Source organism: Hordeum vulgare, chromosome 6H, assembly GCF_904849725.1.
Source record: "Hordeum vulgare subsp. vulgare chromosome 6H, MorexV3_pseudomolecules_assembly, whole genome shotgun sequence".
Taxonomy (NCBI): domain Eukaryota; kingdom Viridiplantae; phylum Streptophyta; class Magnoliopsida; order Poales; family Poaceae; genus Hordeum; species Hordeum vulgare.
In genome coordinates, this window is record NC_058523.1 from 548488049 (window position 1) to 548560137 (window position 72089).

The window sequence follows — 72089 nt, forward strand, 5'->3', positions numbered from 1 at the left end:
GACAGGGGGATGGTTTTGATGGTCGAACTCGGCATGTGGCTCTTTGCGCTGAAGAACTGGCAGCCTTCGCATTTGTCGACCAGATCCACGGCCTCCTCGAGGGCCGTGGGCCAGTAGAATCCGTGGCGGAATGCCTTGGCCACCAGGGTTCTAGAGGCGACATGATGCCCGTGTTGGAAATATGCCCTAGAGGCAATAATAAATTAGTTATTATTATATTTCTTAGTTCATGTAATCGTTTATTATCCATGCTATAATTGTATTGATTGGAAACACAATACTTGTGTGGATACATAGACAAAACACTGTCCCTAGTAAGCCTCTAGTTGACTAGCTCGTTGATCAAAGATGGTCAAGGTTTCCTGGCCATAGGCAAGTGTTGTCACTTGATAACGGGATCACATCATTAGGAGAATCATGTGATGGACTAGACCCAAACTAATAGATGTAGCATGTTGATCGTGTCATTTTGTTGCTACTGTTTTCTGCGTGTCAAGTATTTATTCCTATGACCATGAGATCATATAACTAACTGACACCGGAGGAATGCTTTGTGTGTATCAAACGTTGCAACGTAACTGGGTGACTATAAAGATACTCTACAGGTATCTCCGAAGGTGTTAGTTGAGTTAGTATGGATCAAGACTGGGATTTGTCACTCCGTGTGACGGAGAGGTATCTCGGGGCCCACTCGGTAATGCAACATCACACACAAGCCTTGCAAGCAATGTAACTTAGTGTAAGTTGCGGGATCTTGTATTACGGAACGAGTAAAGAGACTTGCCGGTAAACGAGATTGAAATAGGTATGCGGATACTGACGATCGAATCTCGGGCAAGTAACATACCGAAGGACAAAGGGAATGACATACGGGATTATACGAATCCTTGGCACTGAGGTTCAAACGATAAGATCTTCGTAGAATATGTAGGATCCAATATGGGCATCCAGGTCCCGCTATTGGATATTGACCGAGGAGTCTCTCGGGTCATGTCTACATAGTTCTCGAACCCGCAGGGTCTGCACACTTAAGGTTCGACGTTGTTTTATGCGTATTTGAGTTATATGGTTGGTTACCGAATGATGTTCGGAGTCCCGGATGAGATCATGGACGTCACGAGGGTTTCCGGAATGGTCCGGAAACGAAGATTGATATATAGGATGACCTCATTTGATTACCGGAAGGTTTTCGGAGTTACCGGGAATGTACCGGGAATGACGAATGGGTTCCGGGAGTTCACCGGGGGGGGGGGGGCAACCCACCCCGGGGAAGCCCATAGGCTTTGGGGAGACACACCAGCCCTTAGTGGGCTGGTGGGACAGCCCCAAGGGGGCCTATGCGCCAAGAATAAGAAATCCAAGGAAAAGAAAAAAAAGAGGGAGGAAGTGGGAAGGGAGGGGGACTCCTCCCACCAAACCAAGTCCAACTCGGTTTGGGGGGGGAGTCCTCCCCCCTTGGCTCGGCCGACCCCTTGAGGGTCCCTTGGACCCCAAGGCAAGGTCCCCCTCCCTCCTCCTATATATATGGAGCAATTAGGGCTGATTTGAGACGATTTTCTCACGGCTGCCCGACCACATACCTCCACGGTTTTTCCTCTAGATCGCGTTTCTGCGGAGCTCGGGCGGAGCCCTGCTGAGACAAGATCATCACCAACCTCCGGAGCGCCGTCACGCTGCCGGAGAACTCTTCTACCTCTCCGTCTCTCTTGCTGGATCAAGAAGGCCGAGATCATCGTCGAGCTGTACGTGTGCTGAACGCGGAGGTGCCGTCCGTTCGGTACTAGATCGTGGGACTGATCGCGGGATTGTTCGCGGGGCGGATCGAGGGACGTGAGGACGTTCCACTACATCAACCGCGTTCTCTAACGCTTCTGCTGTACGGTCTACAAGGGTACGTAGATCACTCATCCCCTCTCGTAGATGGACATCACCATGATAGGTCTTCGTGCGCGTAGGAAAATTTTTGTTTCCCATGCAACGTTCCCCAACAGTGGCATCATGAGCTAGGTTCATGCGTAGATGTCTTCTCGAGTAGAACACAAAAGGTTTTGTGGGTGGTGATGTGCGCTTTGCTGCCCTCCTTAGTCTTTTCTTGATTCCGCGGTATTGTTGGATTGAAGCGGCTTGGACCGACATTACTCGTACGCTTACGAGAGACTGGTTTCATCGTTACGAGTAACCCCCTTTGCTCAAAGATGACTGGCAAGTGACGGTTTCTCCAACTTTAGTTGAATCGGATTTGACCGAGGAGGTCCTTGGATGAGGTTAAATAGCAACTCATATATCTCCGTTGTGGTGTTTGCGTAAGTAAGATGCGATCCTACTAGATACCCTTGGTCACCACGTAAAACATGCAACAACAAAATTAGAGGACGTCTAACTTGTTTTTGCAGGGTATGATTGTGATGTGATATGGCCAACGATGTGATGTGATATATTGGATGTATGAGATGATCATGTTGTAATAGAAATATCGACTTGCACGTCGATGGTACGGCAACCGGCAGGAGCCATAGGGTTGTCATTATACTAACGTTTGTGCTTGCAGATGCGTTTACTATTTTGCTAGGATGTAGCTTTAGTAGTAATAGCATAAGTAGCACGACAACCCCGATGGCAACATGTTGATGGATGATCATGGTGTGGCGTCGGTGACAAGAAGATCGTGCCGGTGCTTTGGTGATGGAGATCAAGAAGCACGTGATGATGGCCATATCATGTCACTTATGAATTGCATGTGATGTTAATCCTTTTAATGCACCTTATTTTGCTTAGAACGACGGTAGCCTTATGAGGTGATCTCTCACTAAAATTTCAAGACGAAATTGTGTTCTCCCCGACTGTGCACCGTTGCTACAGTTCGTCGTTTCGAGACACCACGTGATGATCGGGTGTGATAGACTCAACGTTCACATACAACGGGTGCAAAACAGTTGCGCACGCGGAACACTCAGGTTAAGCTTGACGAGCCTAGCATGTGCAGACATGGCCTCGGAACACATGAGACCAAAAGGTCGAGCATGAATCGTATAGTTGATATGATTAGCATAGAGATGCTTACCACTGAAACTATTCTCGACTCACGTGATGATCGGACTTGAGATAGTGGACTTGGATCATGTACCACTCAAATGACTAGAGAGATGTACTTTTTGAGTGGGAGTTCTTAAGTAATATGATTAATTGAACTAATTGTCATGAACATAGTCTAATGGTCTTTGCGAATTACGATGTAGCTTGCGCTATAGCTCTACTGTTTTTATATGTTCCTAGAGAAAATTTAGTTGAAAGTTAATAGTAGCAAACTTTGCAGACTAAGTCTGTAAAACCGAGGATTGTCCTCGTTGCTGCGCAGAAGGCTTATGTCCTTAATGCACCACTCGGTGTGCTGCACCTCGAGCATCGTCTGTGGATGCTGTGAACGTCCGACATACACGTTTCTGATGACTACACGATAGTTCAGTGCAAAATACTTAAATGGCTTAGAAGCAAGGCGCCGAAAACGTTTTAAAACGTCATGGAACATAAGTGATGTTCTAAAGAGATGAAATTGTGATTTCATGCTTGTGCCCTTGTTAAGAGGTACGAGACCTCCGACGAGATTCTTTGTCCACAAAGTAAAGGAGAAAGGCTCAATCGTTGAGCGTGTGCTCAGATTGTCTGAGTACGACAATCGCTTGAATCAAGTGGGAGTTAATCTTCCAGATGAGATAGTGATAGTTCTCCAAAGTCACTGCCACCAAGCTGTGAGAGCTTAGTGATGAACTATAACATATCAAGGATAGATACAATGATCCTTGAGCGATTCACGATGTTTGACACTGCAAAGTAGAAATCAAGAAGGAGCGTCAATAGTTGATGGTTTGTAAAACCACTAAGTTTCAAAAGGGGCAAGGGCTAGAAGGGATACTTCGTGAAACGGCAAAACAGTTGCTGCACTAATGAAGAGACCCAAGACTAAACTCAAACCCGAGACTAAGTGCTTCTCTAATGAGGGGAACAGTCACTGAGGCGGAGCAACTCTAGATACTTGGTAGATAAGAAGGCTGGCAAAAGTCGAGAGAAATATATTTGATATACATAATGTTGATGTGTACTTTACTAGTACTCCTAGTAGCATGAGGGTATTGGATACTGGTTCGGTGGCTAAGTGATTAGTAACACGAAATGAAAGCTACGGCATAAACGGAGACTAGCTAAAGGCGAGGTGACGACACGTGTTGGAAGTGTTTCCAAGGTTGATATGATCAAACGTCGCACGCTCCCTCTACCATCGGGATTGGTATTAAACCTAAATAATTGTTATTTGGTGCTTGCGTTAAGCATGAACATGATTGGATCGTGTTTATTGCAATACGATTATTCATTTAAAGAGAATAATGGTTACTCTATTTTCTTGAATAATCACCTTCAATGGTTTATTGAATCTCGATCATAGTGTTACACATGTTCATGATATTGGTGCCAAAAGATACGAGTTGATGATGATAGTACCACTTACTTGTGGCATTGCCGCTTGAGTCATGTTAGTATAAATTGCATGAAGAGGCTCCATGCTGATGGATCTTTGTACTCACCTGATTTCGAATCACTAGTGACATGCAAATCATACCACATGAGCAAGGCCTTGTTTTCATTGAGATGAAATAAGATAGTAACTTGTTGGAAGTGATACATTTTGATGTATGCAGTCCAATGGGTGCTGAGGCACGCAGTGGATATCATTATGTTCTTACTTCACTGACGATTTGAGTGGATACTAGAGTATTTACTTAATGAATCACAAGTCTGAAATATTGAAAAGTTCATTCTGTTTCGGAGTGAAGTTCGTCATAACAAGAGGATAAACTGTCTACGATATGATCATAGAAATGAATATCTGAGTTACGAGTTTTGGTACGCAGTTAAGACAATGTGGAAATTGTTTCGCAGTTCATGCCACCTGGAACATCATAGTGTGATGATGTGTCTGAACGTCATAGCCACGCACTATTTGGTATGGTGCATACTATGATGTCTCTTATCGAATTACCACTATCGTTTATGGGTTATGCATTAGAGACAACCGCACTCACTTTAAATAGGGCATCGCGTATTTCCGTTGAGATGACACAGTATAGACTGAGGTTTAGAGAAATCTAAACTGTCGTTTCTTGAAAGTTTGGGGCTTCGACACTTATGTGAAAAAGTTTCAGTCTGATAAGCTCGAACCCAAAGCGGATAAATGCATCTTCATAGGATATCCAAAACAGTTGGGTACATCTCCTATCTCAGATCCGAAAGCAAAGTGTTTGTTTCTAGAAACGGATCCTTTCTCGAGGAAAGGTTTCTCTCGAAAAAATTGAGTGGGAGGGTGGTAAAACTTGATGAGGTTATTGAACCATCACTTCGACCAGTGTGTAGCAGGACGCAGGAAGTTGTTCCTGTGGCGCCTACACCAATTGAAGTGGAAGCTGATGATGGTGATCATCAAGCTTCGAATCAAGTTACTACAAACCTCGTAGGTCGACAAGGTCGCGTACTGCTGCAGAGTAGTACAGTAACCCTGTCTTGGAGGTCATGTTGTTTGAGCAACAGTGAACCTACGAGTTATGGAGAAAGCGATGGTGGGCCCAGATTCCGACAAATGGCTGGAAGCCATGAAATCCGAGAGAGGATCCATGTATGAAAACAAAGTGTAGACTTTCAAAGAACTACTTGATGGTCATAAGACTATTGAGTAAAGATGGATCTTTAAAAGAAGACAGACGATGATGGTGATAGGTCACTATTAAGAAAAGCTCGACTTGTCGCAAAGATGTTTTCGACAAGATCAAACAGTTGACTATCATGAGACTTTCTCACTCGTAGCAATGCTAAAGGTCTGTTAGAATTATGTTAGTTGTTGATGCATTATTTATGAAATATTGCACATAGGATGTCAAAACATTGTTTTCTTGACGGTTTCCTTGAGCAAACATTGTATGTGATACAACCAGAAGGTTTTTTCAATCCTAAAGATACTAGCAAGTATGCAAGCTCCAGTGATCCTTCAATGGACTGGTGCAAGCATCTCGGAGTTGGAATATACACTTTGATGAGATGATCAAAGATTTTGGGTTTGTACAAGGTTTATGAGAAACTTATATTTCCAAAGAAGTGAGTGGGACCACTATAGAATTTCTGATAGGTATATGTGATTGACATATTGTGGATCAGAAGTAATGTAGAATTTGTGTAAAGCATACAAGGTTGTTTGAAAGAAGTTTTCAAAGAAGTACCTGGATTACGCTACTTGAACGTTGAGCATCAAAGATCTATGGAGATAGATCGAAAAGCGCTTAATGGAAGTTTCAACAAGATGCATGCCTTGACAAGTTTTTGAAGGATTCAAAATAGATCAGCAAAGAAGGAGTTCTTGGTTGCGTTGTGAGGTGTGAATTTGAGTAAGACTCAAAACCCGACCCCGGCAGAATAAAGAGAATAGACGAAGGTCGTCTTCTATACCTTAGCCGTAGAATCTAAAGTATGCCATGCTGTGTACCGCACCTGATGTGTGCCTTGACTCAAAGTATGTTGAGAGGTACAGAGAGTGATCCATGATTGAATCACTAGCAGCAGTCAAAAATTTATCCTTAGTAACTAATGGACTAAGGAATTTTTCTCGATTATGGAGGTGGTTAAAGAGTTCATCGTAAAGGGTTACGTCGATGCAAGCTTTGACACTAATCCGAATAACTATGAGTAGTGAAACGGATTCGTATAGTAGAGTAGATATTCTGAGTATTTCCGAATAGCACATAGTAGCAGCATCTATAAGATGACATAAAGATTTGTAAAGAACACACGGATCTGAAAGTTTCAGAACCGTTGACTAAAACCTCTCTCACGAGCAAGACGTGATCAGACCCCAGATCTATATGGGTGTTGGATTCGTTGAAATCACATGGTGATGTGAACTAGATTATTGACTCTAGTGCAAGTGGGAGACTGTTGGAAATATGCCCTAGAGGCAATAATAAATTAGTTATTATTATATTTCTTAGTTCATGATAATCGTTTATTATCCATGCTATAATTGTATTGATTGGAAACACAATACTTGTGTGGATACATAGACAAAACACTGTCCCTAGTAAGCCTCTAGTTGACTAGCTCGTTGATCAAAGATGATCAAGGTTTCCTGGCCATAGGCAAGTGTTGTCACTTGATAACGGGATCACATCATTAGGAGAATCATGTGATGGACTAGACCCAAACTAATAGACGTAGCATGTTGATCGTGTCATTTTGTTGCTACTGTTTTCTGCGTGTCAAGTATTTATTCCTATGACCATGAGATCATATAACTTACTGACACCGGAGGAATGCTTTGTGTGTATCAAATGTCGCAACGTAACTGGGTGACTATAAAGATACTCTACAGGTATCTCCGAAGGTGTTAGTTGAGTTAGTATGGATCAAGACTGGGATTTGTCACTCCGTGTGACGGAGAGGTATCTCGGGGCCCACTCGGTAATGCAACATCACACACAAGCCTTGCAAGCAATGTAACTTAGTGTAAGTTGCGGGATCTTGTATCACGGAACGAGTAAAGAGACTTGCCGGTAAACGAGATTGAAATAGGTATGCGGATACTGACGATCGAATCTCGGGCAAGTAACATACCGAAGGACAAAGGGAATGACATACGGGATTATACGAATCCTTGGCACTGAGGTTCAAACGATAAGATCTTCGTAGAATATGTAGGATCCAATATGGGCATCCAGGTCCCGCTATTGGATATTGACCGAGGAGTCTCTCGGGTCATGTCTACATAGTTCTCGAACCCGCAGGGTCTGCACACTTAAGGTTCGACGTTGTTTTATGCGTATTTGAGTTATATGGTTGGTTACCGAATGATGATTGGAGTCCCGGATGAGATCACGGACGTCACGAGGGTTTCCGGACTAGTCCGGAAACGAAGATTGATATATAGGATGACCTCATTTGATTACCGGAAGGTTTTCGGAGTTACCGGGAATGTACCGGGAATGACGAATGGGTTCTGGGAGTTCACCGGGGGGGGGGGGCAACCCACCCCGGGGAAGCCCATAGGCTTTGGGGAGACACACCAGCCCTTAGTGGGCTGGTGGGACAGCCCCAAGGGGGCCTATGCGCCAAGAATAAGAAATCAAAGGAAAAGAAAAAAAGAGAGGGAGGAAGTGGGAAGGGAGGGGGACTCCTCCCACCAAACCAAGTCCAACTCGGTTTGGGGGGGAGTCATCCCCCCTTGACTCGGCCGACCCCTTGAGGGTCCCTTGGACCCCAAGGCAAGGTCCCCCTCCCTCCTCCTATATATATGGAGCAATTAGGGCTGATTTGAGACGATTTTCTCACGGCTGCCCGACCACATACCTCCACGGTTTTTCCTCTAGATCGCGTTTCTGCGGAGCTCGGGCGGAGCCCTGCTGAGACAAGATCATCACCAACCTCCGGAGCGTCGTCACGCTGCCGGAGAACTCTTCTACCTCTCCGTCTCTCTTGCTGGATCAAGAAGACCGAGATCATCGTCGAGCTGTACGTGTGCTGAACGCGGAGGTGCCGTCCGTTCGGTACTAGATCGTGGGACTGATCGCGGGATTGTTCGCGGGGCGGATCGAGGGACGTGAGGACGTTCCACTACATCAACCGCGTTCTCTAACGCTTCTGCTGTACGGTCTACAAGGGTACGTAGATCACTCATCCCCTCTCGTAGATGGACATCACCATGATAGGTCTTCGTGCGCGTAGGAAAATTTTTGTTTCCCATGCGACGTTCCCCAACATCCGGCACTCCCCATGGTGAATGTCTTTGATGATCTCCTGTCCCTTTTCTATTTCGACGCAGCGTTGGAACACGCCGATCACGCTGCGCCGCACCAGCTCGCGATTGATGATGGCGTAGGCTGCAGACCTGTGCTGGATCTGCCTCGCCTCCGCCTCGTCTTGAGGAAGCTCGCCGCGAAGGAGGAAGGCCAGGATAGTTTGAGCCCATGACGGAGCCGACACAAGGGCTGGCTCCACCTTGACCTGATTGTTAGCGGCTTCTGCAGCCCCCGTGCTTGGTGAAGCAGCGGTCGTGGACTCGAGACGAGGTGTCTCTGGTGCTGCTGTGGTAGCTGGCTCACCGTCTACCTCCATGACGTCCACCCACAGGGTGTCGAGATGACAAGATTCGAGGCAGGGCGAAGCCGGAGTCGTTGTTGTAGCCGGTGCCGCTATTGGAGTCGGCATGGCCAGCGTACCCGGCACAGGAGCTGTAGCCGGCGTAGCTGGTGGAGCCGACGACGCTTGCACCATGGATTCAGCCGGTGCCGCTATTTGAGTCGGCATGGCCAGCGTAGCCGATACAGGAGCTGTAGCCGGCATAGCTGGTGGAGCCGACGGCGCTTGCACCGTAGAATCAGCCGACACGAAGATCGATGCCGACTCGGGAGACGGCCTCATAGACGGCTTGTGGAGTTGCTCGAGGGAGACGTCGGCTGGGATAACCTGTCTCATGGAGCCGATTTTGGCCAGTGTATCAGCCGCCTCATTGTCTGCTCTGGGAACATGGTGGAACTCGCAGCCCTCGAAGGGGCCGCTGAGCTGCTGGATAAGGAAGCGGTAGCTTGCCATGTTGCGTCCCTGGCGTCCCATTCGCCAGAAACTTGCTGTACCACCAAGTTTGAGTCGCTGAAGCATATGAGCTGCCGCATGCCAATCTCCTTGGCGAGCCGGAGGCCGTGAGCCAGTGCTTCGTACTGGCGACGTTGTTGGAGGCGGCGAAGTGGATCTGGAGAGCATACTTGAGCTGGTCTCCTTTCGAGGACGTCAAGACAATGCCGGCTCCTAGACCCGTCCGCATCTTCGAGCCGTCGAAGTGCATCCGCCAATGTATAGAGTCCGGAGGTGGCGGCTCGAACTGGGTCTCGAACCAGTCGACCAGGAAGTCGGCCACCACCTGAGATTTGATGGCGGTGTGAGGCTCATAACGAATATCGTGATCCGCCATGGCGATGGACCACTTGGCAATCCTGCCCATTGCATCACGGTTGCCCATGATCTCTGAAAGTGGAGCAGTGCTTACCACAGTGATGGCATGCTCTTGGAAGTATTGCTTCAACTTCTTTGCAGCAAGGTAAACACCATAACACATTTTTTGGTAATGTGGGTAGTTCTGCTTGGAGGCAGACAAGACCTCGCTGAGGTAGTAGACAGGGCACTGCACTGACAGTACCTTGCCCTCCTCCTTGCGCTGAACTACCAACACTACACTAACCACGCGAGTGGTCGCGGCAATGTATATGAGTATGGGTTCCCTTTCAGCCGGCGCTGCCAAGATTGGTAGGTGATGTCAGCTGTGCTTCCCCGGCAACGGCGACAGGAATAGTCGTGTCGACGGCACCAGGAATCCTTCTCCTATTGCTATGGAGCCTTGCGTTGGTGTTCCCTCGAAGCGGAAAGGATGATGTAGCACAGCGGTGGTAAGTATTTCCCTCAGTTTGAGAACCAAGGTATCAATCCAGTGGAGGAGTATCACAAGATCCTGCACAAACACAAAAGCTTGCTCCCAACGCTATGAAGGGGTTGTCAATCCCTTATAGATTGTTCGCCAAGTGAGAACTGAAAGCAACAAAGTAACAAAGCAAAGTAAAAGCGGAGGTGTAAACGATGGATGTGAATAGACCCGGGGGCCGTAGTGTTTACTAGTGGCTTCTCTCATGAAAGCAAGTAGACGGTGGCTGAACAAAATACTGTCGAGCAATTGATAGAACCGCGCAAAGTCGTGATGATATCTATGGCAATGATTATATCTATAGGCATCACGTCCAAAACAAGTAGACCGATACTTTCTGCATCTACTACTATTACTCTACACGTCGACCGCTATCCAGCATGCATCTAGTGTATTAAGTCCAAAAGAACAGAGTAACGCCTTAAGCAAGATCACATGATGTAGATGGACAATCTCATATCAACGACAGAGCCCATCTTGTTACCCTTGATGGCAACTACTTAATGTGTGCCTTGCTGCCCCTACTATCACTGGGAAAGGTCACCACATGGTAGAACCCAAAACCAAGCACTTCTCCCATTGCAAGAACCATATATCTAGTTGGCCAAACAAAACCCAAGACTCGGAGAGACTTACAAGGATATCAAATCATGCATATAAGAAATCAGCAAAGACTCAAATATATATCATAGATAATCTGATCACAAATCCACAATTCATCGGATCTCGACAAACACACCGCCAAAGAAGATTACATCGGATAGATCTCCATGAAGATCATCGATAACTTTGTATTGAAGATCCAAGAGAGAGAAGAAGCCATCTAGCTACTAACTACGGACCCGTAGGTCTGAAGTGAACTACTCACGAGTCATTGGAGGGGCGATGATGATGATGAAGAAGCCCTCCAACTCCAAAGTCCCCTCCGGCAGGGCGCCTGGAAGGGTCTCCAGATGAGATCTCGCGGAAACGGAAGCTTGCGGCGGCGGAAAAGTATTTTCGAGGATCCCTTGATTTTTTGCTGTATTTTAGGGAATATATAGGCCAAAGATCTAGGTCAGGGGGCGGCCAGGGAGGCCACAAGCCCTGCCACCGCCGCCTCCCCCTGGTGGCGGAGTGGGGGCTTGTGGGCTCCCAGGAGCCCTCCTGGCTTGGCCCACAGCCCCCTGATCTTCTTCCGTTCGGGAAAAAATCATTTCGGGGATTTTATTCCGTTTGGACTCCGTTCCAAAATCAGATCTGAAAAGATCCAAAAACACACAAAAAATAGGAACTGGCACTTGGCACTAAATTAATAAGTTAGTCCCAAAAAAGATATAAAAGGTACATAAAACATCCAAAAATGACAAGATAACAGCGTGAAACCATGAAATATTATAGATACGTTTGAGACGTATCAAGCATCCCCAAGCTTAACTCCTGCTCGTCCTCGAGTAGGGAAGTGATAAAGAATGAATTTTTGATGCTTTCATGCTACCTAGCATAGATGTCCTTTGTAACTCCTCTTATGTGACGTGAATGTTCAGATCCATTAGATTCAAAACAATAGTTTGCTATTGACGTGAAAACAATAATAATTCAAGCAAACTAGCAAGGTAATCATGAACTTTCAAAATAACAAGGCCAAAAGAAAGTTATCCCTACAAAAGCATATAGTCTGGCTATGCTCTATCATCATTGCACAACGAATTTAAATCATGCACAACCCCGGTATTGGCCAAGTAATTGTTTGACACCTTTACTTTCTCAAACCTTTTCAACTCTCATGCAATACATGAGCGTGAGCCATGGTTATAACACTATAGATGGTGTGGAATGTGGTGGAGGTTGCGAGACAAAAAGGAGAAGATAGTCACATTAACTAGGCATATCAATGAGCTGTGGAGATGCTCATCAATAGATATCAATGTGAATGAGTAGGGCTTGCCATACAAATGATGCACTAGAGCTACGAGTATGTGAAAGCTCTTAAATAAAACTAGTGGGTGTGCATCCAACTTGCTTGCTCACGAAGACCTAAGGCAATTTTAAGGAAGCCTATCATTGGAATATACAAGCCAAGTTATATAATGAGAATTTCCCACTAGCTATATGGTGGTGACAAAATGAGAGACTCTCAATCATGAAGATCATGGTGCTTAATATGCACAAGTGTGGAAAAAGTGGTAGCATTGTCCCTTCTCTCTTTTTCTCTCATTTTTTTTTATTTTTTTGGTGGGCTCTTTGGCCTCTTTTATTTATTTATTTATTTTGGTGGGCTTTTTTTGCCTCTTTTATTTCCTCACATGGGAAAATGCTCCATTAATGATGATCATCACCCTTTCAACTCAAAACTTAGAGCAACTATGACTCTATATGGAATGCCTTCGGTAGTGTACCGTGGCAATGATCTAGCATGGCATAGACATCAATGGAAACATCATGCTAGCTATCTTACGATCATGCAATGGCAATGTAGACGTGGTGGGACATGTCATGGTGGTAGTTGCATGGTAATATATCTCGGAATGACTTTGAAAAAGCCATAGTAGGTAGGTATGGTGGCTGTTTTGAGGGAGGCTAATGGTGGGTTTTGTGCACCGGCGAAAGTTGCACGACACTAAGAAGATAGTGACGGTGGAAGGTGAAAGTGCATCTAAACCATGGACTCAACATTAATCATGAAGAACTCATATACTTGTTGCAAAAGTTTTATTAGTAATCGAAACAAAGCATTCAAAGCATACTCCTAGGGCAAGGGTAGGTAGGTATAAACCATCGCGCGATCCCGACCGCCACACAAAGAATGACAATCAATAGACTAATCATGCTCAGGTTTCATCACAGAGCGGTTCACCATACGTGCATGCTACGGGAATCACTAACTTCAACACAAGTATTTCTAGATCCACAACACCTTACTAGCATGACTTCAATATTACCATAACCACAACTCAAAACTAATTGAGATGAATCAAACTTCTCTAACTATTCAATGCACATGAAGGTGGAAGTTTTCGTATCCCTTTAGATAACTACCCCTTTTGAGACTACTTTCAAAGCATAGATCAACTACCAAGCCACGCACCGCTGTTCTCTAAAAGATATAAGTGAAGAAGATAGAGCAAAAGTATCTAGCTCAAATGATATAAGTGAAGCACATGTGAGCTGAATTGTCTACCAAAAGATATAAGTGAAGCTCGACAAAATCACGGTGAGTGCATGTCTCTCTCTCTAGGTGTGCAGCAAGGATGATTGTGACACAACAAAAATAAAAGACTCCTACGATACGAGATGCTCCAAGCAAAAACACATAACATGTGGTGAATAAAAATATAGCCCCAAGTAACGTTACCGATGGATTGAAGACGAGAGAGGGGATGCCTTCCCGAGGCATCCCCAAGCTTAGACTTTTACGACATCCTTGAATCTCTTGGGGTGCCTTGGGCATCCCAAAGCTTGAGATCTTGCCACTCTTTATCTTTTTGTCCATAAGAACTTCACCCAAAACTTGAAAACTTCACAACACGAAACTTAAACAGAAATTCGTGATAACATTAGTATGAGAAAGCAAACCACCACTTCCTTAGGTACTGTAGTAAACTTAAATTCGACTTGTGCTGATGTTGGGTTACTGTATTTTCAATCTTCCATGGCTAATACCCCCCGATACTATCCATAGTTTCATCAAAATAAGCAACCAACACAACAAAAACAGAATCTGTTAACAGCAGACCAGTCTGTAGAAATCTGTATATTTCGTATAATTCTGTACTTAAAAAATTCTGAAAAATTACTCCAGTCTGAAGAATTTGCGTAGCAATCAGCAGCAAAAAGAATCAACTCAAAATCTCTTACAGAAAAAAACGAAAATTCTTTTCGTGAGCAGAAAGTTTCTGTCTTTTCCAGCATGACCAAACGATCATCCCCAAGACTAATCATAACGGTTTTGCTTGGCACAAACCCAAAAGGAAACACAAAAAACACAATCATAACAGAATTATGAAAGTGTGGAAAGCACAAAACATAAAGAAAAAGGATAGATTCGTGGGGTTACCTCCCAACAAGCGCTTTTGTTTAACGCCCTTAGCTAGGCAAAAAGTGATGGAATCACGTATAGTCATCTTTGGTGCTCAAACCATAGGTAGCCCTCATCATAGATTCATAAGGCAATCTTATTTTCTTTCTAGGAAAGTGCACCATGCCCTTATTTAAAGGAAATTGAAATATAATATTCCCTTCCTTCATATCGATGATAGCACCAATAGTCCTTAGGAAAGGTCTACCAAGAATAATGGGACATGAAGGATTGCAACTATGTCAAGTACAATGAAATCCACGGGTACATGGTTCTTATTTGCAACAATAAGAACATCATCGATCCTTCCCATGGGTTTCTTGACAGTAGAATCCGCAAGATGCAAATTAAGAGAACACTCTTCAATCTCATGAAAACCAAGAATATCACATAAAGACTTTGGAATCGCGGAAACACTAGCACCCAAATCGCACAAAGCATTGCACTCATAGTTTTTGATCTTGATTTTGATAGTAGGTTCCCACTCATCATGAAGTTTTCTAGGTATAGAGACTTGTAGTTCGAGATTCTCTTGAAGAGATTTCATCATAACATATACGATATGCGCGGTAAAGGCTTTGCTTTGGCTATAAGCATGTGGAGAGTTTGCAATGGATTGCATCAAAGAAATGCATTCAAACAAGGAGCAATTATCATAATTGAATTCCTTGAAATCCAAAGTGGGAGTTTCATTACTACCCAAATTTTTGACTTCTTCTACTCCACTCTCCACACCTTTATCATCAAGATAGGTGAACTCCGAATCATTGGGGAATTTTTCAACCAAAGTGGATTCATATCCAGCCCCTCCAAAAATAGGTTTGACACCTGAAAAAAAGATTCAAGAGGAGACACACCAAACACTTTAAGATCCTCGTGATTTGCATCACAAATTTCAGGTTTAGCTGCCATCTTATTGACTAAGGTAGCCTGCTTGTCAGATTTGGCCCACCAATTTTTTAAGATGAGCAAGCTGGGAATTAAATGCAAGGAAATCATTGGCCATATCATCAACCTCTTTATTCAAACAGACCAAAAAGGAATTTTTCTCTTTTAATTCCCTACGGAAGTAACTATTTTGGTCAAACTGAGAAGACATGAAACCTTTGACATTAGTTTCAATCTCCTCCAATTTTCTGAAATAGTTTGGTTTGGGCATGAGGAAAGGTCTCTCACGAACAAGCCTAAGAGCAGGCGAGCGAAAGGGGAAGGCAAAAAGCAAAAGAAAACGGCAAAGGAGAAAGGCAAACGAAAACGACAAATGTGAAGTGGGGGAGAGGAAAACGAGAGGCAACTGGCAACAAAAGTAAATGCAAGAGATGAGTTTGTGAGACCTAATTGGATAGATCTTGGTCTCTCCTCCCCGGCAACGGTGCCAGAAATACTTCTGATGTCAGCTGTGCTTCCCCGGCAACGGCGACACGAATAGTCGTGTCGATGGCACCAGGAATCCTTCTGCTATGGCTATGGAGCCTTGCATTGGTGTTCCCTCAAAGCGGAAAGGGTGATGTAGCACAACGGTGGTAAGTATTTCCCTCAGTTTGAGAACCAAGGTATCAATCTAGTGGAGGAGTATCACAAGATCCTGCACAAACACAAAAGCTTGCTCCCAATGCTATGAAGGGGTTGTTAATCCCTTATAGATTGTTTGCCAAGTGAGAACTGAAAGCAACAAGGTAGCAAAGCAAAGTAAAAGCGGAGGTGTAAACGATGGATGTGAATAGACCCAGGGGCCGTAGTGTTTACTAGTGGCTTCTCTCGTGAAAGCAAGTAGATGGTGGGTGAACAAATTACTGTCGAGCAATTGATAGAACCGCGCAAAGTCGTGACGATATCTATGGCAATGATTATATCTATAGGCATCACGTCCAAAACAAGTAGACCGATATTTTCTGCATCTACTACTATTACTCCACACGTCGACCGCTATCCAGCATGCATCTAGTGTATTAAGTCCAAAAGAACAGAGTAACGCCTTAAGCAAGATGACATGATGTAGATGGACAATCTCATATCAACGATAGAGCCCATCTTGTTACCCTTGATGGCAACTACTTAATGTGTGCCTTGCTGCCCCTACTGTCACTAGGAAAGGTCACCACATGGTAGAACCCAAAACCAAGCACTTCTCCCATTGCAAGAATCATAGATCTAGTTGGCCAAACAAAACCCAAGACTCGTAGAGACTTACAAGGATATCAAATCATGCATATAAGAAATCAGCAAAGACTCAAATATATATCATAGATAATCTAATTACAAATCCACAATTCATCGGATCTCGACAAACACACCGCCAAAGAAGATTACATCAGATAGATTTCCATGAAGATCATGGAGAACTTTGTATTGAAGATCCAAGAGAGAGAAGAAGCCATCTAGCTACTAACTACGGACCCGTAGGTCTGAAGTGAACTACTCACGAGTCATTGGAGGGGCGATGATGATGATGAAGAAGCCCTCCAACTCCAAAATCCCCTCCGGCAGGGCGCCGAGAAGGGTCTCCAGATGAGATCTCGCGGAAATGGAAGCTTGCACTTGTCTACTCACGAGTCATTAGAGGGGCGATGATGATGATGAAGGAGACCCTTCCCGGCGCCCTGCCGGAGGGGACTTTGGAGTTGGAGGGCTTCTTCATCATCATCATCGCCCCTCTAATGACTCGTGAGTAGTTCACTTCAGACCTACGGGTCCGTAGTTAGTAGCTAGATGGCTTCTTCTCTCTCTTGGATCTTCAATACAAAGCTCTCCATGATCTTCATGGAGATCTATCCGATGTAATCTTCTTTGGCAGTGTGTTTGTCGAGATCCGATGAATTGTGGATTTGTGATCAGATTATCTATGATATATATTTGAGTCTTTGCTGTTCTTATATGCATGATTTGATATCCTTGTAAGTCTCTCCAAGTCTTGGGTTTTGTTTGGCCAACTAGATCTATGATTCTTGCAATGGGAGAAGTGCTTGGTTTTGGGTTCTACCATGTGGTGACCTTTCCCAGTGATAGTAGGGGCAGCAATGCACACATTAAGTAGTTGCCATCAAGGGTAACAAGATGGGCTCTGTCGTTGATATGAGATTGTCCGTCTACATCATGTCATCTTGCTTAAGGCGTTACTCTGTTCTTTTGGACTTAATACACTAGATGCATGCTGGATATCGGTCGACGTGTGGAGTAATAGTAGTAGATGCAGAAAGTATCGTCTACTTGTTTTGGACGTGATGCCTATAGATATAATCATTGCCATATATATTGTCACGACTTTGCGCGGTTCTATCAATTGCTCGACAGTAATTTGTTCACCCACCGTCTACTTGCTTTCATGAGAGAAGCCACTAGTAAACACTACGGCCCCCAGGTCTATTCACATCCATCGTTTACACCTCCGCTTTTACTTTGCTTTGTTACTTTGTTGCTTTCAGTTCTCACTTGGCAAACAATCTATAAGGGATTGACAACCCCTTCATAGCGTTGGGAGCAAGCGTTTTGTGTTTGTGCAGGCTCTTGTGATACTCCTCCACTGGATCGATACCTTGGTTCTCAAACTGAGGGAAATACTTACCACCGCTACGCTACATCACCCTTTCCGCTTCGAGGGAACACCAACGCAAGGCTCCAAGGTCACGGGGGAAATCCTTTGCATACTTGCCTAGGAAGTCCCTTAAGGCGTAGCCGCAGCAGAAGTATTTCTGGCGCGGGAGTATCAAGCAACACTCCTATTTCTGGCGCAATTGGAAGGTCTTTTGTTGCAGTAGCATCGACCAGCACCCGGGAGAACCGGCAGGTGAGCCTCTTGGAGACGAAGGTGGGGTCGAGGACGAGCGTGTATGAGCCCGGGTTGGGCATCACCGCAGGATGGTCAACCCGGCTCCATGTAATTGGTTTGTCAGACCAATGCATGTACTGGGGTACCGGGGGAACCGTGGCATTCACCTCGCGCCGTCTCTGGCACAGGCTGTGCTTGTCGTCGCCTTCACTGGTGAAGACGACGAATGCTCCGTCTTGATGGGGGTAGTCGCCGTGGAGGTTGCCGTCGTGATGAGGCGGCGGCGGTGGAGCCGGAATAGGACCAGGAGCCGGCGCGCGAGGCGCCGCCTGCGCACCCGTTGGAGCCGGCAGGCCATCCCCTTGCGACAGCCGGCGTGCAAAGCTGCACTGCCGAAGGGTGTGGCTGGACGGCTGCGCCCCAGAATGTATCTTGCACGGGGCGTCGAGCAGTTGCTCGAAGGACTGCTTGGGCAGCCAGTTGGCGTTATTCCTGTTGGAACGCTTCCGCACAGGGCCGGCTTGAGGAGCCGACGTCTCGCCCTCCACGCTGGCTACCAGCTTGCTGTTGGAGCGCGAATCCATCTGATCCGCCTTGCGCTTGTTGTTGTTTTGGCCGCCTCGACCGTCTCCAGCCGGCTTGGGAGTAGCCAGCGTGGGGACAACCTTGTCTCAGGCGGTCACCTTGACGCGCATCGCCGAGTCGTCCATGGCGTACTTATCCGCCTTGGCCATGAGCACCGCCAGAGAAGTGGGCTCGGAGCACATAAGCTTGTGCTTGAGGAGGGTGCCATCTCGGCAACCTTCAATGATGTACTAGATGGCTTGTACCTCATGCACCCCCTCGCAGGAATTGCGGAGCTCCGTCCACCGGGTGACGTAGTCGCGAAGGGGTTCGTCGGGCCTCTAGATGCACATGGCCAGCTCGTGAGGCCGGCCAGGGCGCTTGTAGGTGCCAGTGAAGTTGCGGACGAACGCCTCCTCGAAGTCCACCCAGGAGTTGACGCTGCCGGCCGGGAGGCTGTTAAGCCAAGTCCGGGTCGAGCCGGCCAACATGAGTGGCACGTAGCGGACCGCTACGCGCTTGTTGCCCCTGGCGATGTCGACGGGTGTGGTGTAGTCGATCAGCCAGTCCTCTGGCTTGGCAGTGCCGTTGTATTTGGGCGTGTCCCGAGGCAAGGTGAAGCCTCGGGGAAATGGCTCCCCTTGGATCTGGGGGCCGAAGCAAGCCGGACCGATGGGTCCGTCCTCCTCCAGGAGGGTTGTCTGGGCCAGGACAATGAGACGCCTGCGGGAGTCCCGATCATCCTGGGGAGTGCGAGCGCCAATCCGAGTAGCGAGAGGGGAGGCACCTCGCGAACCAGAGACATGAGTTCTTCCCGGGTGAAGAATCTCACACTCCGAATCACCCTCGTCGCCTCCGTGACGCTTGCTCAAAGTGTGCTTGCTCTGGCACTGGGAGCGCCGGTCTTGGCTTCCCTCGCCCTCCGGCCGGAGGTGCGATGCGAGGAAGATCCTTCTGCGTGATGCTGGCCGCTAGGGTTGCGGCGTGCTCCGGAGTTGGGTCCCGAAGATTCTGACTGGGTCTGACCGGGGTCAAGCCGAGTCTGCTGTTTGTTGGCGGCGTCAAGGAGATTCTTGACCCGCTTCTCCTGGAAGGCGCGCTCCTCGCCCTCCAGGCTCGCCATCTCTTCCATGGCCGCATGTGCTGCCCGCATGTTGGCCGCGGGGGTCTCGTAGGTGGGCTGATCGCCGCCTAGGATCTCAGCAATGAACCGGCCGCGGCTGTGGACCGATCCAAGCCGGCTAGGGGCCTCAGAAATCGGAGTGAGGCCGTATGCGGAGTTATACTCACGCTGCGTGGCCTCCATCCGACGTTTTGCCGAGGCGACGGCAATGCCCTCCTCCAAGATATGCTTGCGAGCCTCCTCCAGTGAAGCTCGGGCGTCGCTAGGATTCGCGGAGGCAGCGATGGGTGTCTTCAGGCCGGCGATGGCGTCCTGAAGAGTATCAGCGGTGGCAGCAGTGGGCTCACCAGCGTCTGCCGACGCCTTGCCATGAGCCGCGCTAGTGCCAGCGCCGATAACCATCACCTCCACGACGTTGGAGATGGCGGCGATATGGTGTGGGGTGAAGAATCCCACCGACGGCGGAGGGCCGTCGAAGACGAGTACGTTGCTGGGGGTACACGTCATGTGCAGGCATCTCAGCGATAGAGAGCCTGCTAAAGCTGGCGCAGAGCGCCTCAACGTCGAAGTCCTCGCCGAAGTAGCGAGAACCGTCGTTGAGACGTAAGTCGCTAAAGAGGACGCTGAGGTTCTCCATAGCAGCGACGACGACGCTAGGAAGCGCCTCATCATTAGAATCTTCATCCGAATCCGCATGGCGGACGGGGACGTCGATCATCATCGGTGTTGCCTCGTCGAAAGCGGGCTCCACGGGCATGCAGACCGATCCGGACACGATGCATCCGGTGGCGTAGGTGCGGGGCCCCGCCCAGCGCGTAAAGCCAGCCGATGCCGCGATCGGCCCCACGGTGGGCGCCAAGTGTTGGTGAATATTCACAACATATGCCATAGGTAGGCGAAAGTCGGTGAGAACCGAAGGGACAAAGGAGGGCGCTGGGAACGAGGTTGATACAAGCATGGAATGCATGATGTACCTAGGTTCAGGGCTTTCCATAGAGATAAGACCCCTAGTCCTGCCGGAGTGTTTGATGTGTATGGATGGATTACAATGTGGCTCCTCGACCTGTGTTGGGAGGAGGAAGAGGGGAGCAGCCGGCTCGTCTCCGCCTCTCTCTATGTGGTTGGTGGATCAGTAGTGTTGTTCGACCATCCTCCTGCATGGAGGGTGGCCGGGGGGTTTTATAGACGAACCCGCCGGCCTACAATATGGATAAATGGTACAAGGGTGGGACCCGGCTGGCAGCCTCGCCGGCTGACTAAGGGCCCACGAGAGTCTTGTCTTGTCGCTTGAGGGGCCCGCCGACTGCATGGTCTCGACTGACGGTGGGACCCGCCGGCTGGCCAATGAGGCTCTCGCGTAAGGTTGACACCGAGCACGCGTTGTACGTCGAGCGTCATCCAGCGAGATTCGTCATGGGCAGGTAGTACAACCGCCTCCACTGTTCCCCACGCCGAGTGCAGTAATGGAGTGGGAGTGTGACGGTCCGACACTATGCTAGGTGATGGGTCAGAGTCGGGGTAGGTCAGCGGCGTGGCCGCCGACGCTCGTACCTGCCGGGCACTCCGATCCAGTACCTTTGCTGACGGGTAGCTACCTTTAATCGTAAGGTCTCATCCCCACCTACGATCTGATGTGACTTGTGATCTCCGGCCGGCTAGCCTGCTTGGCTAGCCGGCTTGGGCACAGCCGCCTCGTTCCTAGCCGGCTGGCTTGACCAGGCCGGTCAGGAAGAGGTAGCCGTCTTGGCTCTAGCCGGCAGGGGTTGCCTGGCCGGCTAGAGAGTTGACCGCCTCGTCCTCCAGCCGGTAGGCGCAGCCTAGCCGGCCAAAAGTCTTGGGCCTTGGGAAACTGTATTTGTTCATATCCTTTTGACAGGAAATGAAGAAGCGGGCTTGATGAGCCTACCCCGGGGTTATCCCCCCGACACTCAAGATGCAACATTAAAATTCACACCAAAGGACGATGAGCCGATTTCGTGGATTCGGATATTGGAATATGGCAGGGATGTGTTCCAGAAGAAGGCGCAAGTGATCTGAGAGTTGAATGGAGGAACATGAAGAAGAAATCAGAATCCTAGTATTGAGTGACCATCTGCCCCTTCAACGCTGATGAGGCGCGCACCAAGTGGCCTCAGCACTACCAGCGCGGCCATGCAAAGAGGTAAGTACGGTGTCCGTCCTGGATCTGATCTCTGGCTTTTCCCTTCGGTGGGTGGTTTTGTGTTGAACCTTGTGCATTGTTGTGCAGGCCAGACATGGAGGAGGACGTCAAGGCACGGTGTGAATACCACTTTGCCAAGGTTGACGACATGGTAGTCTACACGCTGGGCGACGACGTCTTGTCATGGTAACGGATTGACTTTGCAAGAGATGCTCTTGTTCCCTGGCCTTCCTTCCACCAGAAAAACTCTGCATTTTCTGGTTGCAAAATCAGTGTAAATCCTGTTAAAAGTGCCTGCTCACTAGCTTAGTGTGCTCTCCCTGAAACTCATGTTCCTGGATTCTGTTGCTTGTTTCGTTCAACGTAACAGTGTGGAAACCCCTTCTTTTTGTGAAATAACAGAGTAGTAACTGCTCTGCTTGGCATGGCTTCACACATGCATAAAAATGCTCCCGATAGGATTTGAAGCGGGGTAATTTAGAAGATTTGGATTTTCTTACAAAAAGGCTGTTCATTTCTGGCATTATGAATTTTCTGATTATGTGGTGGATGCTCTAAATGTTGCTTAACTTGGACGTAACTTGCAAAGTTAGTACTGTACTTGTTTACACCCTGTTCTTCAGTGCAAACTTCTATGAATGTGTGGCTTTTTACCGAAAAAGTTCCACAACGAGCAGATAGTTGAGCTCTCATATTGTTATCCCTCTTTAATAATAAATCACTTCCTATCTTACATTGTGATTTGCTTTTGCCATCCACAGGCTGGGGGAAATGGAATGGGGCTGATTACATTGGTCGAATAACTGAGTTCTTTGTGGGTATCGACCGGCGCCACTACTTTACATGTCGTTGGTTCTTTCATCCACAGGACAAGGTGCGTATTGATTAAGCATTGTGGTAGTGTGCACTGGGTGTATGCTTGTGTGTGCCTATACAGCATAGAACTAATACTTATCTTACAGGTGGTATCCAGAGCCAAGTTTGTCCGTGATCACACTCTCATGACCCAAAGCATGTCTTCCTCTCTGAGGAAAAGAATGATAATGTGCTGGCCTGCATCATATCAGAGGTCAAGATAATCTACGTCGATCCGAGTGTATGTACCATGAGTATAAATAAGTTCCTCAACATGAGTATGTAGTCCATAGTGAAATCTCTAAAAAGACTTATATTTAGGAATGGAGAAAGTATTTATTTGATTTGTTGAGATTTGTCAAATGAATTGTCATTAACTAAATATATAATATAATATTATTACATAAGATTCACCAAATTTGGTCATTAATATTCATTGACTGCATATATATTCAGTCAATGAATATATATATGCAGTCAATATATATATTGTCATTAACTAAATATATAATATAATATTAACTGAATATATATGCAGTCAATGAATATTAATCTAACACATCTCACCAAAGCAAATAAATAGTATATAAAAAATATCAATGCACTTATCGTCTATTAATTCCATAAGACTCACCAAATCTTGCACTTTAATGGGGGTGAATCAGCTATAAAAAACCTGGCCCGTTTTGTCTGTCCTCCTTCATAACTCACACATATATCACGCAACGATCAACAAGTCCCTCCTTCAACACAAACAACTGGTTAAGATGAGGACCATCCACATCCAGGTGTTGCTCCTGGCCCTCGCCTTGCTCATGCTAGCATCAGGTACCCACTTGTTCTTGTAATACGGTTTCTTCACAATATCATCCAGCACTGGCTGGGTATGTAAAATGGATAATCGCTGGCTGTGTGCTTCATTAATAAAATGGAGCAGGGGGGAGCCCCTTTCTTTCAAAAAATATCATCCAGCAAACGATGGCCATGGGTTTGTGACTATCCCTTTTCTTCATGGAGATTCTGCAGGCGTGGTAACGGAGGCGTCAATGGACGGTAGCGCCAAATTCAACTACAGGTGTGCGGCAACCCTTATCCCGTCACCAAAGCCATGTAACAACGACACTTGCGATATGGCATGCTTCGACCTTAGGAAGGTGCCCAAGCAAGGCCAGTGCGATGCCGTCGGGTGCAAGTGCATGATATGCGAAGACCAGCCTCCACTGTAAAATGAACAATAAATGGGTAGTGACTACAGCTAAGATGGGACGGCATGCTCAACGGAATAATGCGACGAAATCTCAATTGGTAATCGTCACTGGTAATCGGCATATTGTTGATAATGATGAATTTGTGCTTGCTTCTTGAATTATCTAAAATTATGGAAAAGCCATGCTGCATGATGTTTATCTATGAGCGGCAGCAGAACGTGCATCTAGAAGAATTTCTTCTACCAACGTTCACCCACTTGGGTTGACAGGGAAATTATGAGCCGCACAACTTGGTGCAACTAATCACTGTAGGTTTAATCCTACCAAAACCCACCACACCCATATTATCTGAGCTGTGTTTGATTTTTGACTCAAATACTCTACTTGGAAATGTTGGTGGACAAGTTGGTGAACAGGAGTGGCAGACATAAACAGGCTGTTTGTAGATCAGTTAGGTTGGCTGATTTGTTTTGGAGAAGTTAAGTTGACCTTTTATCCTGGTATATGCAGATCACTGGTTGATTAAGTGACCTTGTTCTGGTATCCAAGTGTATGACACAACACAACGTTCACCAACTTGAGCTGACGGGAAAATCATGCAACATGCATAAAAAATCGAGTAGACAAACAGTCTGAACCAGAAGAACTTGTAAATCCAACGCAAGAGGGTTTCAACCGGCATAAAATTCAGTAAAGAAATGTTTTTGAACCCCAAATATTAACCATGCTTAAGAAGCACGCCGGTGCGGTGTCAAAGGCCACAAACAAAACACAGAAGCAGAACCATACAAGCATTAAATTTAGACTAGTTTGTGGTTGAGTTCATATTGTTTTGGATGCGGCTACAAGAACCAGACATATCCCCGGGACCAGGATGGCGCCCACGATCGACAACGACAAGCAGCATCAATTTCCGGTGTCAGATGGTAACGACCGTGCACGACGATTTGGTCAGAGGAGGTCGCTAGAAATGCCCTAGTTTATTTACATCCTCCTGAATGTGATCATTGTAAGTTTGTAACTGAATGTTCCAGGACCTATTTGTGCCTCCGAAACGAAACAGTATATATGAAGTTTTGTTGTACTATAATGATCCGTGGTGTAGTGAGTGTGATGGTCTCCAGTGCATCTGGGGCTGAGATTTGTTGTTTGCCCCTTTTCTTTCCCCAAAGCATCTGTGAGTCAGTCACACAGTCAACCTTGGAATACCGGATCAGCAGCAGCACAGTAAAACAAGTTGGAAAACAGCCTGAGCGGAAACATGGGCGGGCGAATGGCGCTGAAGATCAGAACATGGCAGCAGTGAAGCAAGGCACGCTTGGAGTGTCAGGCAGGCAGTGGATTACATATCCAGGTGATAACCATGATTGGTGACAACCCGCGGAACAACACACTATTAGCAATCATGCCATTCGGAACACACAAACAATCCAATTAACCCAGCTCAAAAGCAACCACGCTTTCCTTTCTCTATGCAATCCAATTATCCCCTCAGGTTGGGTGGCAGGCCGCCCTCATCAGTGCATAGAAGCTTTTGCTTTCAACTATGTACTCCCTCCGTAAACTAATATAATAACGTTTAGACTATTAAAATAATGATCTAAACACTTTTGTATTTGTTTACAGAGGAAGCACTTACTAAGACGTGTTGGGATTCCTTCCGCTCCGTGACTCTGCGCCGGAGCGGAGTGGCGTCGAGTTACAGTTTCTGAAGCTGGTGCGCTCCGCTCCAAGGAGCGTTGCCGAACAGGCACTAAGTACTATTCCAGCAAAAAAAAACTATGTACTAGTATTGCAAGTCAAATGAACAAATCTGAATATCACCGGTTGGTGTTTGTTAGGCTGAAGCCTGAAGAGTAATACTGCTACTCAAAGCACGGCCGGCCACACCATGGTCGCTTTCAGATGAAGCGAGGGAGAGTGAAGCAGCTCCCTTATTAACCGTCTGCAAGCAAAACCTTTGTGCCGTGAGCAGACGCTCATAGTGTCAGTTTGCTGCCAAGTCACACCATGCACATGAGCCAACCATCGCCAAACGATTAACACGGCGCAACCCACAGCGCCCAGGCACACGAGCATTGAAAGCCATGGCGAGCTAACCAGCACCAACATCTCCGGCCCCCCCAATCCGGCGGCATGGGCGGCCACGCCGGCCTCCATCTCCATGTGCCGCCACGCACGCCATGGCCACCCGGCCTCTGCGGAACGCTGCTCGATCGGCTTCTGGAAACAGTGCCGCTGCTGCCGCATGGAAGGCGATCGGTGAAGAGGTGCTGTTCTCGCTTCTTCAGGTCCAAGCAGCCACAGCAGCCAGCATACCTCACCTGACAGCTGGGGAGCGATTCCGGGTATTATTTGTGCTAAATGGTCCTTGAAAGATCTTATGTCGCCACCTTTTAAAAATTTTATTTCGTCCTCTGACCTCGCCTATCACGCCTTACCGCGTAAGTAAGCACGCCTTCCATCTTAGCGCCTTTGGTCGTTGCCAGCGTGGCAAATACGAAACACGTCAATTAGGTCGGCGTTGCGACACTCACACGTCGTATTTGAAAGGATCGATATGGTTTACTGGGTGGGTGGGGGGGGGGGGTGAATAGGCAACCAACAAATTTTAATCTTTTCTTTAAACAAATTAGGTTTAGCAATAAATAGGTTGTCTACATATGCAATTAAGTGAGCAACCTATTTGATGCTAACAACAACAATAGTAAGCAAGCAGTAAATGCAAGTAAAGGTAAGAAATAACCATAAACGGAACCGATGAAGACGAGGATATGTTTCCGAAGTTCCTTCCCTTTAAGGGGAAGTGTGTCTCCGTTGAAGCTGTGTGGATGCACAATGCTCCCCAAGATGCCACTAAGGCCACCGTATTCTCCTCACGCCCTCACACAATGCGTGGTGCCGTGATTCAACTAAGTGATGCCCTTAAAGGCGACGACCGAACCTTTACAAACAAGGTTGTGACAATCTCCACAACTTAATTGAAAGCTCCCAACAAGACCACGAAGCTTCACCATAATGGAATATGGCTTCGAGGTGGCCTCAATCGTCTAGGATGCTCAAACACCCAAGAGTAACAAGATCCGCAAGGGATTAGTGGGGGAAATCAAATTTCTCTTGGTGGAAGTGTAGATCAAGACTCTTTCAAGCAAACCCTAGAATATCAACAAGTTTTGTTGGCTAGGGAGAGAGATCGGTCTAAAATGGAGCTTGGAGCAACAATGGAGCTTTGGGGGCAAATGGTAAAGTTTTCAGGGAAGAGGAACCCCTTTATATAGCGGGGGAAAGAACCTGCCCGTTACCCACCCCCTCTCCACGAGCCAGAGCGGTACTACCGCCCCTGGCAGCGGTACTACCGATGAAAGAGGTAGTACCGCTCAGGCAGAGGGAGGCCGAAGCAGAGAGGAGGCAGGCCGATAGTACCGTTCGGAGCGACAGTAACAAACGGTAGTACCGCCCGCCCAGCACTACCGCAAAGTCCGACCAAAAGAAGGGTTCGCACTTATGAGCAGCAGTACAGGCCAGCGGTACCAGCAGGAGCACTACCGCTCGCCCGGGCGGTACAACCGATGATAAGAGGTAGAACCGTTCTAGTGGGCGGTACTACCGCTTGGAACTTCTAGGGCAGAGTTTTTTTTGGCAAAGTTGAAAGATGCACTGAAGCGGAAAACAGGGTGAGAGGAAAGTGCACGTGATGATTCCATCCAGACCTTACCGAGGCGGATCCCCTCTTAATAGTACGGCTTTTCCTACAACTCAAGTCCACCGACAACGAAACGTAAGAGAGAAAACCGTCTTCATATCAATACACCGAGGGGCAAGAATCGTCTTTGTGCAAACAGAGGAGTACATGAAAGGCTTATCACACACGATTAGTCTGCAAATGTATTGTCATCAATCACCAAAACTACCAGGGTAGAAATATGTCCTTATAATCTCCCCCATTTTGGTGGATTGATGACAAAACAAGATTTGCATAGAGGATAAAAACGAGATAAAATGCAACCCCACTCTCTACAAAATATAGACAGACTCTCCCTAAGTGTGTGCACTATTTAAGTATGCTTTTGGAATGCAAAGTGCACACACTAGGATCAACACTCCCCCTATATTTTATAGACAGACACTACTTGCACAAAGGTAACAACAGAGAGTAATATAACTGCAAGAAGTGAAGTGAGCATGATCATTAGGGCACAATATAAGCATCTCACGAAATATAAGACATATGATAAAGCTACGGTAGCTGTAAAGGGATGATTTGCAGGTTCACAGACGTATCATGTTTTGATGTGATGTTGCTGGTTTGCTCCGCTTCATTCAATAAAAATGGGGCAGGGGGAAACCCCTTTCTTTCAAAAAAAAAATAAAGCTACGGTACCATATGTCTCCCACCATATGACATGATCTCATAAGAGTCTCACACACTTAAAACCGTAAAGCAACATCGGTTCCACACCAGACGATGTAGTCTTTAAGCAAAGCAAATGATAAAAGAGTTCACGAGTGAAATGATTGGCCATGAAAGAACACTCGCGACTCGCAATTCTCCCCCTTTGGGAGCAAGACGCCAAAAAGGAGAAAGAAAACAACGATGATCCGGGAGGGGTGGTAATGCTGATACATCAATATTCACCAGACTCAGAGTTGTGACGAACGGTGCGAGGAGGAGGAGGAGAACCAAGCAACTCAGCATCGAAATCCCATGGGCAGTGGCGAGCAATCTAGGTATCCTCATGAGTGAGTATGTTCGCAGAGCCGCTCTCAATCGTTAAGCCAACGTGCCTTCCAAGAGCCTTGTGACGACTCATAGCCACCTTTTCAGCCGCGTGATCCCGGTACCCACCCTTGGTCTCCATACAAAAGAGCTTCTTCATCTTCTCCTTGAGCTTCTTAGCCCAAGAAGGTTCTCCAGTGGGGGGCACAGCAGGGCAAGCAGTGTCCTCTCCATCCACATAATCCTCATCAGCCTCTTCGTCAGCAGAATCGTCATCCATGTCTTCACGCACATCTTGTTCAGGGCAGTGTGAGTAGCCCACTTGTCCTTCTGCCGAAGCTGCACAACCTTGTGGGATACGAGATCCCCAGCTTCAAACAACTCACGAGGAAAGGTGTCTGCCCAAGTCTTCTCAATGAGAAGCAACAGAAAGGGCCCATACATGGTGCACTTACGCTCAGACACTACAGAACAGAGCTCAGACCACATAACATGAAAAACATCCACATGCTACACCCGAACCTTGAATTTATGAAACTCGCAGAAAAGAAGCATGTCTACCAGGTAAGAGTGGATGTGATCTAGATTGCCAACACGGGGGAACAAGGTGTGGCGGAAGATGTGGTGCATGATATCAAGGAATGGTTCCAGCACCCAAATGGACTTGCCTGTAGTAGAGGAGATCTTCTCAATGTTGTACCTGTACATGGCTTGCTTGTGAGTAGCAGCATACTCACTGTGGGGACGGTAACACAGAGGGCTCTCGAGTCCCTTATCCTCAATGTTAAGTAGATGCATAAAACACTTCGAGGGAGCAGAAATCAACCTTCCATTGGTCGTCCATGATAGAGTCATGGCCTCATCAGTTCCCAGGTGAACCATGGCAAAGAACACATAAATAAGCTCGACATCAAAGTCTTTGTTGAACTGCATAATGTCGAGAATGCCCAGCTTGTCACACAGGGAGAGAGCAGTCCCGAAATACCTTTCATTGCGCTACAAATATTCACATCAATAGACTTGACATGAGAAACAAACGTGTTCTCCCTTGGCTTCAGAATGTCATTGTAGATGGACAATTGCTTCCGGTTTTAGAAGGACGGTTGCGCATTGAAGGTTCCTCAGGTTCCGCATAGGGATCGATCTTGCGGGACATCCAAAAGTCCTTAGACTTTAGAGAAGCCATGGATTGGGACTTCAAGGGTTTGACAACAGGGCGCTTCACCTTGGATTTGGAAGCAGATTGATTGACCTTCTCGGTGGGAACATGCTCATGTGGTTGGCTTGAGCTATCAGCCTCAGATGAACGATACCTCTTTCTGCTGCCAAAGCTGGCATTCGTCCTACGCTCCTGAGGAGCAGAGCTGCCACCTCGTGAGATCCAAAAACACAACCAGACGAAAGCACGATAGAAAAACAATGAGTACAAGATAGCAAAACACCAAGATGGGTGAGAAAGAGATGATGAACAAGGAGAAATATCGTGCAAAGGCCAGCCCAGAGCAGTAGTATCGCTTCCAGGGGCGGTACTACCTCTTATGATCGGTAGTACAGCCCGGACGAGCGGTAGTACCGCTCAGGGCAGGGACCGTGGGGTGAAAACCACCACTGGTCAGATCTGGTACTACCGGGGATGCCTTGACCACAAAATTCCTAAAATAACATCATATCTAAACTCTAGCCATCATCCACACCCTTCACATGCCGCAAATCGAAACCAAAAAGACGTAGATACATCTCATATTGTCCAAGACCTAGATCTGAAAAGAGACCAAATGGGGAGAAGAGCGGGGACAATACCGTTATCCATGGCAAGAGGAGGGGCTGGAGAACGATTCCACCAGTTAAAATCACGAATGAGTGGCCGAAAACGGAGATCACCGGCGGCCATCGGAGACTTGGGGTCGCGTGGAGAGAGACACCCACGAGGAGGAGTGGGGATGAATGGGTATGAGGAGAGAAAACTGCCCCTGCCTGGCCCCATAACCCCCTCGTGAAAGAGTCTAAGCACTAGTACCGCTCTCGAGCGGTAGTACCGCCCAACGGTAGTACGTATCATCGGTAGTATTGCCGTGGCAGCGGTAGTACCGCTCCAGATGACCCAAAAAATGCGCAGAAATAAGAAAAATTCGAACCACCACGGGGTAAAAGGAATAACGACACGTCATGGGGATCAGACCACTCCAAGTTGTGGAAAATTTTGAAGTAGAGAGAGGACGACTTGGAGTGATACAAACAAAAATGGGATGTTCCCGTGAGACAAGTGCCATAAGGAGGGGGCGTGGTGGCTAAGCCACCTATGTTTGAGTTAGTAGGTATGGCACCGCGAAGATTTTAACCTTGGGCCCGAGACTATAACTCGTTGTTGAAGCGCAAGTGTCATCGATGATGACCAATGTGAATGACCTGATCATTTTATGCATAATAGGGGGAGGAAGAGTTCATTTAGAGAATGACACTCCCCCTAAATCCATGCCTACATCTAAACAAGATAAAATGATGAGAGTGGTGGGGTGTGCCAAGTTTCAATCCACATTGCTCAAATCAATGATATTTAGCTCATGCCTTAACTCGCGAAATCTTGCTTCATTCAAAGGCTTCATGAAGATATTTGCAAGCTGATCATTAGTGTTGAGGTAAACGAGGTCAATCTCCCCATGCTTGATATGCTCCCGAATGAAGTGGTGACGAATAGTGATGTGCTTTGTCTTGCAATGTTGAACCGGGTTATTGGAGATTGAGATAGCACTTATATGATCACAATAAAGAGGCACTTTGTCACATGTGACACCGTAATCCTTTAGAGTTTGCCACACCGTAATCCAAAGCAACTGAGTACAACAACTTGCAGTAGCTACATATTCAGTTTTGATGGACGAGAGAGAAACACAATTTTGTTTCTTGGAAGACCAACTTACATGAGAGCGACCAAGGAATTGGCAACCTCCGGAAGTTGACTTCCTCTCCACACAGTCTCTCACTCAAGCTAGAGTTCCTTGAGGAAATTTATCTTTTTCACTACTTGCATTTTCCTTTTCGGAATCGGCCCCATATCTGAAGTTGTGGGATGATACGTCCCAAACGTATCTATAATTTATGTTTGTTCCATGATCTTTTGGGTGACATTGTTATATGTTTGGCTACACTTTCATACCTTTTTACACATATTTGGACTAACCTACTAACTCAGTACACCGAGTGCCAGTTTCTGTCTGCTGATGTCTTTTTTGGAGGGACTTTTACCCCAATTTACACAGCCCAAAAATTGCCGAGAAAAATATATAAAAATCAGCATGAAGGAAGCTTCACGAGCACCAAAGGTTGGCCAAAGGGGAGCCAGGGCCTGCCCATGCGGCCTCCATGCGCGGCCCCCTCCTGGCTGCGCTACCAGGTCGCCTAGGTGGGGGCCCACCTCCTCTGGTGCCCTCCTTCGGCCTATATTTACCTCTCCGATTGGAAACTCTTCAAGGAGATCCAGAATCGCAAATTTCTCCATCGTTCCGCCGCCGCAGCGCTCCCGAGATCGGGAGCACCAGGAGACCTCTTCCCGGCACCCTGCTAGAGGGAAGATTGACCTCTGGGAGCTTCTCCACCGCCATGGACGCTTCCCGGACGTGCCGTGAATTGTCCTTCTTGGACCATGAGTCCATGACCAGTAGCTATGTGATGTCTTCTCTCCAATCTTGTGCTTCAATGTTTAGCCCTTGTGAGCTGCCCTACATGATCAAGGCATCTATGTCATTTTCCTGCTATTGCTATGCTTGGTTTGCTGGGATCTGATGGATTATGAGATTATGTTCAGATTGTGATGAGTTATATATTTGGTTACTCTTTTATATTATGTTCTTGAGTAATTCATGCATGTTCTCCATTGCTTTTTATTGATTTGGCCGAGTAGTAGATTGTAACTCCATGAGGGAGCGTTATGCGTGATTGTGCGTTCATGCCCCCTGATGTCTAGCTTGAGTGACAGAAACATGAGACTAGGGGATGTGTTGTTGCCACCAGGTAGAAAACAACGATTCTTATGACCACGGTTGCAAGGATTGTTTACCTTACGCAAAGTTCGTTAATGCAGTTGTCCGTTGCTTTGAGTTTACACTTTGGGTGGGGCTCGCAACTTAATACCAGTGAGATGTTCTGGATAAATATCTCAAGATGGATGATTAGTAAGTAGATGCTGATGAATAAACGGCCTACTTGTCTTAGCATACTGCCCATTACTGTTAATGAATAAACGAGCCGCCCCTCCAAGACACGGGATGACATCCAGTCGCCCTGGATCCATCCTTGCGGGAGCACTCCGGTGCTCCACGAGGTTCCACGCGACCCCTTCTTGGCCCTCTCTGCCTTCGATGTCCCTCCCTTCACCATGCTGGGCGGCGGAGAGGTCGGGGCCGAGAATCAATGGAGGCTGCCGACGGTTCTTGTCTTTGGTGGCAAGTGGAGGAAGCGGGGACGGAAAGAGCTTGATTCTGGGATGCGGTCTTCTCTCTCTCTCTTCCGCCTCAAGCCTTAAATACCCAACGGCAAGATTCCCCATCGGGCACATCGCTGGCCCGAGCAAGATCTACAGTATCTCGAGGATCACGTGCACTGTAGCATGACAGCGACATCACATGCACGGAAATAAGGGCGTCACCCCACTACTTCCACTACCTACGTCTCCGCCGAAACCACCGCCCGCGCGCGTGCTTCCTCAATTCAAAAAGTTGCGAAAAGTCCGTCCCACCTCATATCCTGAATGGATTCCGTATCCACGGCGTGTGAAGAGGTGAGCCGAATGATCTTTTCGCTCGTCCCCGTGCAGAACCCCGATCATTCAGGAAATCAATGAGGACGACCGCATCACCCTTACCTCAATGCGAGTGGGGACCCATCCCAAGTCACCGATTGAGCAAGCAGAGTTCAGATCTCTCGTTCACCCAACTCATGGAATCTATCTTCTCGAAAGATAGTCCATGAGTGCCGACTACGGACATACGTGTGTTACTGGATAGTCGGAATTCGTTACTTTTGAATCCATGGAGGTTTGCTGAGAGTCCGAATGACGCAGCCACGAGCTACAACCCAAGAACCTCTGGGACATCGAAGGAAGTCATTCACTCGGTCTGCAAAACCTCAACCGATTCGGGGGCTACTGGTGAGGTTCTACATTAGGGGTAGGCCTACGGACCTGATTCCCTAGGCCTACCTAGGACCCCTTACGAACATCAGTGTCCTTACAGTCACCGGTGTAGCCTCAACGTCACTCGGTTCAGCAATCTTCACTCGGCCTGCGTGGAGTCACTCGGATCACCTTGCACCAGTGGGATGCATCTTGGCACTCAGACTAGAGCAAGGAGAAGGCACCGAAGAGGCTGCAGCGGCTAAGGACTTAACCCATCACATGATGTGAAGTGAAGACTCACGTTACCAGTAACGCTGAGAGTTAAATCTGTCATTTCTATTAACTTCCTTATTTATTAGCATTAATTACCTTGTAATGAAGCTCGATCGGTCGTGGCAGCAACTATATAAGCCACTCCCGGGCTCCAGCTCAAGGCTTCGGTAGTTTGTAATCTTTTACACCCCATAAAAAGACATCAGCCTCACGGCTCGAGACGTAGGGTTGTTACCACTTCCCAGTGGAGCCTTCACTCGTACATCCGAGTGCATCCACTGTGCCTAGTTAGACATCACCCCTTCGTTATTACCCCTAGGTACTATTGTCAGGGTCATTCCCACGACAAGCGTTTATATTTTGAAAGACTTAGTTGCTTGTTGATATGCTTGAGTACTGAAATCTTTATGTCAAATTATATACTATTGCTTTGCATCATCTGCAAATCCATATGTCCATGCTCAAAGAAAAATAATATGATGAACATGAGGGATAGCATTCCACAATCAAAAATTCTGTCTTTTTATCATTTACCTACTCGAGGACGAGCAAGAATTAATCTTGGGGATGTTGATACGTCTCCAACGTATATATAATTTTTGCTTGTTCCATTTTGTTATGTTATCGTTCTTGGATGTTTTATAATCATTTTATAGCAATTTTATATCATTTTTTGGGACTAACCTATTGACATAGTGCCTAGTGCGAGTTGTTCTTTTCTGCTATTTTTTCCTTCACAGAAAATCCATATCACATGACGTCCGATTGCCACGAAACTATACGAAGATTTTTTTTTGGACAAGAAGGAGCCTTGGGGGCCAAGAATGAGCAGTGGGCAAGGCGTAGGGGGCACTAGACACCACGGTGCGCCAAAGGCCCCTAGCGCGGCCTGGTGTCTAGTGGGGCCCACGGGAAGCTTCTCCACCGCCTCTGAGCTCTATAAATACCCAAATATTCAAAAAACCCTAGACGAGTTGAGAAAAAATAGTTTCACCCACCGCAAGTTCCACAACCACAAAAACCAATCTAGAGCCCGTTCCGGAGAGGAACACGATCACGGAGGGGTTCACCATCCTCATTGGTGCTCCTCCGATGATGCGTGAGTAGTTCATATCAGACCTACGGGTCCGTAGGCAGTAGCTAGATGGCTTTCCCTCTTGTTTTGTTTCTCAATACAATGGTCTCTTGGAGAACCATATGATGTAGCTCTTTCTTTTGCGATGTGTATGTTGGGATCCGATGAATTGTGAGTTTATGATCAGATATATGAAAACATATTCATGCTTGATTATTATAGCCTCGTATTTCTTCTATGATATTTGGTTTTTGTCTGGCCAACTTGATCTTTGATCTTGCAATGGTAAGAGGTGCTTTGTGATGGGTTCGATCTTGCGGTGCTCAATCTGAGTGACACAAAGAGACATGACACGCATGTATCGTTGCTATCAAGGATAAAACGATGGGATCTAGTCCTACATGAATAGATCTTTTCTATATCATGTCATCGTTCTTAAGGCATTACTATGTTTCTCCATGAACCCAATACACTAGATGCATGCTGGATAGCGCTCGATGTGTGGAGTAATAGAAGTAGATGCATGCAGAAGTCGGTCTACTTACCTTGGACGTGATGCCTATATACATGATCATTGTCTTGAATATCGTCATAATTATTTGATCTTCTATCAATTGCCCAATAGTAATTTGCCTACCCATTGCTTGCTATTTTCTGGAGAGAAGCCACTAGTGAAACCTACGGCCCACGGGTCTACTTCACATCATCTATTTGCAATCTCTATTTTTCTATTTGTGTTTCTACTTTATTTGCTCTTTTGTTTTCATATCTATATTATCAAAAAACCCAAAAATACCTTGTTGCGTTCTATTTGCTACCACTCTTATTTGCATCTATCAATCTATCCTTACTTTACCCACGAGGGATTAACAACCCCTCTACGCGTTGGGTTGCAAGATTTGCTATTTGTGTGAAGGTGTTGCTTACATAGTCTTGTGGATCTTCATACTAGATTGATACCTTGGTTTCTTAGCTGAGAGAAATACTTGCCTTCGATGTGCTACATCACCCTTTAAGCTTGGAGGGAGAATCAACGCACCTGCGAGGAGATATCCAACGGCTCGATGCGCCCCTCAGTATCGGTCTGGTCGCCGACCAGGTGGAGTAGGAAATTGGACACTAGCCGACTCACGGGAGTCGAGCTCCAGCCGTCTCTCATGCCCTACGCTTCCTCGTCAGAACCGTAACCTAGATGGTGCTAGTCGACGTATGGTCGATGATGGATCCTTCGTGGGAGGAGCCGGTGTCCACCACGATGCGGTTGCGTCGACCGCACGGGTGCACCGTACGTGACGTCGGAGAGTGTGACTCTGCCTCTCCAACATCCTCCGTCGTGAGGGCCTCCGCCGCATCTCGTGCTCGCTGCCTCACCCGGTAGGCACGCCGCACCATGACATCGTCCGAGGTCGACCATGCTTCGTGCTCGACACGCAAACGGAGGGGTTGCGCTTCCGCCATGACGTTCGGACGCCACACGGACCGCACCGCCTCCGGTGATACAGCAACGCCGGATCCAATCACCAGTTGTGTGGACGCAATGAATTCCCAGTGTTGCGAGTCCGAGCGCTGCCGTCGTGCTTCCCGGGAGCGACGGAGTGCAAGTCGGACGGCCATCTCCTCCTCGATGCTGTGTGGGACGAGCTCGTGCTCGACGAATCTGGAGGTGAAGGATTCAGGTCCACTGCACGCCATGCCGGGGGCGAGCTTGGATGGCGGATGAGAGTGGAGGGGAGTGGAGTGAAGTAGCTAGTGTTTGGTTCGGTGAGCGGATGGGGACGAATATATGTGGGGTAGATGCGGGCCAGGCGGGAGTGCCTGGGAGCGTCCGGGCTCCCTCGTATCCGCCCTATATTTGGGCTGAAAATGAGGGGTGCCGGTATGCCTGGGAGTTTGAGGCCGGTTTGAGGGGTCCGTGTGGATCAAATTTTTGTGACCGGACGGCTTGCCTGGACGATTGACTAGGGTTTGAGGGATCCGGCTATAGATGCTCTAATGCCATATGATTTCAGGAAAAAAGAAAAAAAAAGGGTATCGAAAGCTAATTAGGATGAACCAAATGGCATTAGGGACCCACACTGCAATCAGAGAGTAATGAAGAGCCAGAATGTGTGAAAGTTTAGGTAAATTTTCCTTTTACAGATAAACACCTAGCATAAAAGCACGACAACGTACGACGCGGGTCCACAAAGATGTATCGTGCCTAACGGATATGCATGTCGTTGGAGCATCCTAGACTATTCAATATGTTCATCTGCTGTATCTATGACAGGAACTAATAGTCGGTCTGAACGAGGCCAAACTTAGAAACGCGGATTATCCAGCTATATCACGCCGACCAGATTGACATATTTCTTGTTTGTCACACTGACAGTCGATCATCGACGACGGTCAAAGACGTTAAGATGGAAGACGTGTGCAAGTAAAACGGCTAGACAAGGTGAGGCGACAAAATCTTTATTTTTGAGAGGTCACGACATAAGATAACCATTTAGTAAAAATAATACCGATTCCGGCTCGACCACCGGAAGACCAAGATGGTCTGGTCACAACTCGAGATGCCCCCTACCCTGCATCTGCATCTGCTGCCGATGATGGACAGCCGGAGCCAGGTTAGCAAAAGCGGCAGCAGCAGATTATATAGTGCAATTTGGTCAAAAAGCCACCTCGCTCGCCATCGCCAGCAAAACATCTTTGCCCAAAAGGGCGCATCAGCATGTATCAGCAGCAGCAGCATGAGCATGATGATGACGGATTGACGGCGGACTGATGCTGCCTCCAATGAGCTTCATCGAAAGAAGATAAATGAAAGATCCTCTTCGCTATGCAGCTTGTTCCCGCGTTTTCCCGGTCGATCGCCGTCTCCACACTTCCACCGGAAGAGCAGCTGGGGTCAGGATGGATGGATAGGGTATGCAATGCAAATGCAGCAGTTCCAACAAGTAGTAACCAGTAATGCACATATGCAGGTGCCCTTTGCCCAGCACAGTGGAAACAGCAGCTACCAATACCAAGCTAGTGCTTTGAGAACCATGCTGGCTCTCACTGAATCATACATACATACGCAGTAAACAGGAGAAATTTAGTTTCGCACAGCTCAGGTATCTCAACACAGCATCACCAGGCCTGGCCCAGACACAAGGATCTTTGACAGCCATGCTGGCTCACAGGTCACATACATGGATCATGAAACATTATAAGTTGTATTTTTTGCTTTTGAACGTCGTGATAGTAATAGTGAGGCGCATAAAATAGCAAGGATGGCTACTACCCTAGGATTAGGACGTCATCTTTGGCTTCAGCGTCCTCCTGACAACTTATGTATTCCCTAAAACATTATGAGTTGAATAAACTGGGTTGTCAATTAAAAAAAAATAAAACAAAAAACCAGACAGGATAAATAAAATTTCGTTTCACGGACACAATAGACATGAGACTGTCTTGCACAGCCCAGGTAGCTTAATACAGCATATCATCAGGAAGCATGGGCCAGAGACAAGACATGTTATGTTACCTGACCTGCACAAGCAGCTGGTCCGCCTGCCTGCCTGCCTCAGTACTAAAGCGCACAACGCAGCCTGACACAAGGTAATTAACACGCACCGTCATGGACCGACATTTCGTCAAATCTCACCAGCTTCTCAATTACGCAATTTTTTAACTAGCTGCTCATCAGCACAGCACCAGCATGCTGCCAGACTGTAACAACAGCCGCTGCTGCCTATTTAGCAAAAAATAGGTCTCCAATTTTCAGTAAATTCACTGCCCAAAGTTGAGCAACAAAGTCACTAATAAAACGCCTGAAACACCATCACATAATTTGAGATAAACCAGAAGCTACAGCACACATACTAGATAATCATGGTTATCTCCCGTGCGGCTACCTACATGACCACAACAGCCAGCATTTACGTCTGCTCATACATACATACATACATAAATAAATGCAGCAGCCTGGCTCCCCGTGAAGAACACAGGAAACCACTGTGCTTCATCAGACGAGAGCTTCCATCCTGCAGGGCTAGTTAGTGCCATTCCACATTAACAAATACTCCTACTGCTAGAAGCCTCACTGTCACTGGGATATTTGCAACCTCTCTCATAATACTCCTATCTTGCTTCGAAACAACACAAAAGATCACATGCCCAATTCAGCCACATTGACAATCGGCAATAACATAATCAACTTAATAATAAGAGGATTAAACAAAGCAGCAGTGTGACAACTTCAGAGGAAATGCAGTTAATTAACTAAAGAACTCCCCAGCAGGCTAATATAATATCCATTATGTCCACAAAGGATATAGAAGATGATGATGTATATACATCTAAGCACACCAAGCAGCAGCAGCACTCCTAGTTGCATATCACGGACGAACCCCAAACCGAAAACTTCTAAACAAGAAAGGCAAAAATTATAGGTGGATTACTAGACACAATAACGAATCCCAACTTCGACATATTTAACCCCCATATTGACTTGGACGATCCAACGATCCAACGAACGAACGAACGAAAATTGGCTGGCAGACTCTGTTAACCCATGCTGAATTTAGGATCGGTAGGCCGGCTGGCGATCGATCACGACACGGTCGGCTTCACCGCCACCGGCTTCGACGGCTCCGTGCCGAGCACCGCCGAGGAGGCCGACATGCCGCCGCCGCCGCCATTGACGGCCGAAGGGTACTGTGGGAGCAGGCCGGTGTAGTAGATGGCGCGGCCGTTGCTGTCGTAGGCTACCTGCGGGTAGCCCTGAGCGCTCGACACGGCGGGGACGGGGGCGGTGCCGTTCCCGTTGGCATTGCCGTTGTTGTGCGGCGCGACGGCGTAGTAGGAGGTACCGCCGGGGTTGGCGCTGGTGTAGTAGCCATGGGGCGGCGCCGGGATGAAGAAGAAAGGCCCAGGGTCGGCGCCAGAGCCAGGGGCAACGGATCCATACCTGCCCGGCACCGGAAGGAAGGCCGCCGCAGGGGGAGCAGATGATGGAGGCGGGACTGGGGGCTTCTCCGGGAACTTTGAGACGTAGTACTCTGCTGCGGCAGTCGGGGTGGGGGTGGCAGGAGGGTAGGCGCGGGTGAGGGAATCGTCGCTGCCGTTCCTCGACAAGGGCGCCGCGACTGGGGCGGCCGGGGCGGTGATGACCGGGGCAGCAGGGGCGGCCTGGGGAGCCGGAGCAGGAGCAGGGGTTGGTGGTGGCTGCTGCTGGGTGGCGTTGTCGGCGAGCTGGAGCTTGTCGAGGTCCGGGATCTGGCGGGGGAACTCGGCGGGAGAGACGGCGGGAGACACCATGGCGTTGTTGGTGTTGTTGTCGGCGGCGGGGTTGGGGTTGGGGTGTCTGTCTTCATTTTTGGGCGGGATCTCGACGGGTACGTTCTCCCTCATCTTGGGCGGATCGCCGGCCGGGTCCTTGACCTTGACCGCAGGCGGCGGCATGAATCCGTAGTCGAAGCCGAAGAGGTAGTCGGGGCCCGTCTTGGAGGCCATCATCACCGACTGGGGCACGGCCATGGGCGCCGCGGGAGGGGGCGACTGGACGGGCGCCGTCTCCTGCTTCATCTGCTGCTGCATCTGCTGGTTCAGCTGCTGCGTCGGCGACGGCAAGGCCTGCGGCAGCGGAGGCGGGCTGGCGGACTTGAGGTCGAGATACCACTCGCGCTGCTCCTGCTGCTGCTGCTGCTTGGGCGGGGAGGGCGGGCGCGGCGGGGGCTGGACGGGGAAGAGGAAGACGCGGAGCCTGGGCGTGGAGCCGCCCCTGGACGACCCGCCAGATCCCGGCGCGGCGCGGAAGAGGTGGAGGCGGTCGTACTCGATGACGAGGTGTTCGAGGTCCTCGTCGTTGGTGACGGAGACGAGCGCGTCGAGGTCCTCGCCGGGGAGCTGGTACTTGACGCAGAGGTCGCCGCGGGCGGCGGCGAGGCCGGCGAGGCGGGCGGCGAAGTCGGGGAAGCGGAGCGGGCGCTCGATGGAGAGGATCTTGGTGTCCCCGTTGACGTAGGAGAGCTGGTTGTCGTGCGGCCGCGGCTGGATGCGGCCCCCGTAGCTGACCATCAGCCGCACCTTGGCCGGCACCGGAACAGGCGGGGGAACCGCCGCCTGCGCCGCGGCCTCCGGGGGGCTGGTGTTGTTGGTGGCGGCGGGGTCGGGGTGGTGGTGGTGCGCGTCGTCGGCGGAGAGCGGGGAGGAGTCGCCGGAGTCGGCCATGGCGGCGGAGCGGGGGCGGGGGCGGGGGCGGGGGTAGGGTTGGTGGCGGCGATGGGGATGGGGGGGTTGGGGCGCGTGGACGGGGGGAGGGGTTATAAGGTGGGTGTGGGTGCGGGTGGGATTAGCGGGGGACGCGGCTCCTCTGACGTGCCGCCGGCCCACAGGCAAATGGGCCCGGGCCCGGGCCCGCGCGTCAGCGAGGAGGTCAGGGTCGGAGGAAACGCGGCCGCTTCTGGAGGGGCGCTGGTGTTGACTGGCGAATTTTTGGCGGGGAGTTGGGATGAGATGAGATGAGATGAGATGGACGCGCGGCGACAGTTGGGATGGGGGTGGCCGCGAATGCGTGTGCTGCTGCCGTGGGGCCCGCACCGCCACTTTTCGCTGCTTTTCGGTTTCTACGTTTTCTTTCTTTTTTGTATATATAGTCCTCTCAAGGGGATCGGAAATGCTGGGTGTACACCGCGGGGCGGTGCGATGCGATGCTTCTCGTCTGGGGACGGCCATGGGTTTTCTTCCGCCGGTGGAAGTGGCACAATGATTGATTTGGTTCAGGTGAGTGGTATCTGATTTTAGTTTGTACAAATGCACGTCTTAGGAGAAAACGCTCGCACAAGGATGAGGACGCATAACACACCGTCATCAGCCGAACATTACACGATGTGTTAGCGTATGCCAATGTTAGCTTTTTAGCACGGTTTTATATACATGTTGCTGACGTTGCATACTAGTTAACGAAGAAAAAGAGTAAGATTCAATCTTAGCTAACATCCAATCCCTACACGTGGTCGTAGGCAAAAAAAAAATTGTTATACTCCAATCATATGCATGCATTATTCTAAATTATTAAATGTATATATAACTCATAAGAATTAATCTATTGAAATGGTTGCATCTTAAATTATCAATTCTTCAGTGATAACGTTGTAAGAGACGATGCATTGACACATGCTTTATGTTATAGTGACCTTCGACGATCAAGGCCACAAATCTAGGCATCGATGAGAAGGCTAAGGCCTTCAACGATCATGGGCGTGGGGACCGGAGGCATTTGTTCGCAAGATGTTTTGTGCAGGGTACATAGATGAATTTTGATATTTGGATGCGAGGGCAACACCAATTATGGCTAACAACACCCATATGTCCTTCCCATTGCCGCCTATTTCCTAGCCATCTCTTATAAGCATCTATTGTCGAGTAATGACGATGATGATGGATGTCTTCGTGCGACCAAATGCATTACCTACACAAGTAGGAGTTGGCATATGGATGTGCTTCAAGCAAACTAGTGTACGATTTCACATAAGAGAGAATGTTATGCATTCATCCAAAGTTTTAAATGTATCATCCCCTAATGTGATCTCTACCGATGCTACTTGCGTTACCGGTGCTCCTCTATCGGCTGGTTGTGTGTGATGACACGAGATGAGATGGTTGATACATCACCGAAAGTCCATCCCAAAGTGAAATGTGTCGCTTGAGTTGTTGAAGTTTTTCCCTTCATATATTTTTTGTTGATGCATCTGAATGTCTATCCCCTGGAAGACGTAAGGGCAAGGGTGAGGACCATACTATACCAGCATTGGTCAAAGAGAATCATAGCACATTTGACTATGTTACAATGGCCTCCGACGACCACTTTGCAAAGTAGGTGTCGACATGAAGGCACGAAACCTTCATCAATCAAGGATGTAAGTATTTGTTCATAAAGATTTTGTAAATGATTAAGGATAATAACCGCCAACTGCCCTCCCCCCTTCTTTTCGTAGCCATATTTACAAGCTTCATCGTCAACTTCATCTAAGTGAAAAAATTATGACAATTGTTGCGTTTATGGCATTTCCTCGAGAGAAAAGCCCATGATCTACATAAGTAGGAGGCACCCCTTAGAAAATTTGATCATATCATACTGATAGCTAAAAAAGCGGAAAAAGATAGTGGTTAGTTGTAAAAAAATACACAACTGTAGAATATGAGGGCCATCGTCGGTTTAAAAATTGGACGACATGTAAATTTGATGGCGGGTGATATCATGAGTGGAGAAAAAGAAATGGCATATAACAGTATTTTGATGGTGGGTGGATGGGTGATGATCATGGGAGAGGAAAAATAGAGGAATGACTATTCATCATCACATAATATGATCAGTAAACGAGATGTAGGAGCATAAAACCCTCCTCACCAACGACGGTGATTAAAAATCGCAGCTGACGTTGCTCTCCCGGCATAACCGGATCCGGGGATTTGGTGGACGCAGCGATTTCGCCGTAGCCCCTGAAGTAGCAAACGTTTTTTTTTCCTGCTTCCGTTTCGCGGTGGCCCGTTGTCTATCCCCGAAGCTGCCGTGCGGTTCGACGGCGACGGCGACAGGTGGGCAGGGCACTCGACCATGGCGCCAAGCCACCATCGGGCTCGGCTGGAAACCAGACGCAGCGCACACACACACACACAGCGCGACGCCACCACGCCATCATCGGCATCCATGCAAGCAATGGCTTGGCCGTGCCGTGCCGTGCGGGCTCATCATCCCGGCCTACGTGAACGCGAACGCGGTTGGCGCCACCTCGCTGGGTCTGGGTGCGTTTCCGTGGGCGGGGCACCCACGGCGGCTCCGGTTCCAACCGACCGACAGGCCACACCCACACGGCCGTGCTGGTGGGCGCGACCCACCCAGACCCACGCCGCGGTGGATATCTGGCACGTCCACGCCCACGCCCACGAGGCACCATCGCCGGCAGCAGATCTCATCTTCCATGTGCCGCCGCGGCAGTCAGTCAGTCGGTCTCAGACCGTCTGGCGCGCGCGCGGGCAGGCGGAGGAGGAGTTAATTCCGGCAGTCGGTCTGGTAAGGGAGGCCGAGGCCCGGCCCGGCGCGCTGTCGCCGCCGGGGGTGATCCGGTCGTTTCCCCCGGTCAAAATCTGGGCCACGCCACGGCGATGGCGCCCACCTGTCGGTTTGCCCCGGCCGGATCTTTGTTAACTAGCGCTGTCGAATTCCCGTGATCTCGTCGGCGACAGAATTCACCGCTTCAAGCGATCGATGGTGGATCTGGCAAAGCACGGTGCATGCAATGCATGCGGCCAAACCAGCCGTCAAACCTGAGGCCACCAAAGGCGCCGACGACGAGACTCGCTGCTCCGTGACCCCCGTCAGTCAATACACAACACTTAAATTAAATGTTCGCTGGAGGCGCTAATAATGGGTGCCCTCACAAAGGTACCCTGGGATACTACGCCGGTACACTGAAATGTGGGACCTGCCCGAGATAATGGAGGTCTTGGAAGCGCGTGGACCCCCCGGTTTGAGCTACTATACTCGTACTAGATGACAATGCAACCAAACTTAACGACTGATCTCATGATACGATTAGCGGTAGTACGATGCCTACGTAGTGTATTCTGTGATTCTAATAAGTAGCTCCAGGAAATAGTAGCTTCAAAAAATGCTAGGGTCGGTTTCAAAATTTTTTTTGCTAGGGTCAAGCTGTTCGCTGAGAAGAGAGGGTGTATTGTTGCAAAGCTTTCCATTAGTTCATACTACATCCTGCTATCCTATCACATGCCATGTTTGTTGGCGTGGAGTGTTCTAAAGAAACTGTACAGATTCATACTTCGATAAAGAAGGATGCATGCTCCACATGCATGGCCAGACTTGGTTAACTAATGTGATTAGTATTGACTCAGATGTATGTACTATATCCATATTATCTGCACTAGCCTAGTGGTATTCCTAACTAATTAACTGACAACGGATGCATGAGGCCATGTGACCGCCAGTTGGTAGTTAGCAGGCGTGACAGCCGGGCTGGGGGTAGTTTCTGTGGATGAGACTCGCTGGAGATCACAATAGTTTACTTGGGCATGTTAATCTATGATTTTGTGTAAGCCTGCTCATTACGAGGATTAAAGAATGATTAGGAGCCTTCTGGTTAAAGGCGCCGGAGGGCAGGAAAACACCCGTATCTATCTATCAATCTATCTATCCACACATATGCATGCACTGCCACTGCCACTGCCGCGCCGCATATCTTAGCAGCGATGGCACCGCTGGAAAGTGGCAACGCCGTCGGATTAGGTTATGCAAATCAACTTTTTAATTGTGGAAAGGGGTTGTGCCACTAGTAGAAATAAGGACTTTCGTCCCAGCTCGAAAAACACATTAGTCCCGGTTCCTTTACGAACCGAGACTAATGTTAGTATTAGTCCCCGTTTGAGCGGCAAAGGCGCCAGTCGGGCATTAGTCCCGGTTCAAATGGGAACTTTAGTCCCGGTTCATGTCTCGAACCGGGACTAAAGGTCCAAGACACGAACCGGGACTAAATCCTTCAAACATTTTAGTCCCGGTTCGTGTCTCGAACCGGGACTAAAGGGTTTGTAGGATTTAGTCTCGGTTGGTTTCTTGAATCGGGACTAAAGGGTAGACCTTTAGTCCCGGTTCGTGACGCCAACCGGGACTAAAGGTGTTCAGATTTTTTTTTCTGTTTTTAAATTCTTGTTTGTAATTTCTGTTTTAAATTGCTTATATCTTTTATGATATTTGATGTTTTTGATTGATTCTTTTTGCATTAGATTCAAAATTTTCTCTAGTTTCTGTTTGTGCCATTAGTTTTTTCAAATTTGAATGGTTTGAATTTGAATTTGTTTAAATTTGCTTCAAACCCAGTTTTTGAATAACTTGAGTTTACAAATAGTTTTTAATTTAATTCTTTTTGCTCCCACTCATGTGTTAGATTGTTGTCACAGTAAGATTTATTTGGTTATTTTTAGAATAATTTAAATTAGGATTTTAATTAAAGAAATATTGTTTTGCTTATATAGTTGTTTTAGTCATTTAATTGTTGTTTTTTATTATTTTTAGTTAGTTTTTTCTGTAGATTTTAACATGTTGTAGTATGGTGCATATTTAATGCACAAAAAAAAATCTACAGTTCAACTAATTTTTAAAAGATGCCTTTGTAGCAGATGGGTTTTCGTCTGAAACCTTGATACTTTGAGTTTTGTAGAAAATAAACAAAAATGATAAAATCTTCAAAAAATAAACAAAAATGATAAAATCTTCAAAAAATAAAATCCTTTGAGATGTTGTTAGGTTTTAGTGTCTAGTCGGTATAGAAATTTTGAGATATGAATTTTGACCATTTTTGCAAAAAAAGGAAAAAAAATAAACGGCCATAACTTTTGCATACGATGTCCAAAAAAAATTAATATATAAAAAAAACTAGAAAAACTGTACTCGATTTCACCCGGGCAAGTTTTGTCACATGCTCAAAATTCCAAATGGAAAAAAAGTTATTTCAAAAAGAAGTTTTTTCCAAAAAAAAAAAGAAAAATAATTTTATTTAAAAATATTAGGTTGTTTTCATTGAAATTCACTATTATTGTTACTTATTAAGTTTATTTTAATAATTGTTTGTAATTCAAAAAATTAAATCATGTGACATGACATCAAGACCCAAGTTGTTTAGGATTGATAGCTTACTATTGTCGAGAAAACAATAAGTGCACACCTGGCAACTAGGGGCGATAGAACCAGAAAGTTAAGCGTGTTCGGGCTGAAGCAGTGAAAGGATGGGTGATCGGCCGGGAAGTTAGACGATTTGAAATGAGTGATCCACGCTAGAGCAGTGAGGATGGATGATTAGAGATTAAATTGTCAAATAATTCAAAGATTAGAAAATTGGAATAAAACATAAAAAATATTCAAAAATAAAATTTGAAAAAAATTAAAAAAAATCTACCTTTTCGGGTCAAACAAACAAAAAAAAACAGACGGATCCTTTAGTCCCGGTTCGTAAGTAGAACCGGGACTAAAGGTACACCCTCCGAGGCGGCCACGTGGAGCACCTTTGGTTCCGGCTTGGAACAGGGTCGAGACTAAAGGTTAGGCCTTTAGTCCCGCCCCTTTAGTGCCGGTTGGTGAACCGGGACTAAAGCCACTTACAGGCCGGGACTAAAGTCCCTGTCCCCACTAGTGTGCATTCCGTGACAACGGCACCATCATTAGCTGTGCAGGTTTAGTGGAGTAAGTAAGGTGCTTGAGAAGCTTGCTGCTGCTAATCCTTCAAAGTATGTGATCATGCTTTCCTTTTATTTATTTTATTTTTTAGATGGATACAGTGACACCAAGTTGCCAACCGACGGAGTGTTCATCCAGTGGGTTTTCCGAGAGTTTATCCACTATATTTTTCCTTCAAATGGCAGCTTCCTGTTTCATATTCCCTTGTGTTTTTTTTAGAATCGTATTGCCTCGTGTTTGCGGCGTAATATAATAAATAATACTTCCTTCGTTTTTAAAATAAATGTCTTAACTTTATCCAAACTTTAATATAAAATTGTATTAAGGTTGAGATGCTTAAATAAGCCGAATTACTCCGTTTATCCAGCGGAGGGGGCTGACCGTGTCATCTTCAAACGGGCCCCTGGTGTCGTCGCTACTAACAGTGCGGGCCCTCCGGGCGGGCCCTCCGGGCAGGCCGTGCATGGATTGTGTATGATCCACCAAGGACCCGGGCTGGCCTGTGAGCCTGGTCAATCATATCATCCATTCGTGGACCATTGGACGGGAGAGCGGTACTAGTACCACCGCAGTACCATTGACCCACTGTTTCTCTCTCTTTCAAAAAACAAAATAAAATGTACTAGTAGTAAAAGTACGATGATCAGCGAAGAGTAAATTTCTTTTTTCTTACTTTTAAGGGGAAATTATAAATCTACAAGACAGTGAGGAGTAATTTGCCTCGAACGATTTCGGACCAGCCTCTTTCGGTTGTACGAACAGGAGGACGCACGCATGGTTGTTTACCTAAGAATTTGGTCGTAAGATGTTTTTTCTGTTAAGGTAAGTACGAGAAGAATTATTAGAAACACATTAGCTGTTACTGTTCTGTTAAGGGCCAAGTTTACTGCGTTGCGGCCACTAGTTAAAGCCGCACATCTCCTTTTCTCGCCGGTCGCCATCCGCCTGGATCGGTCCACTCCACCTCCACTGGTAGTGGCAGCAAGATTTTCTTGAGGAAGGCGACGGATTAGATTTAGACTACTAGGAGGATTAACAAGACATCATACTACTGTACTTCTGCTAATTAAGCTTCTTCGAGCGTCCACGCCACATGCGTGGTGCAAGCTGCAAGGACCCGCTTGCGCGGCGCTGCTCGCTAGTTTGTTTACTCCGTGGGTTGAGCCGATGCACGCGGCACGCAATGACCCAACTGTTTGTATAGTACTGTATATAGCATTTTTTTCTTAAACAAAGTACATGCGCAGATGTTTAGATGTTTATATACACTCGTCAAATGAACACACACATGCCCTAGGTCCAAAGAGACTAAGCCGACGTATCATCTTCCTCCTCCCTCCCGTTCCCGACGACTCGACCCTCCTCGCCCAGTCGCATCGCATCTTCCTCCCCGCAGGCGCCTCCTCCCGCATCCCCTCCCGGCGATGCGGCCAGCTCGTGCAGATTCAGCACCGCACCCCGCCCGCCGCCCTACGCCGCAGCCGCACGCCACGCCGCCATACTGGCTGCTGCCTTCTCCTGAGCACGACTCCATCCGCCGAGAGCGCACACGCCGGCCTCCTGAGCACGGCTCCGAAGTGAGGAGGTTTTGCATCGAGTGCATTGGCATGGCAGGTGGATTCCTTGTTTATTTACAGTTTGTTTGCTGCTAGTTCCTGAAGTACTAGTTGATTTCGTGTCAACTATAATTTATTTACACATTCAAGAATGAAGAGAAGGACTATGCATAGTTTTTATATGCAAGCAGTTCAGCTATCCCTCCCCAATGGCCTGCTCCTCCCTCTACAGATGTTGAATCTGAACCCGACCTAACCAATGTAACTGCAAACCCCCATCTCCTTAATTGATGTGAGCACAATTAATCCTCCTGAACCCCCAAATGTTGGGAGCAATCAAACCGGAATTGATGAGAGTACAAACCAACCAAGGCAACCTACATCAGAATTCCATCCAAGTCAAATTATCCCACATCCAGGACCTAGAATACCAATAGAAGATTATGCTCCTGAAATTACAAGTGATGTGAGAAGGGCTTATTTGTTGAAAGGGCGAAATAAAGCTATTGGGCATAATTTCAAGAAGATAAAGGATGGTAAAATCTGAAGATCCTTTCAATCTGCGTGGTTGGACGCATATGATTGGTTGGAATAGAACGTGGAAAAGGAGGCCGCTTTTTTGCTTCCACTGTTTTCTTTTCAAGAAACCATCACAAGTCATTAGATTTGGAAATGATGTCTTCACAAAAGATGGCTACACTCGTTGGAAAACAGCCCTGGGTAATTTTAAAAAGCATGTTGATGGTCCATCTAGTTACCACAATATTGCTAAGAGAGATTGTAAGGATTTCAACAATCAACGTGCAAGTGTGGCTACCCAATTCCGTGTGTACAACAAGAAGGCTTAGATATCTGACAAAATCCGTCCAACTGCATCATTAGACTGTGCATGAGGCGGGCGCGGAAACAAGCGGTAGCGAGCGGGAGAGCTTAGAGAAAATAAAGGGAAAAAGTGATCGTTTTATCGTCGACTTGTAGGTCAGGAAGGAAAGTATAGCGCGACGCTGACTCAGACGAACGGATCGCGCGTTGGAGTTACTCTCAACGCTGCGATCTCGTCGCCGACAAAATTCACCGCTTGCAATTTAGCGACCGACGGTGACGATGGATCTGGCAAAGCAAGGTGCATGCATAAGTCCAAACCTGTCGTCAAACCTGAGGGCTGAGGCCACCAAAGGCGCCGAGCACCCGGCGACGACGAGACTCCGTCAGTCAATGCTTAAATGTTTATGCTCTGCTAATAGTATAGCACTATAGTAGCTTGCTAGGCACGCTAATAATGGGTGCCCTCAGAAAGGTACCCTGGGATACCATGAGTTACTACCCCGGTACACTGAAATGTGGGACCTGTCTCAGATAATAATGGAGCTCTTGGAAGCCGCCGATGGATAATGCTAACAACATTTCTATAATAGATCTTTCTCCGTCACAGTTTAAAATACATGCACGTGTACCTAGATCGTTAATTTGATTTATATAAAATATATTGTTTAACATAAAAATTACATGATTAGAAAAAAAACATATAAAGTTTTTAATGATATATTTTTATTATATATGCTTTTTATTAAATTGGTTAAATTAACGACCTAGGTACATGTGCCGGACTTGTAAACTGAGACGGAGGTAGTAACAAGCTTTGTTTACAACTGATCTAATGATATGATTAGTGCCACAATGCTTATATAATGTTTTCTGTGATTCTAATTAACGATGCAGAAAAGAATAGCCTCGAAGTGTGCAAGTCAAGGTTCCCGGGTGTATTGCAAACTTTTCATTAGTTTCAACCTTTTTCTTGAGCAAAAGAAATATATAGATCTCGCTAATCCATGCAATGTCTATTCGGGTGAAGCATTCTAAGGCAACCGTATACAAGTTGATAGTTGGATAAAGAAGGGTGCTTCACATGCATGGCTAGACTACTTCACTACTAACCACAATGTGATTAGTATTGACCCAGATGTATGTAAATATATTATCTGCACTAGCAAATTAACTAACATTACATGCATGAGGCCATGTGACCGCCAGTTGGTAGTTAGAAGGCACGGAAGCCGGGATGGGGGTAGTTTATGTGGATGAGACTAGATGGACAATGCTAGATAGCCCAAATGATAACGCCGACACACATCTGGCTGTTTGCAAACCGTTCGTATACAAGGATTATCGTTCGTTTTCTGTTTCACGAATGTTGGTAACTGATATCTGTATTTTTTTATCACGTAAGACCAAGCTGGTGTGTGGACATTTAATCACTTCGCATGCACGTTCGTTTCTTTCTCAGGAAGAATCTTTTTTATCTTTCGGCTTAAAAATGTTTTATCTACTAATTAAAAATCCAATTAAAAATTTGTTTTCATCATTAAATTCGTCTCGATGAGATGTTCAAAACTAGATCTCATGTTGATATGTTTCGATGAAATATTTTTTGCGTAAAAGTTGTCGTTATGTTACACTCCAGTTGCTATAGTGTTCACACTACAGTTGGCATGACATCTTCTATAAATTTTTCTTCTAGATTTCAAGCTATCGTTATACTTTTAACTATTTGTAAGGCAATTTTTATTAATAGATCATGCTAATTTTTAGTAATTAACCATGACAAATTTAATGCATGGATCATGTCAAATTTAGTTTATAGATCAGGACAATTTTAGAATACGACCATGATCGATGATTTTTTTTTTGACCAAAAGTTGTCATGATGTTTACATCGTAGTTGTCATAGTATTTACACTAAAGTTGTCGTGACATGTGCTACCTATTTTTTATTGTAGATCTAAAGCTACCGCTATATTTTCAACTACTTTTTACGGCATTTTTTATTAATTGATCATAACAATTTTTTCACCATGACAATTTTAGTTTATGGTTCATGGCAAGTCTAGTTTCAAAACTTCTTCGCTTTATAATATGTTAAAATTTAGTTTTAAATGTAGAAGAAAAAATAGCTGAAACATATCATGACAACTTCAGTATAAACACCATGTCAATTCATATGCAATAGACATGGCAACTTTTAACAAAAAAGTCATCAAAACATATTGATATGAGATCTAGTTTCGAAGATGTCGTCACGACATATTTAATGATGAAAATGGATCTTCAATCGGATTTTTCATTTAAGAGATAAAATATTTTAAAAACTAAAAATCCAACAAGATTTCCACATGCATGCATGCGGTGACGTGAGACAAGAGATTGTACGTGTGAGCATTATCTGTTTGGTCCATACGTAGACGTGTTGGCTGGTTTCCTTAAATACCATTCGAGACATGTGGCAAGATCCCTTAAGGGTGTGTTTGGTTTGAGGACCAAAAGTCATGGAATGTCATGGTTCCGTTCCAAAGTCATGGGTTGGTTCCATCCTTGTGTTCAGTTGATGATAAAAAATGTCATGGGTTGGTTCCGTTTCGGTGTTTAGTTGGAGAGATGAAATGAGAAGAATCTGTAAATTGTGAGATTACTTCTGTGAACAAATAGAGTTCTTTGCATTTGATGAGCCTATAATTTAAATTTTCAACAACATTTTCATTCTATTTTCAACACATGCAAATAAAAATATATGACCATGAGTACATACCAAATATTTACGAAAAATAATCACGAAAATGAAAAAATAACCACGAAAAAAATAATCACGAAAATGAAAAAAATAATCACCAAAAAATAACCACGAAAACTTTTGTTCGGGTGCGGGGGTGAGCGCGGTGAGAATTGCTTGATTATTTCTTTTTTCCTTGCTTTAATGGATGAATAACGAGTCGGTTCCTCCAAATCGGCAGAATCATTTGGTGAAGCACGTGGAGGTAATATTCCCTGCATGCAGATGACCCAATTCCGATTCCTAACCCAACTAAACATGAGAACATCTGTCAGGGATGGAACCAACCCGTCCAATTTCACCTCATCCTGAAACCAAACACACCATAACTCCCACACATGTGGGCGTTATGACGACCTAGATTAGTTTCTCTAAAAAATAGATTAGTTGGTCCGAGCTTCGAGGCATGCACTATGAGTACGTTAACCAATTTGTTTAAGCATGCATTAGGAGGAGGATTAAATATTGATTAGGAGCCTTGTGATTAAAGTCGCCGGGTGGGCAAGAAAACACATGTATCTTATCTACACGTATGCGTGCATTGTATCCTCTGCCACTCCCATGCCGCATACCTTAACGACGGCATGGCTGGAAAGCGGCAGCGCCGTCGGATTATGTTAATGCATAATCCTTTTTTAGTTGTGGAGGAAAGTGGTTTGTGCATGCTGTTACGACGGCGTTATCATTAGCTGTGCAGGTTTAGTACTCCCTGGGCCACAGTTTATAAGACATGTACGTATACCTAGGTAGTCAATTTGACTTATATAAAATATATTGTTTAACATAAAAATTATATCTTTAAAAAAATAGAAGATCTAAAGTTTTTAATGATATATGTTTTGTAATATATGCCTCTTATTAAGTTGGTTAAATTGACGATCTAAATACACGTGCCGGACTTATAAACTGAAACGGAGGGAGTACTATCTCCGTTGCGATTTAAAAGACAAAGGTAAATTTACGTGTATTTCCACGATAGATAAGGTTTAAGACGCATTGCATTAACTTCTAATCAATATTTTATTTTTATATGCATGCATAGTATGAATGTCATTTTTAACTCATTTCACAGTCAATCAATAATCACCTAGGTTTTAATTTTTTTCCATACAACGTCTTTTAAACCGTGACGAAGGTAGTGTTTCTAGAGGCAATTCAGAAGTTCGGTGGTGCTGATGCTAATCCTCTAAAGTACGTATGTGATGATGCTTCCCGTTTTCGTTTTTTAATTTGGAAAACAGTGACACCGCCAAGTTGCCAACCAGGCGTGTGTTTATCCAGTGAGTGTTTCCAGAGCTCATCCACTGTTATTTTTGGTTTGTCTTGCTTAACTAGTAAGCATGCACGTGCAATACACGTTACAAATAAAATAAATTTACATGGTATTTTAGTAAAATAAGGTGTGGTTATTTTAGATGGGTGCAAATTGTTATCATGTCAAAATTGCGACATCTTAGTAAAATAAACCACTATTATAAATAAAATGTTAAAATCTTACCATATCACATTGGGAGATATTATACTCATTGCTGTCAGGCCAGCTATGAAACAACCGTTTGAATGTAGCAATGTCCATATTTTCATGATGACTTGGGTCTCGTGCATAGTGGAACATCGACTAAAATAAAAATAAGAAAACATTAGTGGTATGAGAAAAAATGTAATACATGATTATAGCAATTTACACAAAAGTTTGGATCCATATAGTGACATGGAATGTCTCTCAGAAGTTGGACTTCGTGGCGCGCTAGTATCCGCACAACCATATTAAAGCAATCAATATCCATATATTCATCATTGTTTAATATTTTTAAGTGTCTCAACTTTAAGCTAATAGGGTAAGGATCAGAGTTTTTCACCCATTCGCCCATGTAAAATCAGAATTCTGTCAAATATAATGACATCAGAGTAACTTATCACAATACAAAATAAACTAAAAAAATATGGCTTACTCTAGTAGAGCATTGTCATCAACCATACTGATGAATAAGCAAAGTTTGTCTAGTAAGTCATCGTTTGTTGGGTTGACAGACGGTCAAAGGATATATGACTGCGAGATGAGCTCGACATCGTTGAGGAGGCCAGTAGTAGCCTTCCTCTTTTCACGGGATAGGCGTTGTCATTTTAATATCTCATCCTGTTTTGTGCATATCGCTCCCTGTCCCTTTGCCTCCTCAACTCCTTAGGGTCTGCATATATGTGTCAGAAAGGTAATAAGTATGAACACATAGGGCTGTAGCTAATTTGTTGATCATCATTACCAATGGACATGGACACCGGTGTTTGTGTTTCATTTTCTTGGTCATTGAGATTGGCAATCACCATGGCCATTTTTCTATCACCGTAGGCTTCATGTTGTCTATTGAATACATCATCCATGTTTTGTGAATACTGTTCCCCAACCATTTGCCTTTGCAATTCATTAGGGTCCACATCTATGGCAGATTGTCGTTAGTTTGGAGCATGTCATCTCATCAATTATGAATAGTAAATAAGCATGCAGTATAAGGGCAATTTTACCTCGCGTCATGGCCAGGGGTGTATGTGGTATATTTTGCTCTTCATTAAGCACTGTTGTTGAAGAACTGCATACAAAGTAAATGTTTTCTACCCCAGTAATGAAATTTTATATCAACAAGGGAACATAACTAAAAATAGAGTAGCACAAAAACCTCAACTGAATTTGTGTGAAGTATGGGCTTCCATGTGCGCCCATGTCCCCTCGTGGCAGCAGCGACTTCCACGTGCTCCCATGGCCCCTGCGGCAGCAGCGGCTAGCGCGTCCTCGTGGCGGCCGCAGATGTGACTCCCACATCCCCAGAGGTGGTGGCGGCGGTTCCCCGGTGGTTCTTCACATTCTCACATCGACTAATAGCCTTCGCCTCGGCAGAAGTGAGGAAACCTGTAGGAATCCGTGTCAAAATATGGCAATTTTCACCCGCAGAAAGAAGGCAATTGCCCATAAGTAACTTGGTCAACTATAGAAAAATTAAGCACGCCATCATGTCAATTCAGGAACCTTCTACCACTCATCACTTATCACATTGCATGTCAACATAGAATATTTTCTCTTTCCAGAAAAGGCTGCTTGGCAAGAGGACTATTATGTCATACCGCATTTGCTAAATAATATTTTCTCCAGAAGTGCATGCTAAATATTTCCTACAAGTTGATTCTCTCCTAGAAGGTCGACAGAAGTGTCATTTTGTAAATCATAATCCCTTTACGTCAGCAAGTACAGGAAGAACTAAGATAAATGAACCATGCTAACATTTGGCAAAGTCCATCAAGGATTACAAATGTATATGCTTCATCTTTAGAGGAAAAATGGATAAATCACACAAGGGAAAGCGTAACATCAGACACTCGATCTGGACCTCACCGTTCTAACTTCTAATTAACCATAATTATAAGTTTCTTGCTACTCAATTTCACCCATTTTGCTGAAACTAAATCATTCCCTCCCATAGTGTAACAAGACAATACACACACCGGAGACTTGGAATCACCAGCTACCACATGATCCAATCCAGGGGGTGCTTGGTAGGGCTTGGGGAGATGAGAGGGTGGATGAATTCTTACTCTGCAGCAAATGATGAGATGTAGAGGACCTCGAGTGGGGATGCCACTGGGAGCCAATTTTGGGCGTCGGCCCACAGGAGCACAGTTGGGCGATGGGCCTCAACAACAATAGCACCCTGAGAGTCGACGGCAGCGCCCTGCGTCCTTGCCGGATGGGGTGGCTCCCGTGTCATCGGAGGCGGCGATCGATGCGGCACCCTCGGCGGTTCACGAATCACCGGCACGCCCGCAATGTCCCATGAAGGTGTGGGAGGTTGCAGCCCTCCCATGGCTCAGTCGGCGACGAGAACGAAGGAAGAACGCGGGAAGGATGGCGCTGGGCGGGGAGGCGTGTGATGCGCGGCGGGGGAGAAGGTGAGAGGCAGAGGGGAAAAGGAGTTGTTGTTCCTTGGCTCCTTGTTGCCATGCCGAGTGGAGGCCGGTGGTGGTGATTTTTCTTGAGAGATGGGATCGGGATCAGGTTGAGGTGATGAACGTGTCAATATGTGCGAATACCCGATTAGTTTTCTAATAAGACGCGATCGTCATTAGTTTCCTAATAAGACGTCATCGTGATTATAGTTTCCTAACTAATCGGGTGTGGAGTTTCATATTTTTCTCCGCGGTGGAGCACGGTTAGTCAATGCAAATTGTTAAGCGCACACGAAGAATGAATTAGGTTAAGGCTAGCCGTTAGATTGAATTTAGTGCTCCTAATCATGCGGTGATAATAGATCCGTGTACGTTTTATGAGGTGTGTTTAAAAAAGCTCATGTTTGCTCTTTTATTAGTAGTATAGATATAGAAACCCCGGCTTCCCATTATCATTTTACCTCGTGTTTGTGGCTTAATAGTAATTCCAGAAATGCGCTGGGAGTGTGGGCGTGGCTGACCGTGTCATCTTCAAACGGGCACGGCGTGTGGGCTGGGAACAGTGCGGGGCCTCCGTGCATGACTTGTGTGTGATCCTATTCGTGTGGCCATGATCCGCCAAGGACTCGGGGTGGCCTATCAGCCTGCTCAATCACATCACATCACATCATCCATCCGGTTCTGTTTTCTTCGGTGGCAAGGACTCGTGCACTAGGTCTGTCGCTGTACCACGAATGTGTTTGCAGGAGCCGCAAATACTCGGCGTGCCGACCGGCCCTCCGGCGTCGCTGTTGCGAGCTCGATCGAGACCAGCAGAGAGATAAGCATCGGGTTGCCGTAGGTCGGTACGCATCGGAAATTCCGACTGCGATGTGCGCTTTGACTCGCCAATTTGGGTCTGGAATTCGACTGGCTGCTGTAAAACCATGGATCGATTGGTACTCCGGCAGATGCAGCCGGCGAGCAACGAGGCCACCGCCATTGTCGTACAAGCAAACAAACCGACCGGCCATCTCATGGACGTCGTCAGTACAGGTCACCGGTGACCCGGCGCCACCGTCGATGCCGGCCGTCCGCCCGTCGCGGTCACTGACGTACCATCGATCGGCGTCGGGCTTAAGTGCCGGGGACGTTGCCTCCAGGGCCAAGTTTACTGCGTTGCGGCGAGCAATTAAAGCCGCACATCTCCTTTTCTCGCCGGTCGCCATCAGCCTGAATCGGTCCACTCCACCTCCACTGCCCACTGGTAGTATCAAGATTTTCTCGAGGAAGGCGACGGATTAGATTTAGACTACTAGGAGGATTAACAAAACACCATCATCGTACTATTGTACGTACAGTACTGATTAAGCCCCTTCCCACATGCGTGCTGATTCTAATTTAGATTAGGGGGAGTAATTTTGGTTTGGGTACTTGAGCAGTGAATGACGCAAGTTACTACATGGAGTAGTGGTGATTTGTTTAGCGCACACATGGAACATGGAAGGACACATGGGGGCGCGTACTGGACAGTCAAGGTGACCTTCCCATGGGTGCAGCACTGTGCTGGTCTCATCACCGGAGAAAAAACTACTCTTGGAGCGCATTCATTAGGAGTACCAATCCGATTGACTCCTAGGGTGGTGCTGCTGGTAATCCCATCTTGGAAGCTACTAGCGCGTTGGTAGATCTGGAGACCTTCAAAGTTCCAAACTGCATTTGGAAGGAAGAACTCTGACCTGATCCATTTCAGGATGGCTAGCTGTTGCTTGCCGTCAAGGCCGATGTGCTTCTTTTTTTTTTTTTGTTGATCACCCGCGGATGTGTTTATTTGCCGGGGATGGGCGGAGCCTATTTACCGCGTAACGCGGCGGATGGGCAGCAAACGCACACCCTGCCCAAACCCTGGTGGCTACATGGGCCGGCCCATCTTGCTGTATTTTTCTGTGTTAGCTTTTCACCGGTTTTACCAAGGTTCAAGAAACTCCCTGAAAAAAAGCAAGGTTCAAGAACCTAGTCTGATCCGATTCTTCTTATTTTCTGTGCTTCTTTCCGTCTTTATTTGGTATTCTAGTTTTCTAGTTTTCTTTATTTCACCTTCCTTTTTTTAAACTTTTGTTTCACGACCATTCCTTAGAATTTTCAAATTCTTCTTGAACCTTTAAAGATTTATAAAATTCAAGAACTATTTTATGACGTCATGCATTTTTTTTAAATTTATGAGATATTTTTATGTTATAAGATTTTTCAGGTTGTGAACATTTTTTAAAATCATAAACATTTTCTGAATCCGAGGACATTTTGTTGAAATTTAAGAAAAGAATATAAATTCTGAATTGTTTTGAGTCCGCACATGTTTTTGAATACATGAACAATTTACAAATCATGAACAATTTTTTAATTTTTGAATATCTTTATATTTTTCTGAAATTCTAGGGCATATATAATTACCCACAGGTGGCAGTCGCAATCTTGTAGTGGGATGACCCGTTGATGTTCTGACATGCGGAGGGTGTGCACGATTGGTGACTTTCCAATGAGCGTGCGCATTTTGAATTTTGAAATTCGATGGAACCTCTACTGACACTAGCAATTTTATCTTATATACATGCATGCAGCAATTGGGAAAAGAATCCGCTCAGTGTGTTCATATTTAAAAAAAAAAATCAACGGATGCATGCAACTAGAACTTTGGGTGGTACAGAAAAATTCATTCGGATCTATTGCTTATTTTCGTAACAGTTGGTATTTAGTCTTTTCCAAAACTAAATCATATATGTCCGACCCAGGTAAGAACGCTTTCTGCGTGAGTTAACAAATGCATGTTAACGGACATTGAAGGCGCCTAATAGAAAATGCCCACTAGTTGTAGCTCATTCGGGACATGTAACAGAAGGAATAGGAACTGGGTGTAACAATTTCCTCCGTCACATAATGTAACACGTTTTATGTCTCCTCAGTCGTTCTTTGACACATAAAGCATCTTACGTTGACAGAGGAAGTAGTTGTAACTCACACATGCCGTGAGCGAGGATGAGTTGAATACGACTTCTCTAGCCACTTACTAGATTTGATTTGCAATCTCTCATTGCTCATTCCTTCCTTCCTTTTATGTGTGGCTATATCCAAGAGCATTCCCCACAATTTGTATCGGATTCAGTTTGAATCCTAGACCTCCCAACACATCATCAGAGGGATCAGGTTTCGCGATTGGTAGGCGCAAGAAGTCATGGAGAAACTCGCTCCCGGGAGTCATGTCATCTACGATCTTCTCAAGATGGAGCTCACCACATGTTTGGAGCTACACTCAGGGATCACCATGTGGTTCTCCTCTAGTCCATGCGCAAGATGCTCGACGAAACGACCATCACTCCAAATTGTGTTCTCTCCACCCATTTCGACGACATTTGTGAGGAATTCGCTCTCGACCTCGAGAAACCACGTGTTATTTTGAGATGGATATACAAATCAATACACCACTCGAGTTCCGTGGTGCGTCGATTATGTGGGAGGTTTGGACTAGAGATGGAGGTGCCACCACTGAGATCCTTGAGATCAACTCCGAGCCCCAGGGGAAGAGCCATAATGTTTATGTGCCTCCTCTAGTGGTCGAATTTACATCCAACTACAGCGTGTTTGGTTGCGTGCACCGATTTTGGGGTGTTCGCATAAACTTCTTAGATGGGCCTAGTTGAGGAAAAACAGCCTCAAAACCATCATCTGCACATTGATTGGTTGCCCGCATATAGGTTAGCTGCATGAGGAAACTAATTATGACCCTCTGTTTGGTTACCCGCATTGCATTAGACATACATAGAACACACTATTTGGTTGCAACCTTCATTATGTGCTCTCAGCACTAGTAGTGGTGAACTTACCACACACTATCTTAAGAGTATCACTCCTAGCCACAAATCAAATTACGGTTCATCTTAGCTACTATCAAATAGAAGTACACATTATTAAGAGCTGATTCGCTGAATGTGAAAGTTCATAATGCATCCCCTTGCTCCTCCGCTTACCTCTTCTATTGTTGCTTCCTCTTGTGTTGTTGTTGTTGCTCTTCTTCTTCTTCTTCAAATCCTTGCCTCGCCTTTGCTATCCCACGTTGCATGTGTCCACTTCATCCTTTTGGTCTTCCAGGCTTCGTTGTCAAATGCATCCACACCATGGCCACTGAGGTCAAGATCGTCAAGCGTCATATCTTCCTCCTCAAGCACCAGTTCATCACAACCTCAATGCAGGATCCAGTTATGCAGAATGCAACATGCAAGAACAAGCTTAACCTGGGTGGGGGTAAGGGTGGAATCACTTCTGATCTAGGATCTTGAACCCGTTCTTCAAAGCTCCAAATGCCCTCTCAATGGTTACTTTAAGGCTCGACTGTCGGAGATTGAACAACTCCTTTGGAGTCCTAGGGTAGTTCCTACCACAAAACTCGTTAAGATGGTACCTGGTCTTCCTGAAGGGTGGAACACCTGGTTTACATGCATAGGCAGCGCGAGCGAGCTTGCGTCGCTCTCAGTCTGGCTGGGTAGAAACTGCTGACTCAACAATTCCTAGCGAGCCAGGACGACGACCGCTTTATGCTTCATGTCGATGCGAGCCAGCCGACCATGTTGCCAACCAAACGCACCTTTCGTGTCCAAACTGGGCCTGGTTGGGCCGGATGCGAGCAACCAAACGCGCCCCTGGTTTCTCTCATCGTGTCTTCTACGACGAATGGTACTGACCAGTTTTATGTTGGTCATCTAGTGGAATTGTTGTTGGGTACGTTGCATGGGAAACAAAAAATTTCCTAAGCACACGAAGACGTATCATGGTGATGTCCATCTACGAGTGGAGATTAGATCTACGTACCCTTGTAGTTCGCACAGCGGGAAGCGTTAAGAAACGCGGTTGATGTAGTGGAACGTCTTCACGTCCCTCGAACCGTCCCACGAACCGTCTCGCGATCCGTCCCACGATCCGTCCCGATCTAGCGTCGAACGGACGGCACCTCCGCGTTCAGCACACGTACAACTCGATGACGATCTCTGCCTTCTTGATCTAGCAAGAGAGATGGAGAAGTAGATGAGTTCTCCAACAGCATGACGGCGTGCCGGTGTTGGTGATGAATTATTCCTGCAGGGCTCCGCCCGAGCTCCGCAGAAATCTAATCTAGAGGAAGAATTACGAGGTGTAGGTTTGAGTTGCACGTGGCAAAGTTGTGTCTCAAAATCCCTAAACCTCTAGTATATATAGGAGGAGGGGAGAGGCAGCCCTAGGCAGCCTTGGCGCACCAAGGAGTCCTCCTTAGGTCGGCCGAAGTGGGAGAGAGGGAGGAGTCCTTCTCCAATCCCACTTGGATTAGGACTCCTTCCTTATTTTCCCACCTCTTTTGGATTTTCCACTTTTTCCTCATGGGCTTTCCTTGGATGACTTTGTCAGCCCATTATGCCTTATTGTACATCCAATAAACCCATGTGGACCCCTTGGGGGCGTGGTGGGCCCACCCAGTGGGCCCCCGGAACCCATTCATCACTCCCGGCACACTGCCGGCAATGCCCGAAAACTTTCCGGAATCCAAACACAACTTCCTATATATCAATCTTCATTTCCGGACCATTCTGGAAACCTTCGCGACGTCCGTGATATCATGTGGGACTCCAAACAACCTTCGGTCACCAACACATATAACTCAACTATACTAAAACACCATCGAACCTTAAGTGTGCAGACCCTGCGGGTTCGAGAACTATGTAGACATGACCCGAGACACTCCTCAGTCAATATCCAACAGTGGGACCTGGATGCCCATATTGGATCCTACATATTCTACGAAGATCTTATCGGTTGAACCTCTATGCCAAGGATTTATATAATCCCGTGTAACATTCCCTTTGTCCTTCGGTATGTTACTGGCCCGATATTTGATCGTCGGTATCCCTATACCTATTTCAATCTCGTTACCGGCAAGTCTCTTTACTCATTCCGTAATACAAGATCCCCGTGACTCACACTTGAGTCACACTGCTTGCAAGGCTTATATGTGATGTTGTATTACCGAGTGGGCCCTGAAATACCTCTCCGTCACACGGAGTGACAAATCCCAGTCTTGATCCATGCTAACTCAATGGACACCTTCGGAGATACCTGTAGAGCACCTTTATAGTCACCCAGTTACGTTGCGATGTTTGATACACACAAGGTATTCCTCCGATGCCACTAAGTTACATGATCTCATGGTCATAGGAATGAATACTTGACACGCAGAAAACAATAACAACAAAATAACACGATCACATGCTACGTTTATAATTTGGGTCTTGTCCATCACATGATTCTCTTAATGATGTGATATCGTTATCAAGTGACAACACTTGCCTATGGCCAGGAAACCTTGACCATCTTTGATCAACGAACTAGTCAACTAGAGGCTCACTAGGGACAGTGTGTTGTCTATGTATCCACACATGTATTTGAGTTTCCAATCAATACAATTCTAGCATGGATAATAAACGATTATTATGAACAAGGAAATATAATAATAACTAATTTATTATTGCCTCTAGGGCATATTTCCAACAATTGCTACATTTTGATGAGACCAATCCACGACTATTGCATAACTGAGGTAATTAGAGTACTATTTTTTGTTTCTACGGAATTCCTTCGACTTGTTGGAAATCATTTGCTTCAAGCATTTGAAGGCACCCCGACTTGGTGGCTGGAAAATGTTTAGCGGGGCTTCCTCATACTAGTTGTCAGAATTTACTTAGCAACTTCAGTCAAGATTTGGCCAAAATCAACATCATATTTTGATTCATCGCAAGTTTGGTATTGCTTCGACCGCTGCAGGAGGGTGCGACGAACGTCCCGCCTGTCGTGACCGGACCCACCCGGCACGGGGTATACACGCCAACATGCGGCTCCAATTGTACCATTACACATGGGGCAGCCCGCGAGAGAGGCACCGCGCGCGCCTGATGCCGCCTAATGACACTGGCCCCGGGCGTGCCGGACGGTCCACCTGTAACACCCTGGTTTTCAAACCTTTTCTTTTCAAAATATTTTGAAAAGCACTTGCAATTTGGTGGATTTTCAAAGCAAGTTGGATTATGAAATCTTTGAATTCTTGTCTCAAACAACCCAAAACCATTTGCTTCATGATAAAACCCTTCTGAGATTTATTTGCAATATTTTCTTTCATTAAATAGTTCTCTTTTTCTATTTTGGAAATTATGCCATCACTCTGGGTTGTGAAGCAACCTATAGCTTGGGTGAGCTTTAAGACCCAAAACTTTTGCAACATTTTCTCAATGCTATATGATTCCAAATATGCTAACATATTTCTTTGTGCAATGGATAATTATGGCCAGAATAATTATTTATTATCTGACCAGAATCATCCCTTTGTGAAGCAACCCTATGATTCCTAATTTGACAAATTCCCAATAAATTCCTGTAGTTACTAGGGATCATATATGGTTCCAATATGTAAAAACATCCTATGGCCCAATACAAATTTTGAGCAAAAACACTATGCTAAGTTTCTGCTAAAACATGACCTTTGTGAAGGAAGTGCTAGCTAGGTGTGCACAATGGAGCTGCAAATTTTTGGGTATGTGTGCACCACCAAATGACACTTCCCCACCAAAATACACTGGTAGCAAAGCTTGCAACTGAGTGCTAGAAGCTCATTTGTGTTCTAGACCAAAAATGTGGTTTACAAAGGAACTATATCCATTTGATCTTCAAACCTTGCCAAGGTTTGCCAGTTTAGAGTCTTTTCTAAGCTGATTCCATTAGACATCTTAGTTTGCTCTAATCCCAACCCTGTTGAGCTCCAAAACCTCCCAAAGTCTGTTGGCAGAACCTGTTGATGATTTTCCTAGTCGCAGCAGAGCTTGTATGCTCAGTCTAGCAGTGGATGGTGACTGATGGAAGGCTGGCCGACGCTATGGACAAGGTCCCAAGGCTTGCGTGGCATCAGGGTGGCCGCAACCATGGTGATCACGGTGCTGGCATGCCACAGAGCGCGCTCTACGCAGCTCCAGTGATAGCCGAGCCGCCCCGAGCCGTCAATCGCTGCCCCCCCTTGTCTGAAGCGTTGACGAGGTCCCTGGTAGCCGCGTGGCACCTCCCGAACCCTCTGGCTCACCGGGGAAGGCCGCCGCCGCTCCCGGCCAAGCTCCGCCACGGGCAACATAGTGGGCTTCGGCCACTATGGTCGTCCGCGCGCCATTAAAGGCTCCGGACCCGTCCCGTCGCTCCCCTGACCTTGTCCATCACCTCACCACCGTGCCACGACAGCCAGCTCGCCGTCCTTGCTCCAGTGGCAAGCCCGAGCCTCGCCGCTTCAGGAGAGCTCGGCAACGCTCGTCGTTGGCCTATTTAAGGTGCTGCCCGAACCCCTCCTAGCTCCCACCCCTCTCCTCCACCTCTGGATTAGCCCTAGAGCCCCCCAGCAAGAGCCGGGAGCTCGTCTCCCTCAGCTCCGGCGAGTTGCTCCGCCGCCAAATCCTCTATGTCTCCAGCCTCCTCCATCCCTCCCCGGTCCAATCCGAGGACACCAGTGTGTTCCTTGGGTCCCTCTGGTGCTCCTCGAGCCATTGGAGAGTTGAATCCCTGCCGGAACCGTCGCTGTCGACGACCATCGTAGCCTTCACCTGCCATAGAAAGAGGGGCGACGCCGTCCGTCCACCTCCGGAGGAGCTACGGGTACAGGGAGGATCGCCGTCGAGCGCCCGTTCCATTCCCGTCATCTCCCAGCTTCTCCGCCGTCCCTATCACCGGTGAGCCGCCTCCTCTGTTCCCCTCCCCTCTCTCTGTTTTAAAAATGGCAGGCCCCACCTGCCAGGGGCTGTGGCCTGCGGCCGAAGCGTTAAGTGGAGGCGCCCCTCCACTTTACACCTTCGACGTGCCCCCCAGGTTTTCTTTTTCTTTTATTTATTTCAGTTTTTAACAGAAACTTTGATCATTTAAATATTTTTATCTACAAGTTCAAATCACTTGATTCTTTTTGCATTGGGTTTGTTTTGAAATTCTTTACAATCTGGTAAATTTTGGTATTTTTCCCACACTCATAAATTTTCTGGTTAATAAAAAGGTATTTAATGCTTTTCCCTTTTCTTTTGCTATTTCAAATACATTTTCACAGGGAAACATTGAAGACCAAGAGTGTTTGAACAACCCCACTGATCAAGGCAAGCCATCATATCCATGTGATGTAGTTTTGCATAGCATAGCTCACATCCTCATGCATTAAACTTGCTTAACTTGCTAAGAAAATAACGATTTAATAAATGACCATATAGAGATATATGCTTATGATTATGAGTTAATATGGTTGCTATGATATGGTGAATGATCATGAGTCACTTGACCAGGCATAATCGTACAACCACCTCTTGCCGGTATGGGAAGGCCGTGACTTGGGCTGTCCGTGTGATCTCTCACCGATATGCCCCAAAGAGGGAGAGTTATGCACCCGTGCCACCTTGGCCCGGTGGGCGGTGATAACTCTGTGAGCCCAGTGAAGTTGAGTTGGGCCCGTCCCCGTTTGGGACAGTTTGTTTGGCCATGACGGTGGCAGGTGTCATGAGGACACAGGGCCACCCAGGGCAGGACTCCGGAAGGGAGTGGTTGCCGGGGATATGATGAGAGAGTCACGGGTCACGCAAGTTGCGTTGGAGCAATGCTGGTCCACCCGAATGGGATCACGGGGTCAGTACTCCAGAGTGTGGGTAAAGTGTGCAACCTCTGCAGAGTGTAAAAACTATTCGAATAGCCGTGTCCACGATAATGCACGAACCGACCAGACCTCAGTAGATGGTCACCGTGTGGATGTTAGTAATGATGGAAGAACTCTCCAGTTGAGTGGAGATGCTTGATGAGCATTCCGGTGGTTGGGAGACAACCCCGGACGTGAGTAAGTGGCTGCTATAAAGTCAAGTGGTATTATTCTTAATTTGTTGCCATGCTATTGTTTGCTGCATTGCTTGGTTATTATGAGCTTGCGAGTACATTCAAAGTAATCACCTGGCGTATCATGCCAGATGCAGGAGAAGCCGAGGACGGAGGTCCTGATCATGCGTACTAGGAAGTGTCTGACGGGTAACGTAGCATAAATTCAAAATTTTCCTACGCATGTTCAGATCTTCCTATGGAGAGACGAGCAACGAGAGAGGGGTAAGAGCATCTTCGTACCTTTGAAGATCGCTAAGCGGAAGCGTTGCTAGAACGCGGTTGATGGAGTCGTACTCGCAGCGATTCCGATCTAGTGCCGAACAACGGCACCTCCGCGTTCAACACACGTGCAGCCCGGTGACGTCTCCCGCACCTTGATCCAGCAAGGAGGAGGGAGAGGTTGGGGAAGAAGACCAGCAACACGACGGTGTGGTGTTGGTGGAGAGACGAGGTCTCCCGGCAGGGCTTCGCCAAGCGCCGGCAGAGAGGAGGAGGAAGAAGTGCAGGGCTGCGCCGAGGGAGAGGGAAAACTGTGTCCTCCAAAGGCCAAAAGTGCCCACTATATATAGGGGAAGGGGAGAGGGGGTGCCACCCCTAGGGTTCCCACCCTAGGGGGTGCGTCAGCCCTCCCAGAGGGGGGGAGTGGCGGCCAGATGGGGAGGAGGGGGTGGCGCACCCCTCAGGTGGGCCTAAGGCCCACCTAAGTTAGGGTTCCCCCCCTTCCCTCTTTTTCTGGTGCACATGGGCTGGGTGGGGGGCGCACCAGCCCACTTAGGGGCTGGTTCCCTTCCCCACTTAGCCCATCTAGCCTCCCAGGGTCGTCACCCCCCTTCGGTGGTCCCCTGGGACCACCTCCGTGTTGGGGAATGTTGCATGGGAAACAAAAAATTTCCTACGCGCACGAAGACCTATCATGGTGATGTCCATCTACGTACCCTCGTAGACTGTACAGCAGAAGCGTAAGTGAACGTGGTTGATGCCCGCGATCAATCCCGTGATAAGTCCCACGATCTAGTACCGAACGGACGGCACCTCCGCGTTCAGCACACGTACAGCTCGACGATGATCTCGGCCTTCTTGATCCAGCAAGAGAGACAGAGAGGTAGAAGAGTTCTCCGGCAGCGTGACGGTGCTCCGGAGGTTGGTGATGACCTTGTCTCAGCAGGGCTCCGCCCGAGCTCCGCAGAAACGCGATCTAGAGGAAAAACCGTGGAGGTATGTGGTCGGGCTGCCGTGGGAAAGTCGTGTAAAATCAGCCCTAAAACCTCCGTATATATAGGTGGGAGGGAAGGGGCCTTGCCTTGGGGCTCAAGGAGCCCCAAGGGGGTCGGCCGAGCCAAGGGGGGAAGGACTCCCCCCCAAACCGAGTTGGACTTGGTTTGGTGGGAGTCCTTCCTTCCCTTCCCACCTCCTTCCTTTTTTTTCTTTTCTCTTTGATTTTATCTCCTTGGCGCATAGAGCCCTTTTGGGCTGTCCCACCAGCCCACTAAGGGCTTGTGCGCCACCCCTAAGGTCCATGGGCCTCCCCGGGGTGGGTTGCCCCCCCGGTGAACTCCCGGAACCCATTCGTCATTCCCGGTACATTCCCGGTAACTCCGAAAACCTTCCGGTAATCAAATGAGGTCATCCTATATATCAATCTTCGTTTCTGGACCATTCCGGAAACCCTCATGACGTCCGTGATCTCATCCGGGACTCCGAACAACATTCGGTAACCAACCATATAACTCAAATACGCATAAAACAACGTCGAACCTTAAGTGTGCAGACCCTGCGGGTTCGAGAACTATGTAGACATGACCCGAGAGACTCCTCGGTCAATATCCAATAGCGGGACCTGGATGCCCATATTGGATCCTACATATTCTACGAAGATCTTTATCGTTTGAACCTCAGTGCCAAGGATTCATATAATCCCGTATGTCATTCCCTTTGTCCTTCGGTATGTTACTTGCCCGAGATTCGATCGTCAGTATCCGCATACCTATTTCAATCTCGTTTACCGGCAAGTCTCTTTACTCGTTTCGTAGTACAAGATCCCGCAACTTACACTAAGTCACTTTGCTTGGAAGGCTTGTGTGTGATGTTGTATTACCGAGTGGGCCCCGAGATACCTCTCCGTCACACGGAGTGACAAATCCCAGTCTTGATCCATACTAACTCAACTAACACCTTCGGAGATACCTGTAGAGCATCTTTATAGTCACCCAGTTACGTTGCGACGTTTGATACACACAAAGTATTCCTCCGGTGTGAGTGAGTTATATGATCTCATGGTCATAGGAATAAATACTTGACATGCAGAAAACAGTAGCAACAAAATGACACGATCAACATGCTACGTCTATTAGTTTGGGTCTAGTCCATCACATGATTCTCCTAATGATGTGATCCCGTTATCAAGTGACAACACTTGCCTATGGCCAGGAAACCTTGACCATCTTTGATCAACAAGCTAGTCAACTAGAGGCTTACTAGGGACAGTGTTTTGTCTATGTATCCACACAAGTATTGTGTTTCCAATCAATACAATTATAGCATGGATAATAAACGATTATCATGAACAAAGAAATATAATAATAACTAATTTATTATTGCCTCTAGGGCATATTTCCAGCAGTCTCCCACTTGCACTAGAGTCAATAATCTAGTTCACATCACCATGTGATTCCAACGAATCCAACACCCATATAGTTCTGGGGTCTGATCACGTCTTGCTCGTGAGAGAGGTTTTAGTCAACGGTTTTGAAACTTTCAGATCCGTGTGTTCTTTACAAATCTTTATGTCATCTTATAGATGCTGCTACCACGTGCTATTCGGAAATGCTCCAAATATCTACTCTACTATACGAATCCGTTTCACTACTCATAGTTACTCGGATTAGTGTCAAAGGTTGCATCGACGTAACCCTCTACGACGAACTCTTTAACCACCTCCATAATCGAGAAAAAATTCCTTAGTCCATTTGTTACTAAGGATAAATTTTGACAGCTGCTAGTGATTCAATCATGGATCACTCTCTGTACCTCTCAACAGACTTTGAGTCAAGGCACACATCAGGTGCGGTACACAGCATGGCATACTTTAGATTCTACGGCTAAGGCATAGAAGACGACCTTCGTCTATTCTCTTTATTCTGCCGTGGTCGGGTTTTGAGTCTTACTCAAATTCACACCTTACAACGCAACCAAGAACTCCTTCTTTGCTGATCTATTTTGAACTCCTTCAAAAACTTGTCAAGGCATGCATCTTATTGAAACTTCTATTAAGCGCTTTCGATCTATCTCCATAGATCTTTGATGCTTAATGTTCAAGTAGCGCAATCCAGGTATTCCTTTGAAAAACTCCTTCCAAACAACCTTGTATGCTTTACAGAAATTCTACATTACTTCTGATCCACAATATGTCAACCACATATATTTATCAGAAATTCTATAGTGCTCCCACTCACTTCTTTGGAAATACAAGTTTCTCATAAACCTTGTACAAACCCAAAATCTTTGATCATCTCATCAAAGTGTATATTCCAACTCCGAGATGCTTGCACCAGTCCATTGAAGGATCACTGGAGCTTGCATACTTGCTAGTATCTTTAGGATCGACAAAACCTTCTGGTTGTATCACATACAATGTTTGCTCAAGGAAACCGTCGAGGAAACAATGTTTTGACATCCTACGTGCAATATTTCATAAATAATGCATCAACAACTAACATAATTCTAACAGACCTTTTAGCATCGCTACGAGTGAGAAAGCCTCATCATAGTCAACTGTTTGATCTTGTCGAAAACATCTTTGCGACAAGTCGAGCTTTTCTTAACAGTGACTTATCACCATCATCGTCTGTCTTCCTTTAAAGATCCATTTTTACTCAATAGTCCTATGACCATCAAGTAGTTCTTCCAAAGTCCACACTTTGTTCTCATACATGGATCCTATCTCGGACTTCATGGCTTCTAGCCATTTGTTGGAATCTGGGCCCACCATTGCTTCTTCATAATTTGCAGGTTCATTGTTGTCTAACAACATGATTGATAAGACGGGATTTCCGTACCACTCTGGAGCAGTACGTTGTCTCGTCGACCTGCGTGGTTCGACAAAAACTTGAACTGGAGTTTCATGATCATCATCATTAACTTCCTCCTCAACCGGCGTTGCAACGACAGAGGTTTCCCCTTGCCCTGCGCCATCATCCAGAGGGATGAGAGGTTCGACAACCTCGTCAAGTTCTATCTTCCTCCCACTCAATTCTCTCGAGAGAAACTTTTCCTCGAGAAAGGATCCGTTTCTAGAAACAAACGCTTTGCTTTCGGATCTGAGATAGGAGATGTACCCAACTGTCTTGGATATCCTATGAAGATGCATTTATCCGCTTTGGGTTCGAGCTTATCAGACTGAAACTTTTTCACATAAGTGTCGAAGCCCCAAACTTTCAAGAAACGACAGTTTAGATTTCTCTAAACCTTTGTCTATACTATGTCATCTCAACGGAAATACGCGGTGCCCTGTTTAAAGTGAGTGCGGTTGTCTCTAATGCATAACCCATAAACGATAGTGGTAATTCGATAAGAGACATCATAGTATGCACCATACTAAATAGTGCGTGGCTATGACGTTCAGACACATCATCACACTATGATGTTCTAGGTGGCATGAACTGCGAAACAATTTCCACATTGTCTTAACTTCGTACCAAAACTCGTAACTCAGATATTCATTTCCATGATCATATCGTAGACAGTTTATCCTCTTGTTACGATGAACTTCACTCTGAAACAGAATTGAACTTTTCAACATTTCAGACTTGTGATTCATTAAGTAAATACTCCTGTATCTACTCAAATCGTCAGTGAAGTAAGAACATAATGATATCCACTGCGTGCCTCAGCACCAATTGGACTGCATACATCAAAATGTATCACTTCCAACAAGTTACTTCCTTATTTCATCTCAATGAAAACAAGGCCTTGCTCATGTGGTATGATTTGCATGTCACTAGTGATTCGAAATCAGGTGAGTACAAAGATCCATTAGCATGGAGCCTCTTCATGCAATTTATACTAACATGACTCAAGCGGCAGTGCCACAAGTAAGTGGTACTATCATCATTAACTCGTATCTTTTGGCACCAATATCATGAACATGTGTAACACTACGATCGAGATTCAATAAACCATTGAAGGTGATTATTCAAGAAAATAGAGTAACCATTATTCTCTTTAAATGAATAATCATATTGCAATAAACACGATCCAATCATGTTCATGCTTAACGCAAGCACCAAATAACAATTATTTAGGTTTAACACCAATCCCGATGGTAGAGGGAGCGTGTGGCGTTTGATCATATCAACCTTGGAAACACTTCCAACACGTATCATCACCTCGCCTTTAGCTAGTCTCCGTTTATGCCGTAGCTTTCATTTCGTGTTACTAATCACTTAG

The 72089-nt window shown here is 46.5% G+C and overlaps 1 protein-coding gene and 1 long non-coding RNA gene across 2 annotated transcripts; one reads left to right on the forward strand and one right to left on the reverse strand.

Annotated features, from left to right (window-relative positions):
• Positions 1-23695: 23695 nt before the first annotated feature.
• Positions 23696-24435, forward strand: LOC123403680. Its single transcript, XR_006611534.1, has 2 exons — positions 23696-23855; positions 24054-24435. It is a non-coding gene; the product is annotated as an uncharacterized LOC123403680 (long non-coding RNA).
• Positions 24436-39634: 15199 nt separating this feature from the next.
• Positions 39635-41615, reverse strand: LOC123402477 (vegetative cell wall protein gp1-like). The gene has a single exon (XM_045096399.1). It carries the CDS (start codon positions 41606-41608, stop codon positions 39989-39991), a length of 1620 nt encoding a protein of 539 aa, XP_044952334.1. The 5' UTR covers positions 41609-41615; the 3' UTR covers positions 39635-39988.
• Between the last annotated feature and the right edge of the window lie 30474 nt (positions 41616-72089).

What these genes read in the sequence shown, in the direction of transcription:
- LOC123402477 (XM_045096399.1), bottom strand. Translation starts at nt 41,608, where the DNA reads ATGGCCGACTCCGGCGACTCCTCCCCGCTCTCCGCCGACGACGCGCAC.